Source organism: Phoenix dactylifera, chromosome 8 (assembly GCF_051530095.1).
Source record: "Phoenix dactylifera cultivar Ajwa chromosome 8, Ajwa_hap1_PhDact_Kaust_v1.1, whole genome shotgun sequence".
Classification (NCBI taxonomy): domain Eukaryota; kingdom Viridiplantae; phylum Streptophyta; class Magnoliopsida; order Arecales; family Arecaceae; genus Phoenix; species Phoenix dactylifera.
This window is the reverse complement of record NC_143197.1, coordinates 11996003-12068091: the sequence shown is the minus strand read 5'-3', so window position 1 is coordinate 12068091 and position 72089 is coordinate 11996003. Positions and strand designations below refer to the sequence as shown.

At 39.7% G+C, this 72089-nt stretch overlaps 3 protein-coding genes across 8 annotated transcripts; 1 reads left to right on the top strand and 2 right to left on the bottom strand.

Moving 5' to 3' along the window:
• Positions 1–1611: 1611 nt before the first annotated feature.
• LOC120106215 (nascent polypeptide-associated complex subunit alpha-like protein 1) lies at positions 1612–6229 on the bottom strand. Its single transcript, XM_039119148.3, has 4 exons — positions 6058–6229; positions 3916–3997; positions 2426–2556; positions 1612–2329 (listed from the first exon to the last, which is right to left on the bottom strand). The coding sequence occupies exons 1-4, from the start codon at positions 6115–6117 to the stop codon at positions 1997–1999; spliced, it is 606 nt and encodes a 201-aa protein (XP_038975076.1). The 5' UTR covers positions 6118–6229; the 3' UTR covers positions 1612–1996.
• A 24598-nt stretch (positions 6230–30827) lies between these two features.
• Positions 30828–50604, top strand: LOC113461640 (hydroxyproline-rich glycoprotein family protein). Its single transcript, XM_039119142.3, has 5 exons — positions 30828–31378; positions 39910–40019; positions 40101–40472; positions 45387–46098; positions 50220–50604. The coding sequence occupies exons 1-5, from the start codon at positions 31135–31137 to the stop codon at positions 50288–50290; spliced, it is 1509 nt and encodes a 502-aa protein (XP_038975070.3). The 5' UTR covers positions 30828–31134; the 3' UTR covers positions 50291–50604.
• A 1086-nt stretch (positions 50605–51690) lies between these two features.
• On the bottom strand, positions 51691–69845 carry LOC103720558 (Tryptophan/tyrosine permease). Of its 6 annotated transcripts, none has more exons than XM_008810319.6 (14): positions 69496–69840; positions 69367–69407; positions 65972–66064; positions 65624–65698; positions 63997–64046; positions 62112–62201; positions 59414–59470; positions 57970–58039; positions 56812–56913; positions 56690–56742; positions 53778–53928; positions 53576–53660; positions 53222–53350; positions 51691–52114 (listed from the first exon to the last, which is right to left on the bottom strand). In XM_008810319.6, exons 1-14 carry the CDS (start codon positions 69740–69742, stop codon positions 51933–51935), a joined length of 1425 nt encoding a protein of 474 aa, XP_008808541.4. In that variant the 5' UTR covers positions 69743–69840; the 3' UTR covers positions 51691–51932. The 6 variants fall into 6 exon arrangements, with proteins under 6 accessions (XP_008808541.4, XP_088558947.2, XP_088558948.2 ...); XM_088702821.2 differs by having other exon boundaries at positions 65887–66064; positions 69496–69815; XM_088702822.2 differs by lacking the exon at positions 69496–69840 and having other exon boundaries at positions 65887–66054; positions 69367–69387.
• Positions 69846–72089: the final 2244 nt, after the last annotated feature.

The window sequence follows — 72089 nt, the reverse complement described above, 5'->3', positions numbered from 1 at the left end:
GATAAGAAGAGCTCGGAGAATGGATCTCCTCTGGGGGAGGGGGAAGCGGCGAGGGATCCGGAGGAAGCGGCGGCTGGAGGAGAGGCGAGCAGGGAGACTGAGAAAGGGGGGGAGAAGGAGGAGGAGGAAGAGGAGGAGGAGGAGGGTGGGAGGGGGAAAAGAAGGTTGAGGAGGAGCAGCGGAAGAGGAGGGACACGGTGGAGAAGGGTGAGGAGGGATGGAGAAAAAGGAGAGGAAGAGGCGTCGTTAATTGGGGGACCAACGTATGCTCCTCCCAGCACAAGAGCTCGAGCCAAGCCCGAGCAGCACAAGAGTCACGTCCCATGTCCAGCACAAGAGTCACGTCCCAGATCTGGGACACCGCTGGCCAAGAGAGGTACATCCTCCCAAACTCTAGACTTCCGATGCAGTTCTCGTTCTCTTCTATTCTCAAATCTGTTCCCATTTTGTCTTCTTTGGTGTGGAACTCCTTAGATCTAGTAATAGCATCTTGTTTCTCGTTGACGTTTGAGTTTGAATTTATATGGTCGTGTTTAGTGTTTGAGTCGAGACTTTGGGGGCAGCTTCTGGATCCGACGATCCCTAGATCCCGGTGGGGACGTTGGCTCCCCGTCGGGGTAGGGAGGAGGTGGTGTCGGCGGGTAAGCCTGTTAACGAGCCGAGCCGGAGCCTGAGCCTTTGCTTTGCCAAGCAAGCTCAAGCTCGAGCCCAATACAGAGCTCGGTATCAAGTCCGAGTCCGAGCTCGAGCCTGAGATTCTGTGAAATGAGTCGAGCCCAAGCCTCCCATGACTCAGCTCGTTAACAGGCCTATTTTTTAGTTATCAAAAAAAAAAAAAATTCAAGGACAATCCAGAATTTCTGCTGACTGACCAGCAATGGACCTATAAACAGCAAATCACATTATTGGGCAACTCCATCCACTGTAGGGTTTCATGTCTTTCTTTTTGTGCATACCAATCCGAGTTAGATCAATGAGGATGGTGTGATCTGACATCTCCATTGTTAGTTTCCCCATCCCAAGACTCCTTCGCCTATCTTCCAGCCTAAATGAAAACAAAAAACTGGAAACTGGAAGAGATGCCGAACCGCCCCTTACCCAGTTCCAATTTTCTTTTCCTTAGCCAGTTCCAATCTTCTTTTCCTTTTCTCTTTTGCGTACGGAGCCACTTTCAATGCCAGCTTATTCCGTAGTCTCAGCTGCTCAAATGTATGACGTACTTGTCCGTTTATTAGCAAGTAGATTGAATTAAACAGCCAGTTTCAAGATACCTGGTAATAAGGTCACTCGATTACCTGTGATGCTTCAGTTCAGGTACAGTTTTTTATCCAATTACACTTTGGCCAACAGAGTCTGTTTCTCTACCGATTACTCTTTTAGACTGTCGTTAGGTTGGACGTTATAGATGGGAACTGCTTGCTAATATTGCACAAAAATTGGGACCATTGCAACTACTTGTACTGAAAATATAAGCATACGGTTTGGCACCTCACAAATAGTCCACAGGAACGCTAACACTTTTCAAGCAAAGTACAAGCTAAAACTAGTCTTAATCCAGATACTGAAAACTTGAATGGTGTCACATGCAATCTGATATGGAAATCCATAACATAGGAACAGCAGAAATAAAATTCATATGCCCTGTGGGACGAAATGGAAAATCCAGGGGTGTTACAAGACAGACTAGCAGACTGGGTTAAAAAAAATATATCACTTCTGTTTTCACCAGTGCCAGCCTACCAAGATCCTGGCTCTGATCTTTATACTGAAATTGAATGGGATCCCATGCAGCAACATCCTCCGACAGCAAGCGTATGTACCGGGGCAAAAATTAAAAATAAAAGCACCATTACTTACTACTCATACAACACGATAGTCCGTATGACTAACAGTTTAAGCAGCAAAGACAGGCAAAGAATTCGGCCCACAGACCGCACGGAAAACACAAAAAATCTAGCCACTATTGAAAGACAAACAACTCTCCAGAGATCTCGCATCAGTTAGTTAACTCCATGATTGCAGTAACGATGTCCCCATCTGCAGCTTTGAGTGCCTTGACAGCCTTGGATCTTGAAACTCCAGCCTGTGTCATAACCAGTTCGATGTCCTTAGGCTCAACCCCAGTCTCATCAACTTCTTCATCGTCCTGGGCCATGGCAGATGTCTCAGGCTTCGAGATCACATGGCTCAGATCAGGTGCCTTAAACTGTTCAGCAGCCTGGGTCTGCAGCTGCGAGCTCAGGTCCTCAATCTTTGCCTCCCCGAAGATAACATAGGTGTCTGAGGTTGGACTTTTAAAAACATCTGGCTTCGAAATGACAAATAATATCTGAAAGTATAATAAAAAAAAGAGGTCAAATTAAAAACAGATGTTGCAAATAAATGATGTGGGCAATAATGATGAGATAGGGAGTGGGGAGTTCACATTCTTGCTCTTCTTTATGGTGACACGACTGACACCAGGAATAGGTTTCATCCCAAGCTTCAACATGGCTTTCCGGCTCTTCTTCTCACTTCTGCTCTGCTTTGATCTTCCACTAGCATCACCTGCTTGTCCTGCACATTAGTTATAATCAGTAAAATGACAACCGTCTATAAGCGAGATTTAAGGACAAGCAGAGGTGGTGGAAGACTTAGGTATCTGGGGTACATTGTTATAGAAAATGAGATCATAACATCAAGTACAAAACAGCAAACAGGTTATGCAGTTGCTAATTATTTGGCCAGAACTGTATAAACGAAAAAGGCTTGCAACCAGGACCGCATTGCCGTACGAGTGCGGCATCACTGCATGCATGCATGAAAAAAGTTGGGGGATGCTTCGGTGAGGGAAGTTTAGCACATAAATAGGCTATTTAGGGCCTGCAGATGCATAATTTGGAACTTAGGAGTTATTCTCCCACATTAAAGAAAGACTTCTTGGGGGATGGCGGCTGGTAGGTTAGTATTTTTCCTCTTCCTTTTCATTTATTTTATTTGAATATGCCATTGAGTTTTGAATGAAATTTGAAATATATCTTGTCTTTTCTATTTCCTTCCAATAAGGTGTCTCACTCAGACTAAGTATACTTGTAGCAGGGCTGATTAGCTATTCCATGATTGGAAGAAGGAGCCAGCTCTACCAAATTTCAGAATGAGTAATTTTCAAATAATATAATTAATAAGATAACCTAACCATTCTGTTCCACCCTTTTCCCCTACCAGAGACCTCCAGGTCTATCCAACTTTCTTCCCTATTCCTCTAATTTTTTCTGCTCTTATATCAAATCTGATTACATATCTGACTAGGATTTTGCCCAATATCACCTGACACACTCAAAATCATCCGTCAAAACCATGCATTGCAACTAGTGCTAATTCGTAGAAGGCCTCACCCTAGACTTCCTAGTTGCCTTCTTTTCCACTCAGTTACTTTGAGCCATTTCATCAAACCTGTTAACAGAAATGTGTTTAAATAGCATATAAAAAGGTCCAACAGGTGCAGGCAAAAGGCAGCAAATATATGTTGGTAAAGTGCAACTAAAATATGTCATATGAAGCACTTCAGAAGGGAAAACAGATGAGTCTTATTGTTGACTTGTCTTGAGGTGTCATGATTAAGATATCAAACAATGAAGAAGCCCGTTAATTTCTTATTTTAATTTTCAAAAAGAGAAGAATGAAGCTCTGTCATTCATAGACTCTACAATTTTCAAGGCACTATTTTTCTTCAACTAAGCAAATGAGTAGGTTACTAAGCTTGTTGAAGTGATATCATTTTTTCATGCTTCAAAACTGCAAAATGTATCTCACTGCTGTGAAATGTATAAGATCTTACAGGGGCTTTTCCTACTTCAAGTTTGGGCTTATGGGTTTCTGATAAATTGAATGCAAAAGGTTTCAAGACTGAGGTATACAGAAAAAGGTTTGAGTTACCTTCAGCGTCATCCTCATCTTTGTCATCATCGTCCTCATCATCTTCATCGTCATCCTCATCTTCAACCACGGGCTCATCATGCTATATAGAGAATTCATATAAAAACTTGACTACACTAAAGTATATAAAAATCAATAAAAAGATAGGACAATAGAGACAATATCTTTGACATCGGTCTAGCTGAAAGAAAAATTGAATACAATAATAATGAGCATATTCATGTCAGTATATGTAGGGAATACAATGAATAAGTCCTCTCTTCCAAAGTACACAGGATCATGGAATGCTAAGGCACACATAGCATCATGCATCAAGTTGTGCACATTAACATGGCTATGCATGATTTACTAAGTTACTGACAGAGAGGAAGGAGAAGAGGGTGGATATCAAGAGCTAAATGTTAACCTTCATCACTCTTCTGACCATTATCACATTAGTTCCCAAAGGGAAGCAACATGCAAAATATCATATATAAAGATGACAAAATTAAAGAATGTCAAGAAGGCACTATCATGTTTGTTCTTGCTTTTTAACTGAAGAAATTATTGGTTCAGATGTTTGGGCATCGCTTCAAAGTACACTTCCACAGTTCCACCAGCCTGACACTGCAAAGATTAATGCTTCCAACATGGAAATGGCTTATCTTCATCCCCTTTGCTTTGTGATGCATTTCGCATAAAAGCAGTTTTTTGCAAGTTTCTATAAGCAAGCGAATTCCTTAGGTAAATTTCTACAATTAAAGAAAAGTGAACACGCATCCAGAATAACTCACCATCCAGTAGGACAAGTCAAAGGGAGCAACATTCAGACCAAAAATTTTACTGTGCCTCTAATCCTTTTATTGCCTTGGATCATTCAATAAAATAACCAAGAAGCTATCCTTAAAAATGTATTATTTGCATAGCTACTAGCTCTCTTTTACTAAACTAGGTGGGGGCTGCCAGCAAGTGTAGACATGAAAATATAAAAAGGGGCAATACCATCATCAATATCACTAGTTTCCAAAACTTTAGAACCATTTGATCATTAGAAGGAACCCTCACAATCAAAGGATCATATGATTCCACTCATGCAATTGACTCACTTCAACTTATATGACCAAGATCTGTTTGCAATGATGATGACAAATTTAAGAAAAAGGAACACCATCTCATACCATTTATGATGATGCCACAGTACATTTCATATGAAATTAGCAATGATAATATGGAAATTTCAACAATAACCTCATATGACACCAGAAGATCTGAGTCACCACTTGGATGGCATGCATGTGTTAGAAATTTTACTCTCCATTCCCAGATGCTTCAAACCTCCAGTTTAGCTTGACATCTAAAACTGCTACTGCATAGTACAAACTCCGCATAATTGTGTTTAACATCTAAATCCTTTACTGTTCTTTTCTCCGAGATACCAACACCAAGTTCACTTCAGATGTATTAGACAATTCTGAACAGGCTATACCGTAGCAATTTCCTGCAAAACTCCCTATGAATTCCTCTTCCTATAAGAACCAATCCCAAGAACTGGCACCTCTTTAATTTATAATGGAGTAAACCCAACCATCAAATAAGCGGACCATGTTAATTTTGGCATTTAACATTGTCATCTGCAGACGTCTCCGCTCTTTTGCCACATCTAGTTCTAACTCAAAGTACTTAGCACGAGATAGTGTGGTTCTATATCTCTTCCAATACTGCTATTTGGATATTGTGCAAAGCTCCTACTTTTCTTAATTTATTTAATGATTGGACATGATCTCAAATTGCTTGAGGTGCATATATTATCAATCTACCATTAAAAAATTGCAAGGTGATAGTAAGCTTATATATGCGTCAAGGGAGATCGTGAGCAACATACAAAAAGGAAAATTTCCAAATTAAAATTCTAGCAAAACCTCATTATGATTATAGATAGATATCCCATAGAGACAATATTCCAAGCAATAATAAAAGAGAACGGGGCAAAGATCGGATTGATAAGAAAGAAAAGGGCCAACTTTTGGATTTTTAAGGTTGCGGGGATTAAATCTTACATCCATTCAGCACCAAAAGCAAAAGAGAGGAGAAATACAAGATAACTGATTCAAATCGAGAAGGGTGAAGAGCTGAGAGGAACGGAGACGAGATGGAGAGGCTTACGTCGATCTTCTGCTGCTCGAGGTGAGCGGCGAGGAGCTCCTCTTGCGTCTGGGCGGTCATGGCGATGGGATCGGAGGAGAGAGTGGAGAGGGCGCCGCTCAATGAAAACCCTAGGCAAAAACCCCAAGCCCCAACAGAGACGAGGGCGAACGCAAGATCGAAGCGTTTATATAGCCTCCTCGGCTGCGCTGAAATTACCAAGTTGCCACTGCTCCTTTGTTGTAAGTTTTGTACTGGTGGGTGGATCTGAACTCAAATGGCCCATGGTCATTGATCATTGCATGATGAGCATGGTATATTCAAGATGATGTTCATTTAATGAATGGGCGTGATTCTATGGATCAAAATTGTTTGTTACACATATTTTTATATAAGTGGTTAGTCTTTTCATATTATTCACAATAGAGATGGGTTGTACTTATTGCAGAAAAAAAGATTTACCTTGGCGAGGCTCGAAGCTTTGAGATCTGTGCAGAGATGATCTAATGATTGATATCATAAAAAAGAGATCAATCATTCTTTTGTGTAAAAGATATAACTCAAACCCATGTAGGGTGTATTTAAGTAAAGAAGAATATACTATCGTTGAATAAATATGATCCTATTGATCAAAATTGTTTGTTATGTGTACCATTATTTAAGTGGATCATCTTTTTCTATCTAGTGAAAAAAAAGTATATTATCATATTACTTTGCAAATGCTAGAAGTTTGGTGTGAAATAGAAGTTGCTTGTTGACTCTTGAAAAGCCTTCAATTCATCATCGATCAACCCTAACGACGACTCCATAGTTGCCATCAAGTGCTAAATGGCCTAGTCCATTTGGTAGACTAGGATGAGGAAGCTTAGAAGCATTTTGCTCTCATATATCCAGACAGCAAGCAAAGTGATCATGCCTTCTCATTAACTTTATCATGCTGGAAAAAATCTTACACCCATTACTCGCTTTTGGTGGATGGCCTTGACTTGATTAGGCTATCTTGTTTACTAACCAAACACGACCTATAGTATGGATAGGTCAAGATCAACTTTGATGATTCCCTTCAAGATAACTATAAAAGTTGGCTTGCTTCATTTTCATTGGCCATCTAAATGAATTGTTGGAGCAAATTACACCTCCTTAGGGAGGGATGTCAACTATCCAATAGACCCAAAACTAAGAGGATTTGAAAGCAAAACCATCGACTCTAATACCATGTTAACTAACCGGCCCTTTGAGTACACATGTGCAGACCAGATCGAGCATATCAAACACATGAAAGGACAAATGAATTATAACAATAATTGAAATAAGATAAGATAATAACTTAGTTAATTAAATAAGTATTTAGCATGGAGGGGGACCCACACTCACTACCTCCATCTAACTTGCACTCTTATACCATGTTAAATAACTAATTAATCCATCTCTATTATGGTTGCAAGGCGCTCCTGCCTCTCTCACATGATGCATATCTCCTTTTTAATATGCCATACATATAAAGAGGCTCATAATTGCACTGCTTTGTTAGCCGAAGGAGAAATTGTCCATGCGGATAAGTACAACTACATGGGTAGTTTTTTGCATTAGGTTTGATAGACTTGGTTATGGATGATTTGGTTCAAATAGATAGATAAATTCGGAGGAACTTTTCACATATGTTATGAAAGATTCGACACAGATCTGACCCAAGATAAGCATACCTTGATTTATCATAGCATGCTCATATTATAAACGGGCGGACCTGATTCATTTGTTTATTAAATGGATTAGTTTACCTTGTAGTTTTTACTTACCCAACCCAATTCAACCTGTTAAATAATTCGATTGTCTTGACATGATTAAGATCCAATTTATGTAACATGAATCTAACATATAGGCCAATTAATGTTCATGTCAAATCTGATGAATAGGATAAGAGATCATACATGTTGGTTGTCTTGATTATCTAATAAATAGGTTGGGTCCATATTTTAAATTCTGACCCATGCAATGGATAAGAAAGTTCAACACAAACTAGATCCAACGCCTCTCATTGCCACTCCTATTTCATGCAACAGGCTTGCAACCCCTTCACCCATAACACACCCATGGAGCTCACTCTCTCTCTCTCAATACAGCTAGATAGAGTCACTCAGATAGAGCCCCATGAGCTCATCTTAAGTCCATTCAAAGCATGTTCTTGGCCAGTGTTTCTTTTTACATAGCTAATATTTATTAATAAGAGATTTATAGTTAGAGATGGACACTTATAATCACGAATAATCATGACATATGATAGGTCCCGATCAGAGGAAAAGGAAGGCGGACGTAGAGAGATGGATGGGAACACAAGGCTAAATTTAATGTAGGTCTCTCTTCGGGTGAGAGCAACCACAAAACACTAGATACTAAAACAATTCATGCAATAATAAAATACTCCCCCTCCCTACACTCTCATTTATTTCCCCCTGCCATAGCTCTTGACAACTGACGTTCCGAAAAGGCCGCCTGTCCCGTCGAAGAGTTGAGGAAATTAACTCCCAGCCTCTACGTAGTGGCCGAGTGCATGGTTACTGTTCGCCTTCGTCTTCGCAACGGATCCTTCTGTTCGGTGAGCTATTCCTTCTCCATCGTGGCCCGCTCTTGCACGTGCTCCCTTCCCATGCGGTGTTGCTCCTTCGTGGACGCTTCCGGTGTTGCTTCCAGCGTGGGGACGTGGGAGAAGGCCCCCAGATAGCGGGGGTTCGGTCTTCGGGTCCGTTGGGGTCGGGTACGCCCGATGCACCCATCATCTCTTCCCCCTTCAACAACAACCTTGTCCTCAAGGTTTGTTCCAGGGTATCGCTCCTTCAACAGCTTGTATTCTTCCCAGGTAGCGTCTTCTTCGGGCAAGGAACGCCACTGCACTAGGACCTCGTCGATGAGCTTTCCTCCTTTCTTAACCCATCGATAGTTTTTGATGGATGCCGGCTCCAACATCGGATGGCCATCTTCTTGGATAGGCGGAGGATCTGTGCATGGGCTTTGCCCATTTCCTATCTTCCGTTTAAGAAGAGAAACATGAAACACAGAATGGACCTTCGCGTTCTCAGGCAGCTCTAGTCGATAGGCTACTGGCCCGATGCGTTCGAGGATGCGATAGGGTCCGAAGTACTTCTGGGCGAGCTTTTGGTGAGCTCGCCGGAAGATCGTTTGTTGTCTGTACGGTGGAAGTTTCAGGAATACCCAGTCTCCTACAGTGAGGGTAACTTTCCTCCTCTTTTTGTCTGCCTGCTGCTTCATTCTTTCTTTTTTTTTTTTTTTTTGCTAAAGAAAAGGGGTAGGGGGGAGGAAGGGACAAGCCCACCCCCGCGTAGCAGCCCTTACTGGGCCCCCGCCCCGCCAGGAGAATGTTCGATGCGGGCAGAAATGGCCGTGTGTTGGGCACCCCGACCGGTTTTACTCATACCCTCCCCACCCGTGGGCCCGGCTCAGTTACTCCTTTGAGCTCTGGCTCGAGTCCCACGTGTGAGTACGTCACACCCGGCACCACCCCGGCTACTAGCGGTTCAAGAGCGGTCCTACACCACAAGTCCAAGCAGTGGCCAAAGTAGTGAGCTTCGGTCCACAATTTAATCGTCGCCGCAGCGATTCGAACTTGGGACCTTGTGGTTAGAATTGCTGCCCAGTACCACTAGGCTACCACCTTGGTGGCGCTGCTTCATTCTTTCTTGTGTCCGTTCCAGGTTGCTCTTTAGCTCCTTCAGCAGTTGGTCTCGGTTGGCTAGGGCTCGATCAACCTCTTCTACTGCAGACAGGCCTTCCATGTACCTTACGATTGTGGGGGGATCTCTTCCATATAATGCCTGGAATGGGGTTGTGCCGGTGGAGGAATGGAACGTTGTGTTGTACCAGTACTCTGCCCATGCTAAATTCTGTTCCCAGTTCTTCGGATATTGGCTGCACAAACACCTGAGGTATTGTTCGACACACCGGTTGACAACCTCAGTTTGGCCGTCCGATTGAGGGTGGTATGCCGTGCTCATACGGAGCAAGGTTCCCTGAAGTTTGAAGAATTCTCGCCAAAAGTTACTTACGAACACCGGATCCCGATCGCTCACAATTGATCTCGGCATCCCATGCAGTCGAGCTACTTGACATACAAAGAGTTCAGCCACTCCTCGTGCTGTGTAAGGGTGGGAAAGTGGCAAGAAGTGTGCATACTTGGTGAGGCGATCGACAATAACCATTATGACGTTCTTTCCTTTGGAATATGGTAGTCCTTCGATGAAATCCATAGAGATGTCCTCCCAAACTTGGGTTGGTATCGGTAGAGGTTGGAGTAGCCCGGCTGGTACTTGAGCATCGTATTTGTGCTGTTGGCAAACAACACGCTCAGCCACGAACCTTTGTATGTCCTTCTTCATGGATTTCCAGTAGAAAGCTTGTGAAACTCGTTTGAGGGTCCGAAGAGCTCCGGAGTGGCCACCGACTTTTGTGTTGTGGTATTCGGCCATTATCCGTTCACTGAGTGGTGATCTGGGGGGAATTAGAACCCGGCCTTTATAATATAAAATGCCTTCCTTGGACTGATAGTTCTTCATGCGATCAGGCGTTGCTCCCATCTGATGTCTCTTCTGCTGTAGGTAAGGATCTTCACAGCTGGCGACTCGAATCTCTTCCCATATCTCGAATAATGGTCGACTTAGACCATGGAGTGTGGCCTCTTCAGGAAGACGAGACAAAGCATCGGCAGCCGAGTTTTCTTTACCCGGTTTGTAGATGATTTCATATTCATATCCTAGTAGCTTTGCCACCCATTTCTGCTGCTCCGGCGTGCTCACGCGCTGCTCCAGAAAGTATCGTAGACTCTTCTGGTCAGTGCGTATCTGAAACCTTCTTCCCAATAGGTATGGACGCCACATCCGCACAGCTTCCATGATTGCTAACATTTCCTTGGCATATGTGGACCAATCCTTTTTGATTACACTCAACGCCTTGCTCATATACGCAATGGGTCTCCCTCCTTGAGATAGCACGGCTCCCACTCCCTTCTCAGAAGCGTCGGTTTCAATCACAAAGGTCTCTGAAAAGTTGGGAATGGCTAGTACGGGAGTGGTCGTCATGGCTTGCTTGAGGTGAAGAAATGCCTGTTCGGCTTGTAGATTCCACTGAAACTGCCCCTTCCTCAGCAGACTGGTCAGTGGGGCTGCGATGAGGCCATAACTTTTGACGAACTTGCGATAATACCCTGTCAATCCGAGGAATCCCCTCAACTCCATCACCGTCGTGGGTCGAGGCCAGTCTTGCATCGCCTGTATTTTTGTGGCATCCACCTGCACTCCCCCAGCCGAAACTAGATGACCGAGATATTCAACCTGTTGTTGTCCAAACAGACACTTGGAGGGCTGCAAGTAGAAGCGATGGTCGGAGAGGATCTTCAGAGTAATATTGAGGTGAAAAAGGTGGAGCTCCCAAGTGGTACTATATACCAGGATGTCATCAAAAAATACTAGGATGAACTTGCGCAGGTGCTCCCGAAAGATGGAGTTCATGGCTGCTTGAAACGTCGAAGGGGCGTTGCACAGCCCGAAGGGCATCACCAAATACTCGAAATGGCCATGATGTGTGCAAAATGCAGTCTTATGGACGTCTTCGAGGTGGATTCTAATTTGGTGGTATCCAGCCCGAAGATCCAGCTTTGTGAAGAAGCGAGCTCCATGTAGTTCGTCCAGCATGTCGTCGACGGTAGGGATAGGAAATCTATCCTTGATGGTCACCGCGTTGAGAGCCCTATAGTCTGTGCAGAATCGCCAGGTGCCATCCTTCTTCTTTACTAGTAGGACAGGAGATGAAAAAGGGCTATGGCTTTCCCTAACCATCCCACATTCCAGCATTTCTGCTACCTGGCGCTCAATCTCGTTTTTCTGATAGTAGGCATAACGGTAGGGACGAACATTGACAGCTGACGCTTCAGCTTGTAGGGGAATACGATGGACAAAAGATCGCTCCGGCGGTAGCCCTCGGGGTTCTTGGAAGAGCGAGGAGTACCTTCTCAGTAGTCTTTGAAGATCTTGGGGCAGCTCTCTCCTTTCAGCCTCTAGGTGATGTTCCCCAGAGCCTTTAACCATGATGGCAAAAAGCTGGGCTTTCCCTTTGATCTCTCGTTGCATTTCTTGGGATTCCCTAGCTCTGGCGGTTTCTGACGGCTGCCCAATTAGTCTGCACTCCTGGCCGTCTCTCCAGAACTTCATGGTCATCTGCTTCCAGTCGCAGACCACGGGACCAAGCTCTTCTAGCCACTGTACACCAAGGACAGCGTCCAGCCCGACAAGCGGCAGTGTATAAAAGTTTACAGAGAACCTTTTTCCTTGCAGCTCGACCTCCACTGACCGGAACATCTCCCGACACTGGAGGATTTCCCCGTTTGCCACCCGAACTCCAAACTGGACGGTGGCGTCAAGGGGCAGTTGGAGTTGCTGGGCAATGCGGTCACTCACAAAGTTATGAGTTGATCCACTGTCGATGAGAATCGTCAAGGGTTGTCCCTGGATGCATGCCGTTACTCGCATCGTCCTTGGTCCGTTCCATCCAGAGAGAGCATGTAGGGAGATAACCGGTTGCGCCTCTCCTTCAGACTGCCCCTCGCCATGAAGGTCGGCCTCGCCGCTGCTTACTCCCTCCATGTCCTCCACGGGATCGGCTTCTATTAGATGAACGTGAGGAGTTTTGCACCGGTGTCCGGGTGTGAACTTCTCGTTGCACTTAAAGCATAGCCCACGTTCCCGTCGTTGTTGCATTTCTTCCCATGAGATACGTCGGATTGGCGTCGGAGCAGGAAACCGCGGTGCAGGCGTAGTCGGGTTTGGTAGTCGCAAAACCCCGGTTGCCCGCAGTGGGGTAATCCGACCAGCTCTCCGCTTCTGCTCTAGCCGCTCCTCTCGCATCCGAGCAATAGTAATAGCTTCGCGCAAGGAGTGAGGTTGCCGCATTCGTACCTCCTTGGCAATGTCTTCCTTGAGTCCTCCCATGAAGGTGCCCAGCAGCGCGTCCGGAGGCCAGCCCCGGACCCGGTTGGCTAGCTTCTCGAACTCCTGCTGGTATTCTCTCACCGTCCCATTTTGCTGGACACGTGAAAGCTTTTCATTGAAGTTGATATATTCATTCGGCCCGAACCGAGCCAACAACTCGCGCTCGAACACCCTCCAGGTGATTACGGCTCCTTCATCTTGATACGTCCGGCGTAACCACTGCCACCAGTGGTTTGCCTCTTCATCCAAGTAAAACGAGGCCGTGGTTACCCGCTTGTTGCCCAGAACTCCTTGGGTATCGAAGTACTGTTCAGCTCGGTTGAGCCAAACAATAGGGTCGTCCCCGGTGAACCGAGAGAAGTCCATTCTGGGGTGGCATAGACTTCCGACGGGCTCCTCTCTTCGGCCGTATCCGCCTTCTCGTGGTGATGGAGGTTGGGACGGCATTGGCTCGAAGGGAGATGGAGTCGGAGCTGAGATCTGGAGATGACGGAGGGCCTCCAACACTTCTGTGATGCGCCCATCCATGCGAGCCTCCATATTGCGTATCTCCTCCTGGATCGTACTCATCTCTGCTTCAAGGTGCTCTATCCGTTCCTTGTTCGTCATCCCCAGGCTCTGATACCAGTGATAGGTCCCGATCAGAGGAAAAGGAAGGCGGACGTAGAGAGATGGATGGGAACACAAGGCTAAATTTAATATAGGTCTCTCTTCGGGTGAGAGCAACCACAAAACACTAGATACTAAAACAATTCATGCAATAATAAAATACTCCCCCTCCCTACACTCTCATTTATTTCCCCCTGCCATAGCTCTTGACAACTGACGTTCCGAAAAGGCCGCCTGTCCCGTCGAAGAGTTGAGGAATTAACTCCCAGCCTCTACGTAGTGGCCGAGTGCATGGTTACTGTTCGCCTTCGTCTTCGCAACAGATCCTTCTGTTCGGTGAGCTATTCCTTCTCCATCGTGGCCCGCTCTTGCACGTGCTCCCTTCCCATGCGGTGTTGCTCCTTCGTGGACGCTTCCGGTGTTGCTTCCAGCGTGGGGACGTGGGAGAAGGCCCCCAGATAGCGGGGGTTCGGTCTTCAGATCTGTTGGGGTCGGGTACGCCCGATGCACCCATCAACATATCATATAAGGTCGAATATTTTCTTGAAGCATCTGACGAGAGTTTGCATTATATATAAATAAAAATATATGATAGAATGGTTACAATTATCTCTACTTCATTTTATGTATAGTGTGTGCCAAGCACCAGTAAAGAGTGGTGATAGGCCTTCAATTTTTTTATAAAAAAATCTAAATAGCAAGGAATCTCTCGAGCAGATATCCCATATTTTCAGCCAAGTCACAGAGGTGATAGCATTTTGGATAAAAGGTATTGCTATTTCACTCTCAACTTTTGTTTTACGTGATATGAAGCTATGTTTCCTTCAACTTCAGTTGCATTCTTTGTTATAGATCAAGTCAGAGCTGAACAACAAAGGTTGAATTATGTCTGGTCTAATCAAGTCAGGTTTTGGGTCCAACCAAGATAGCAAAACCCGAATGTCAATCATGTTCGAGTTTGATTAGGTTGGATCAATTGTGGATTTAATAAGGTAAGATCCATGAGCCATGCCGAAGCTCAGCTTCCACTGGTAACAGCCCCCACTAGGCCCCCTTCCACCAGAAAATGTTTGATGCGGGTAGAAATTTTGCTCATAACCCCACTGGACAGGCGGGGGGCATCCGGTCCCCAACATTTAATCGACGCCCGCGCGTTTCGAACCTAGACTACATCAGTGGAAGCAAAGCCCCATTCTAACTGTGCTACCACCTTAGTGACCAGCTTCCTTTCCTTTCAAACTGACATGAAAACAATGTAATTGGAATAAACGAGAACTCGATTTCCTCACTTTTTCATTCACTTACATCAAAGAGAATGCCCAAGATTACTACTTGTGGTGACACCCCTCATCATCCCAATATTGACATCAAAACAAACACCTTCATAGTATGATTTAAATTTAGGGAGTTGCTTGCTAATTTTAAAATTCGGTCCGGTGAAAGTGGATGAATCCTATCAAAATGAAAAAAGTTGTTCGAGTGAGGCATGTGGGATATTATGTTAAAGGAATGAGTTATGGGTGTTATCATCCTGACATCATGAACTATAAATCTTATAAATCCGAAGTAGCAAATCAGGGACATCAAAGAGCCTTCCTCCTAAAGTGGTTGTATATTTAGGTTTTACGACTATCAAGTTCTACAGTAGCATCCAAACCAAATCTGAAATGCCTAAAGACTGTTAGAAGCACCCATACCAAGCATATAGAAAGCTAGGCCAGTGAAGGTTTTAGACATTTCACCAGGTCTTTTGTAGTTGTTAAATTTAACAGGCAAATTACATGAGCTTAAATTGGCAAATCAATGCTTTCATGTTGACAAGTTACCTCGAGTAAATAGCTCTAATTCATCTACATACAAGCTTTTAACCGTTAAGTTTTTTATTTAACAGTTCTTAGAGTCCCTGACCATCCTCCAAATTGTTAGGAAAACTACACAAGGTTGAGAACAATTGAAACCAACGTTTATGCATGCCTCATTGGTTATGTCATGTCTCAAAGCCATCAAGGTTCCTAACAAGCTACCATATCAATTTGTCAAGTTTCTAAGGGCTAAAACTCTTCTAGAGCTTCTAAGAATCAATAACATGTTGCCGAAGTAGTTGAGCCGAAGAAGAATGGTATATTAGTGAACTGTACAGCCGATGAGAATAATGCCAATAGACAACAAAATCTTATATGCATAGCATCTAACAAGCTTGTGAATTATATATGTATGCTGAGCATTTATGACAACACTACATAACTACCATCTCTGTTATCATGTGACATTTCATTTGACAAATACTTCTAATATAGTTATTTTGTTGTTATAAAATGTCTCACCAAAAAATGGCCAGCAAGAAAGAATTTTTTCGGGTTCCTTGGCCTATAACCAAGATCTACTAATTGCACAGCCGATATGGAACAAAACATATGCATGCATAGATCCTCATGCACTCTCCCGATTGAAGCCCTATTGTTGGGGGTGGAGGGGGCCAAGGACTTAGTCCCACATCGGTTGAGTAGCGGAAAGAATTGTGCCTTAAATGGAGAGGCAAAAATCCCTTCTCTCAGGAGGCGCTTTTGAAGAGCAAAACTGTGAGCGAAGCTTCTACCTGCCCCAAAGCGGACAATACCTCCTGTGGGGATGCATCCCTTTTTTCTGCTCTAACAGATGGTGCGGGGAGCGTGGATCCTCCATGGACCCCGCACGAATCCTTCCCACTCAGGGGGCTAATGTTGGGGATGGAGAGAGCTAGGGACTTAGTCCCACATCGGTTGAGTAGCGAAAAGAATTGTGCCTTAAATGGAGGGGCAAAAACTCCTTCTCTCAGGAGGTGCCTTTTGAAAGGCAAAACTGTGAGGGAGGCTTCTACCTGCCCCAAAGCGGACAATACTTTCTGTGGGGACGCATTCTTTTTTTCTGCTCTAACAGATGGTGCGGTGAGCGTGGACCCCTCCATAACCCCGTAAAATCTTCGGGTCAGCACGAATCCTTCCCACTAGGGGGGCTAGTGTTGGAGAGAAGAAGGGGGGCCCAAACTTAGTCCCACGTCGGTTGAGTAATGAAAAGGATTGTGCCTTATAAAGAGTGATGCGAGATGAATGCGAGGGATTTAAACATAAGGATTAAAATGATGCGGGATGAATGCGAGGGATTTAAACATAAGGATTATCAGTAAGTTATGTTGATTAACTAGCCTAATAGCAGCAGGAAATTCAGTCACATATGGGATAAGAAAACATTAACATGAGCATAGTAATTTCAAGACTAGTTACCCGCATGTACTAATTCATTTAGGACTTAGAAGAATGGACCGTTGTGGTTGAGAAACCACTTGATTAGGACACTTCCTTCAATAAATCAGATCTAGAGTTGAGGTTTACCAAACATTGAACTTCTGGATTTTTTTTGGAGGAGGATCCTTGATCTCACTCTTGAAGGTTGATGATTGGATGACCAAGCTTCATCTTCCGTTGCAACAGGGCCCTTTTGCTATTGGTTTGGAAGGATAATTGACCCAATGACATGGAGTACTTTAAGGACCTGCAAAGAAACAGGGATTAGAACTTTGGCGTGAGAGGGGAATGGAAATCACAAAAGAAAAAGGAGGCGAGAGGAGGTAGGGCAATGGTGGATGTGGTTGTGGCTTTAGGGCCTCACGCCCAACTTGGAATAAGGGCCTCATGATCGGAGTATAGGACAAACTCTAGTGGCAGAAGGTAGTGTCTCCAGTACCTTAGGGCTTTTCCTTTGTCGTCCCTACGAGCCTGTGGAGTGATAGGATTGGGTCTGTGTGATGGGTTTGAACTTGGGTTTGGCCTGCTTCCAGGGTTGCTAATCCTATTGGGTTCAGGTCGTCGAAAAATGGGTCCCCTCTGGAATCGTTCGCAGTCTCTGGCAATCTGGTAGGCTTGGTCTAAATCATGAATTTTCCTTAAGAACAATTTCCTTTGAATGTCCTCCTTAAGACCAGCTCTAAACCTAGATAGGGTTACGGCTTCTGACTCGACTATGTTGCACCTCATAGCGAACTCATCAAATTTGGCAATGTATTCAGATACAGTTTTCCCTCCTTGATTTAATCTTTGCCATTGATCTAGTAACCTCTGTTCGTAGGATAATGGGACGTATTTCTCTCTTAGCTTAATTTTCATCTGTCTCCATGTATTGATAGGTAGTTCTTCTCTTTGCCTAGTGATCCTCTCAATATTTTCCCAGTATAACCTTGCATGTCGTGTCAACCTAAGCTTGGCAAATTTGAATTTTCTTTCTTCCGACATTTCATACCACTCAAAATATTGATCCATGTCATTTTCCCAATCAATGTATACCTTAGGGTCTAGACTTCCTTCGAAGGAGGGTGCATCAAGTCTGATACTCCTAAGGGCTCGTTCATCCTGGTCTACATGATCCTGTTGTGGTCGTCGCTGATTATGTTCAGGAGTAAAAAGGTGGCGATGGGGTTGGGGTATCAATTCAGGTTCCACGCGGGTCTGTTGATTTTCCTCTAGGGTTCCTAGCCTCTCCTCAACTTGATCAAACCTATTGTTCAATTGTTTGAACTGCTCAGTCATAGTCCTTAGGATGGTCTCAAGATTGGGGTCCATGGCTTCAATGGGTTGTGTATGTGATAGGTTGTAGGGTGATCCTGATCTAGTTGTCATACAAGGCTCAAGACAAAACAAAATGACTAGCCTATGCTAGGGTTTGCTAAATCTAAATCAAAGACTTATCTAATCAAAATTGGTTCACCACTTGCCCAGGCCAGTTGGACCAAGAGTTCGTGTAACCGCCATTAACCATACTTAGCTGACACCAACCGCTTAACGAGGCTGGGCAGATAAGATGGTAGCCACGACCCTGATCGGAACTTTTCTAGACAGCAAGGAATTAGCCAAATTCAATTAGCCTAAAGACTCGTTGTGGTTTCTAAGTTAAGTTGGCTAGTTGAGTTTTAAATTAGGCGTAGGTTCTAGATTTATGAGGGTGGTTGTTTTGGGCTAAGGAAAGGTGATGAAATCCTTCCCTTATGTTGCAATTAGAGTGCCCTTAATATGATTTATGATGGATGCAACTATTTTAAATGTCCACACAAGTTGAGATTTAAAATTTCAAATTTCAAATTTCGAATTTAAACTTTTGAATTTTGAATTTCAGATTTGAATTTTAGTTTTCAGCTTTTGAATTTCAAATTTCAAATTTCAAGTTTAAATTTCAAATTTAAATTTTGAATCTCAAATTTTTTTGGTTTCAATTTAAGTTTCCATTTTTAATTTCGAATTTTGAATTTCAAATTTGGATTTCAGATCTAATATTTCAAAATTTCAAGTTTTGAAATTCGAATGCAAAAGTCATATTGGAAATTTCAGATTTGGAAATTTTAGATTTGGAAATTTCAGATTTGGAGCCCAAACCTAGAATTTCAAATTTAACTTTGAAATTGTTAACTTCAAATCCTAAATTTGTGGAGATCAGATCTCAACTTTAATAACTAAAATTCAGAATTAAAATTTGAAATATTCAGATTTAATTCATAAACTTAATAAGGCATGCAAACTAGGATTTTGGCATCAATGGATTTCAGAAAAGTGCAGAAATTTCAGCAAGTGCAGAATTTCAGCATAATCAATGTGCGTGTCCTAATTAACCTTGCTCTGATACCAAAAATGATGCGGGATGAATGCGAGGGATTTAAACATAAGGATTATCAGTAAGTTATGTTGATTAACTAGCCTAATAGCAGCAGGAAATTCAGTCACATATGGGATAAGAAAACATTAACATGAACATAGTAATTTCAAGACTAGTTACCCGCATGTACTAATTCATTTAGGACTTAGAAGAATGGACCGTTGTGGTTGAGAAACCACTTGATTAGGACACTTCCTTCAATAAATCAGACCTAGAGTTGAGGTTTACCAAACATTGAACTTCTGAATTTTTTTTGGAGGAGGATCCTTGATCTCACTCTTGAAGGTTGATGATTGGATGACCAAGCTTCATCTTCCGTTGCAACAGGGCCCTTTTGCTATTGGTTTGGAAGGATAATTGACCCAATGACATGGAGTACTTTAAGGACATGCAAAGAAACAGGGATTAGAACTTTGGCGTGAGAGGAGAATGGAAATCACAAAAGAAAAAAGAGGCGAGAGGAGGTAGGGCAATTGATGAATGAATAAAAAGTGCTTCTTTCTTCCTTAGCAATCTTGCTTCGTCACCTTGAGAGAAGGTTGGGCGTGAGGCCCTTGTTCCAAGTTGGGCGTGAGGCCCTAAAGCCACAACCACATCCACCATTGCCCTACCTCCTCTCGCCTCCTTTTTCTTTTGTGATTTCCATTCTCCTCTCACGCCAAAGTTCTAATCCCTGTTTCTTTGCAGGTCCTTAAAGTACTCCATGTCATTGGGTCAATTATCCTTCCAAACCAATAGCAAAAGGGCCCTGTTGCAACGGAAGATGAAGCTTGGTCATCCAATCATCAACCTTCAAGAGTGAGATCAAGGATCCTCCTCCAAAAAAAATCCAGAAGTTCAATGTTTGGTAAACCTCAACTCTAGGTCTGATTTATTGAAGGAAGTGTCCTAATCAAGTGGTTTCTCAACCACAACGGTCCATTCTTCTAAGTCCTAAATGAATTAGTACATGCGGGTAACTAGTCTTGAAATTACTATGTTCATGTTAATGTTTTCTTATTCCATATGTGACTGAATTTCCTGCTGCTATTAGGCTAGTTAATCAACATAACTTACTGATAATCCTTATGTTTAAATCCCTCGCATTCATCCCGCATCAAAGAGGAGCACACCCCCTTCCCACGAGAGGCGCCTTTTAAAGGGCAAAGCCGTGAGGAGAATATTGTCTTCAAAGGCGGCGCACGTGCTTCATTCAGTGGACAATACCTTCCATCGGGATGCAACCCCTTTTTCTGCTCTAACACCTATCATTCTCATCAGGCTAAGAGTCCAAGCCTAATCAATCTTTTTTTTGGCTAAAACCAGCCTAATCAATCTAATCATAAATACCACAACCGGCCCGTTCTCAGCTCCAAAAGAGCCCATTCTGTAGTGTCGTCTAGTCCACATGGGCCATGAACTGGGTTTGCTCTAATACCACCCAGAAAGGCTAAGCTATTGTTTGAATTTTATTAGCTTTGTATAAGTATCCAAAATGTACTCAGTGCATAGCTGATGTATGACTAGAATACGTGCATAAATCCTTACACACAAAGATGATGCCATCTTTGTGTATGGTAATCATACTAGCACTAATTCATATGATCCCATTAGGACTTTGTAGCTAAACATACTAGCATGAGTCTACTAAGATGGATGACCTCCTAGGAAGTCTTTGTGTTGCACCCAATTTTATGTGCAAGCCTATGTTGGCGTGTATTTAGTCTTACATCCATCATAAGCTGGAAAAATATTGAGTACTTATACAGAACTAAGGAACATAAATAATACATTTCAGCTATTTTTTTTGGATGAGATCCTAAATAGTTACAAACAATATCAGAGCGAACCTGACTCATAGGCCATAGTAAATAGAGGATGTTATAGCACACGCCCTTTTAGGTTGACCACAAGCTGATCTTGATATTTATGATTGAATTTGATTGGATCTGGACTCTTAACTTGATGAGGATGCCAAGGCTTAAATAGAAAAAGTATGCAAGGGCTCGTGCGAGCATGTGTTTAGTATTGCATCAAGTATGAGCTAGATAATTCTTGGATACATATGTCGGACCAAGAAATCCAAATAACACTTTCTTTCCTAGCCTTTTTCAATGAGGTCCTAGCTTGGCTTGTTGCAAACGGTATCATAGTGGATCTGCCCATAGCTCATATGGACTAGGGGATATTATGTTTTCCTTAGTTTCAAGTTAAACCCTAGGTAGCAAGTTGATGGTCGAGCAAAAAGATTGCACGGTGTGCCACCTGCCGGCTTGTTGCTGGAATTCGAAGAAAATAGAATAGGTTCGGATGTCTTGAAGCTTCAAGCACTTTTAAAAAAAACAAATTGTTGCATAAACTATATAAACCTGAAGTGGAATAAAATAATAAAGAAAGGAATACTAAAGATAAAATATGTATTTCATTATCTAGAGATTTGTCTCTTTCACGATTGCAGTATGATATTTATAAGTGCTCTCAACTAGTAGAATAGGTGCTAACACTTAGCTTTGGACACTTATCCTCGCTATTGTATACCATATGGGCCACTATTGCCAGAGTAAGTAGTGCTTCATTTCTTTTTACATCATGGGTAGCGGAAAGGTAGGAACCACTATTTATTTTAGACACTTATCTTTGCAATGATGTGCCATATAAGCTGCTATTGCCATGTTTGGTGGATAGTATTACCCTCCTATGACGTCATGGGTAGTGGAGAGATGGATACTACTATTCATTTTGGATACTCATCATTTCCATTGTGTGCCACATAGATCACTATTTCTACTCATGGTAGGTGGTATGATCGCTTCTTTCACATCATGGGCAGTAGTAACAGTTGGCTAGCCATAATCCTAAGACTATGCTCCATTAAGATCTTATCCTAAGTTGATAACTCTCCCTCTCTAGGTATACATCCTAGTTACTCGGTTTGCACCCTTGATGTCTCAGCTTGCACCCTTAGTGTACTTGCCTACACTTTTGGTGTATCAGCTTGTACTCTTGACGTATCGGCCTACACTCTTGACGTGTCGGCTTGTACCTTTGGTGTATCGGTTTGCACCTTTGGTGTATCGGCTTGCACCTTTGGTATATCGGCCTGCACTCTTAGTGTGTTGACCAACATCCTTAGCGTACAAGCCTATACCCTTGGTGTACAAGTCTGCACCCTTAGTATATCAACTTGCACTTTTGGTGTATCAGGTAGGCATATTGGCCTACATCCTTAGCATACCGGCCTGCACTATTGGTATTACAGCCTACTTTTTTTATTACTTGGTTTAAGGTTGGCATCATTCTAGTAGTAATCGGCCTACTAATTGTGTAATTTATCCTATTGTCTAAGTACTTCAGCCCACTGATCGACTGTAACTTAGCCTACTAGCCATGTATTTTGGCCTATTGGCGGAGTAATTTAGCCTACTGATTATGTTCTTGATCTATACCTTGGTGTTTGATCGAAGTTTGACATCTTTCCGGAACTTCTTATTCGGCCTGCAAAAGATGTTTCTTCTGAAAATTTACTATTACCTGGTCTATACCGGATGGATGACCTTTCAAGGTCTATTAGTGACCAGTCTTCGTATCATAATTCTTGGTATGGATTTGGTGTAAATATATTGCAACATGGGTTCTTTCATAATTGAGCCGGTTATAATATTTATAATTGGATTTGATTAAATTTGGATTCTTAACTCGACAAAGACGTCAGAGCTTATACAAAAAGAGTATTTGAGAGCTATTATTATTTAGTCATGCATCCATTATACACCAATAAGATATTAGTAATCAAAAAACTTAAGTAATATCTTTCGGCTATTTTTTTTGAATGAGATCTTAAATTGTTACATTATATATAGTTAAAATGACTATTTGTTGCTATTGTAACACAATGATGTAATTGGGAGCATTTATTGCTCATGAACCTTGGTTCATTATGCGGTATTCATGAAACTCATCAGCCATCTGAGAAATTTTGGGAATTTTGCTTGGTCCCCATTTCCATCCAAGTCCCAGTCTGGCATCGGTCAGGTTGCATGACGCATGGTCCAAGTTCTGTGGTCTTGATCCAGCTACAAATAAAAGATGAGTTGTTTCAAGTGCCATAACTCTTTTATTTTTTCCCCGATAAGAGCCATAACTCCATTCAAAGAGATGCACCCCACCCCTTCTCCCTTGCCATGGTCCCTGTGAACGCTTTCGGAGGTCAAACCTCGTCGAAAAAAAATTCTAATATAGTTCAACTGTCCATGAAGCTCACTTTATGTCATCACTCATTAATTCCCCCACCTTATATTAATTCTCTTATGTCCACATACACTTCCTCAACACTGCTTTATGAACCCTTTATTTTCTCGGAAGGTACACCTAAATCCTCTCCTCCGCACGGAAACACGTATTCTTTTAATCCAATCACGTTCTACGAAGCTTGGTTTATGGTTATAATATGGGAAACTTCACATGCCATGCTTTCTTTTTGCCCCTACTTGAGGCATAACACACGCAGCTCAAACCATTTGTTTGAACGCATGGCACAGTAAAGTTGAACTTTAGCGAGAAAGAGGAAAAGATATAGACTTTTGCATTGCTTTAGCTGGATTTTCAAAACTATAATGGCTTATTAATTAAGAGCATACTTTTTTTTTTCTTCCTTTGGGATTCTGGCCGATCCACTCCAATGCTATTTTTAGGTACTTATGAATATAGACTTAGTCCGGTATGGAATCTTATAATTTTACTGATTGTACTGACTCAATTCATGATTGCAATAGGATTTTCAGCCTAATCATCTAAATAGGCCCTTTAGACTTTTGCATTGCTTCTAATTGTATTTTAAAAACTATAATGGCTCATTAATTAAGAGATTCTAGGTATCTTAGATATGGAAGGTTTTTTCATAGTACAACAAAATCTTAGTTTTAACTAAGACTTTTCTATTTTGGTTTTGGATGTTAAAACACCTCTTGACACCCACTCAGATAGAACATGTGCTTGTGTCAAGGGTTCTGAATAAATTAGGATAAGCAGAAGAGAAAAATTTTATGAAAGTTGGCAATCTTGTAACATCTTTATCTTTACAATGCAAATAACTTTGAGCCTTCACCTTTGGTCCTTGAAGCATTCTTTAAAAATCGTCCGCTTTAACGAATCTAAGATCCATAATTCTTGCGCAATCCAGTGGAAAAAGAAGAAAAATACCAGCGAAAGTAGAGTGTGTTTATCAAGAACAAGATCATATATAACAATGAAATAACCACACTATGAAAATTTGTTGTCTTGAGCAGTTGGAACATTGATATGTTTTAGAGATACAAACTTAAAAAAATAATTTTTGAACATTGTGCTTTTTTTAGTAATTTAATATCATTGTAATTATTGTATGATGCAACTATAACATTTAGACAATAATAAGTCCCAAAGCTATTATGTGGATGTTAAGACATTGTAATGATTAAAGCGGTGATAAGGTGTAAATTGTTATGCAAAATTAAGCATTTAAAAGAAGGAAATCTATTGGTACTTGTTGGATCTAAATCACTGAAAAAGATATTTGAATGGGTCGTTTCAACTCCAAGAGGACAATCATTTTGCATGGACGATCTTAATTCCATGGCAAACTCCGCATTTGTTGCATTGCATGATATTTTGCATAAAATTGATACAAAGACTGAATTGGGCTAATTACCAAACAGACCATGCCGGACTATATGCAAATTGATTCCAAGAGATGGGATAAAATGCAATTCGATAATTGTAAGCATTTGGGTGAAGTCGAAGAATTAAATAAGCTCTAGATAATTTTTGAAACTATCGTCGAATGAATGAGCTTGGTATGCTTTAGAGCCACAAACATGGATGAGTTGGGATGGCATGGTGAACTTACTTCTCTATGTGAAGTAGAAGACCCAAAACACAACTTCTTTAACATTTTCTTGTCCTTTAGGTTTAGCTCAAATTTACCAATGCCAAAATTTGATAGATTACAGGTTCCTCTATTGAATTTTGGAAATCCTTAGACATTCTAGTTTGTCATTAAACAAAAATATAAAACAACTTGGATTTTTTTTAAAGGGGGAACTTTATGTCAGTTGCATAGTGATGTAGCCTGAATCCGATCTATCAATTACGAGCTGATATGTGGCGCCGAGGGAAAAAATAAAACTTTCTTTAGTTAGATCAGTTTTTTTAAGCTAGAAGAGCAACCGTTTGTTTTTCATTTGAATTATGACTCAAGAGTTCAACACCGGCGGAACCAAAACCCTTCGTCTATAAAAAGAGGCTTGATGTACTAGATACGGAGACTATACAACACACAATATAATAATCTCTACTTTTTTTATTTTAAGTCTTATTCTTCTTTGCTATTCTCCAAAATTTTTTTACTATCTTAAGCATCGAAGGATTCTCAACCGGATCAAATTTAATGACCTCCCATCTTTCTTGTGTGCGCAAATTGGCGCCTCTTCTTTCCATGCCGATCGATCAGCGTTGCTCAGACCTTTAAATCGTGTTTTAATGGCAACACTCGAATAAACTACGTTGCCAGTAGAGATGGGCACCGGGCCGGGCCGCCCACGGCCCGGCACAGCACGGCACGAAGCGGGCCGTGCCAGGCACGGCCCGCCAGCTACAGTGCCGGGCCGTGCCAGGCACGGCCCCTTTGAGAGGGCCGTGCTGGGCTAGAGGGTCCTGGCCAGCGGGCCGTGCCTGGCACGGCCCGCTTCGGGCCTGGGCCGGCACGGCCCGGTCTAGGCCCGCGGGCCAAGCACGGCACGGCCCGCGGGCCAGCACGGCACGGCCCATAAGGGCCTGGGCCGGGCTGGCACGCGGGCCTGGCACGGTCCGGGCCTGGGCCCGGCTCGGCCCGATAAAAATTAATGCTTCATAAATTTTTTTAATAAATTAATAAATATTGAACACTAAGAATTTATGATTTATGAATATAAAGCCACCTTAATGGTGGGGGGTTTGGCATAGACCCCTACCAGTTTATTAATTTAAATCAAAATGGTACATGAAGGGAGGTTTGGACCTTGGTCTGACCTCTAGAATACAATAAGAAACTAAGAAAGGGCCGAAGTTTGGACCTTGGTCTGACCTCCAGAATACAATAAAAATGTACAATTATAAAAAATTAAGAAATCTTACTAATCATCAGTGATTCAGTGAATCAGTATTCACTCTTCAGTCTTCAGTCTTCAGTCTTCAGTAGTGTTTGTATCATCATCATCAGAGGATGTTGTATTATGTCCACCTTTATCTTGAAGTCTTGCCTCAGCATCCAGCCAATCCTTGAAGCAGAGAAGCATCTCCACCGTTTCGCCCGTCATCCTACTTCTCTTTTTGTCAAGAACACGCCGACCTACACTAAAAGCGGATTCCGATGCTACCGTGGACATCGGCACAGCTAAAATATCGCGTGCAATTGCAGACATAACAGGATATTGATTTCTAACATTCTTCCACCAAGATAATACATCTAGATTCTCTATTTGATTTTCATCATATGCAGAATGAAGATCATTTCGTAAATAAAATTCTAGTTCACTACTTAAAGATGAAGAAGATGAAGAGGAACTTGAAGCATGTGTGTGTCTTCTTTGTACAATGAATGAAAAAATAGATGACGAACGAGAACTACTAGAAGGAGAAATAGAGGTTTGTATTTGTGTTCTAGATCCACGAATTTTTTCATCATATATAGCATAAATATCATAAAGAAGTTTTTTTACCTCATCTTTAGCAGATTCAGCATCTTGATTCATATTTTCAGAGTATGCATCAAGTAAAATTAGCACGCCATTTAATTTAACTCTAGAATCAAATACAGCAGCTAAGTTATGCATAGGACATATCCTGTCCCAATACTCATTCCATTTAGATTCCATTAGGTCAATAATAGGCATTAAAACATCATCATATCTATGTTCTGCAAATTTTTGACTAATTATATATGCTTGTTGTAAAAATGAACATGAAGTAGGGTAATAAATACCAGAAAGAACATTGGTAGCATTATAAAAACTAAGCAAAAAATCTTCCAAAATTTTTCCTTTATTCCAATCAGTTTCAGTCAATGTAAATCCTAATCCACGATCATTAATATATGCACTTAATAAATTTTTATATGGGTATGCATCATGTATCATGCTATATGTGGAGTTCCAACGAGTAATTACATCAAGTTTAAATTTTTTAAAACGTTTACCATGATTTATGCATAATTCCTTAAATTCTTGAAGTCTTGATCTAGAAGCATGAATAAAAGAAACTGCATTTCTAATTTTTGAAATCACATCTTGAATCATGCCCATGTCAGCTTGAACAGAAAGATTTAAGATATGACATGCACATCTAATATGCAGTAAATTTCCATCTAATATGGGATGCAATGAGTCTTTTAATAATACAACAGCAAAATTATTATTAGATGCATTATCAAAAGTAATAGACATAATTTTATCATTAATATTATATGAACATGCAGTTTGATAAATTATATTCGAAATTTGTTGCCCAGAATGTGGAAAATCAAAAGCACGAAAAGCAAGAATACGTTTATTTAATTGCCAATCATTATCAATATAATGAGCAGTAATGGCAATAAAACAATTACTACCTACAGATGCTGACCAAATATCAGAAGTTAATGAAATTTTTACATTTAAAGTAGAAAGTGTTTCAATTAAATTTTGTTTCATTGCTAAAAAATTGGTCATAGCTACTCTTCTAAATGTACGCCTACTAGTTCTTTTATAAGCAGGTTGTAGGTTTAATTGAACATATTCTTCAAAATTAAAAGATTCACATAAACTAAAAGGTAATTCATCCTTAACTATCCATTTTACAAGTGCTTTTCTTTGATTTTCATGATTATATGCAAAATTACCTACAAGTAATCCTCCTTGTATATTAAGGGTACTTTGAGTTTGAGCATGAGAATCATGCATCCTATGACTCTCTTGATGTCTTTTTAAATGCCCGTTCCCCCACTACTACTACAACTATAAAGTTTGGCACATTTTTTACATTTAGCTTTCCAGACTCCCTCAACCATAACTCTATCAAATTCATTCCATACAGTACTAGTCCTCTTACGAAGAGGTTTGACCTTCACTCGGTTCACCAGTTCTAGAGGAACTAGGAACAGGGGGTTGGGGATTAGTTTCTTCTCCCTCAGAAACAGGAATGCCAAACTGACTTTCCTCAAAAGATGACATATCTATGATTAATTCAAAAAATAAAAACTAACCGCAAGGAGGAATTGAGTAGAGGGTCGGAGGGCAGAGGCAGAGCCGAGATTCCGAGCTTCCTCTTGTGCTCTCAACAGAAGCGACCTTCTCTTCTCAACAGGAACCTCCTCTTGTGTAGCACTTGAATAAACTAAAAATTAAATTGCTAGAAGAGCACTTTAGAAGAGAGAAATAATAGCAGTAGAGAAGGAGAGAATGAGAGGTTTGGTGTGGTGAGAATGAGGGAGGAATGGGCTATCTATAGAAGCTCAAAATTTTTTTTTCCCAAAATACCCCTCAATTCAGCCGTTATTAGACTGTTGGGAGGGGTAAAAGGGTCATTTTCACGAAAATAGCCGTTGGAAACGGCTATTTTCCTCCCCCCTCTCCAGACGGGCCGTGCCTGGCACGGCCCGTCTGGAGCCGTTACGGGCCGTGCCAGGCACGACCCGTTTGGAGACGTTGCGGGCCGTTCCTGGCACGGCCCGTTTGCGCCCGTTACGGGCCGTGCCTGGCACGGCCCGTGGCGTGCCGTGCCCGGCCCGGCCCACCAATAGAGGGGCCTGGGGCCGGGCCGGGCTGGCCTTCCGTGCTGGACGGGCCGTGCCAGGCACGACCAGTTTAGTTTTTGGGCCCGGGGGGCCTGGGCCGGGCCGGCCCGGCACGGCCCGTTGCCCACCTCTAGTTGCCAGTAAGGTGGTAGCACAGTTGGAACGGGGCTTAGTTTCTACCGGTGTGGTACATATTCGAAACGCACGGACGTCGATTAAATATGGAAACCAGATGCCTCTCGCTTGGACGCACTCGATGGAAGCGCTTTCTGGTCTGTTGGTACTGAGGTAGCGCCGGGGTGACGTACTCACACGTGGGTGAGGAACCCAGTAGGAAAAACCCACGGGTTGAAGAGGGTATGCGGAAACTTGTGGCCTGCATCGAATATTCTCTAGTAGAAGAAATACCCAATGAGAGCTGCTACATGGGTGAGGTTCTTCCCCCTCCCCCCATCTTTTTAACAAAAAAAAAAGGAGAAATAAACAACGTTCTTATTCCGGAGCTAGATATCATGTATAGAGGGCACATAAGCCTATATTTTACACAGTGTTTAAATTACCATTAAATTGTACATCGGGTAGCAATCATGAAAGAGAACAAACCTTAGACACCATCGCCTGATATGCAGCATTTCTTGCACATTTCCCCCTATTTGGCTCGGAAAATTTTGTATATATACTTTTCTTTCTTTCTTTATTTTTTAAAAATAACTGGTGTTGCCTTGGCACCAACTGTTTTGAAATTTGAGACAATCTGATTCGTGGGCGGTCGCTGTCCGGCACGCTGGGTGGCCCATCAAATCAAGACCCACCGACCGCGGACGAGCGAACCGAACCCAACGGTTTATTGAATGGCAGTCTCGTAAATCCCACCAAAAACTGGCTCTCTTTTCCCAACTCCCCCACCGTCGCTCCTCCGACCTATCCCTTTCAGCCAAAGAAATCACCACGTCCACGGGATAAAGCGCCGGCGGCCCCACGTCACGGGATTTATCCCCCCGCTATCCTACGCCCATACGGCGCACCGCTCTTGCCTTCACTCTCCATCGTCAGAATGTTGAGGAATAACGGCTGTCATAACTTTATTACGGCAGTTTCACCTTACCTTGCTCAATTTGCCTTATGAATTAATTGGTGTCGTTGCTTCTTCTTGCACACCCAAAAAAAAAAAAAAAAAAAAAAAGCTATGGCCAAATGCAGATACGTTCTTTGTGATTTTTTCATAACGAATTTTATTATCTAATAATCATAATTAGATCAATTATATTTGTTTAAAAGTGTCACATGATTGGAAGATAAAATTTTTTTCATAAATATTACATGACTTTTAAAATAAAAGAAAGAAAGCTTTTCAAAATTAAAGTATTTGATGATACTTTAATAATAAGAAAAAAAAATCGAAGAATCATATATCCATTATCAGATGCATGGCATGCATATAATTTTAGCAATAATAATTAAAAATATTTGTCGAACAATGACTATTATTCAACATTTTATTCTTCATAATTTTATGAACAAGTTAAATTATTTCAATTTATTTTTTTATACCAGCTAGATAAAATAGGTTTTTGTTCAATAAGCTGTAATCTGAGCAAGGTAAAAACTGTTATTTTTCAGTTAACAGCCAATAAGAGCAGTTACATCAGCTAACCCGTTATTCCCCAATAACGGCAGTTATTCCGTTATGACGGAGAATACCCGTCTCGCCTCACTCCCAAGGCAGTCAATTTTGCTATTCTTAAAAATTTAAACGGATAAAACCACGCTTGGATCCGCGCAAAACAAAAAGACGAGAATAAAATAAAACAAAAAAAAAGCAGCACCATCCGCAGTGCTGCTATTTCATATCTGCAGTTTAACTCTCCTTTTCTCTCACCTTACTTCCCACTTCTCCCCTTCTCCTCCTCTCCTCCTAACCTAAGAAAACGAAACCCTAACCCTAACCCTAGCTCTGTCCTTTCTTTCTCCTCGTTCACGTCTCTTTGGATCTCTTTCTGCGGCAATGGGAGCTTTTGGCGAGGACAGTGGCGATGGGGACTGAGGAGATCTGCGGCAATGGGGAAACCCGAAGACGAGCAGGCGTTATCCACCGGTCCATCGTCGTCGTCGGAGGCCACCGAGGGGAATGCAGGCGATGGCTGCCCCCGGTGCCGATCCATCGGCAAGATCGTGCGGCCGCGCTGCGTTGCTGCGCTGTTTCTTGGTGTTGCCGTGCTGCTGTCGGCCGTGTTCTGGCTCCCCCCCTTCTTGAGGCATAGTGGGGATCTGAGAGATCGGAATCGGGACCCCTGGTTTAAAGGTGAGGATTTGGGACTCGTTGGTGGATTTTGGGAGGTTTCAGCAGCGACAGTGGGGTGCATTGCTGGATCTCGGCATGGTTTTCTTTTTCTCGCGCAGTTTGAATTGATTCTTCTTGTGATTTTGCTTGATGCATTCGTTTTACGGTGAATTAGTTAGTTTGCGTTGAGGTGGAATTGTATTTGCTGATTTATAAGATGAAAAATGGTTATATTTTTGATGAATCTGTTAATTAGTTAGAAATGAGTGGCGATTTTTGATTCTGATGATATCATAGTTTTGTTAACAGGCTTTGATTAGGTGGGTGCAAATTGGAATGTAGATGGATTTGGTTCGGTAAGTACTATGAATAGTTTTTGTTTAGGATCTCTGATGAGAGATCCTCACTTTGTTTCACGGAGGGAGTGAGTCTGGACGATTCCTGATGCTTAAGGTGTTAGAATGGACCCACAGTTTGAGTGCGATCTAAGTGAATGTTTGATTACATCTCAGACTCTGATGGTTAAGGACTTGATGTTTCTATACTCGAATATGTATGTCATCTGGGTTTCTATTTGAGATGGGGAGACCTGATTTTGTTACATGGCATTAGGAATTTCAATATGTGCCTGTTGGAAGCCATTCTGGTTGCTTTCTATATTTCTCGTGTTACTGGAGATATTGTTATTTATTATGCTTCATCTGGAAGTGATGTTGTAGGTGGCCACAGATTTTCAGCATTATTTTGAAGATTTGGGATACTTTTGACAATTAGGGGGCATTTTATTCATTATGATGGGGTTTTTTATGTATGAGTGCCCAATGATGTGCTTCATGCAAGCCCAAGGATGAAGGTCCTTAAGGCTTATCTGATCTTCGACAATGCTTTAGTTTTGGTTGTGGGGAGGTCTCTACCTTCAGAAAGTATTGTTCACCTTCAAGTACTCCAACTTGTATAGAGAAAGCAGGGAAATATGAGGCCATGCAACTTTTTTCATTATGAAGCATTTATCACCATTAGCACAGACTTGGTTTTTGATCATCCACAAGAGTAACAGTGTGGTGCTTAAGGGTATGTAGATTGCATAGATAGTTTCTGCTGAGTGACGAGAATTTCATATACATTTATGAGCCAACTTTTTGAGGAAGTTTAAATTTTAGGGGTACAAAGAACAATAAGAAAGGGTCTATTCCCCATTTAATTGGACTTCACATTGATCAATCACAGGCAACAATCATCTAGGATTCTGTGTACTAGAGTGTCTTGCTGCATAACAGAAAGATTGGTAGATAGAACATGGCATGCTTTTGCTTTGGAACAATTTTGGAAACAAAAATATGATAAATTGAATGATGAGCGATGTTTCTTTTAAATTGGTGGTACATGGAAGAAAATTCAGATTTTGGATATTTTCGCTATTTGGTTAAGAGAAAGAAATGGAACACAGTTCTTTATATAACAACATAAGCATGCCAAATTTAAAAAAAGGTGTGCTACATGTACTCAGTTGGCAATGTAGATCTTTTTTCTCTCTCTGCGTCAAATTTTGCTAACAATACAATGAATGCAATGATGTCCCAATACATATTGATGTCATTTACATGTGGTGGTGAAGAAGTCATGATATTAGCCGTACAAGATCACACCTTAGAGCTTTAAAACACGGCTGCTTGACAAGGAAGCAAGTAGTGCATTGCCTGTGGGAATGTTATTTGGTAATGAATTATAACATGTTTAGGTTAACAGAACTTTATCTAATATCAAATCTAGGATTTGCGCTTATTCCCAAACCATTTTCCTAATGGCTTCAGGGCAAGTTTATATTGTAACCATTATTATGAGCTAATTCAGAGTATTTTTAGCTAGATTTTTTTGGCTGGATCCAGTTTTAGTAAACTTGTGACCTACTTATCATTTGAATTCGATCAATATTTGGGATCAATACTAACTTGGTGGCCCAAGTTATTGTCAGGCCTGATTCAGATACAGTTCCACTAAATCCATTACTTTAAATTTGCATTAAATATCAATATAAATTAAATAAATATTATTAAGATATTAAATTGAATAAATAATTAGTTATCTTTAATAATTTGCTTATAGTATGGTTGTTTCTATGCAAGTGTTAAAGGTGGGGGAACTTTACTTTTGAGAACTTGAGTTGTTCTATTTGGTTCGCAGGAACTTGGTGCATAGAAACGTGCAACTTTTAGACAATAAAGCAGTTATTGAATAAGCAATAATAGTAATCATAATCACTTAAATATTGCTTATATGGCTTGTTTTGAAGGAGGGAGCGTGTGGGAGAGTGTTAAAGTAGCTTTGAATGCTTTGCTGCTCTCTCAAAACTTGACTTCTAGGTGCCCCAGCACTTGCCCCTTCAAAGTCAAGTTCGTCCTTGTTTCAGGAAATTGAGAACTTGAGTTCCGAAGTTCAGTCTGAGTTATAGGAAAGAAGAAACAATCATAAGTGTCCACTTGGAGGGAACTTGAATTTGGGCCCCTAAATTATAAGGAAACAAGCACACCTATATTACCTTATCACTATATGCCTGAATTATGTCTTTGTCATTGTTAAATTCCTGGACAAGGTAGGATTACAATTATTTTGCTTCCCTCTTCTCTAAGTATAACAACATTTAACCCTTGAACCATCCATTGCTTCTTTTCCTTTCACATGGATTGTGTCCTTTAACCATGATTGCTTCTCCAAAGACCTCATTATCCATATTAGGGACATGGTCCATTTTTTCACTCTTGGGTTTTATGTCCCTTGATTATGCCTCTGGATTTACGTACTGATGTGCGATTCTTGGATGGTATCTTCCTCTTTATTTTGTTTTATTTTATTTTTTTGCAAATCCTCAGGGTTTCCAACAAGTGACTTTCATTTTGTTTACTTGCTCATCATGTTGAATATGTAGAGCATTGTTCTCTAGAAGGTTTTGGAGGATCCTTAGTTACAAAAGAGATGGTTTGAGAAGACAGGCTTACAAATCTTTGATGAGATAAATATGTTATTCCTGGGGTCGCTATTGAGAACTTGGTTTCCTTTAGCGTTCTCCTTGACATATGAGATTTCTTAATCCAAATTTTTGAGCCTATCGATGGGGATAGATTTTCTTTCACTTGTGTTGTTGCTTGTGATAATCCACAACTTAGTAACAGCCCAACAGGAAAAACATAATATGGAATTCTTTCTTGACGGTCAATTTCTCAGAGGAACAAACAAATAATGCAGATATCATATTTCAGATGTTTTGGGGAATTTTCAGAATACATTGTATATGGTAATATGAATATAAATTCTCAAAATCTGAATTTAACTACTCTGTAACAACTTCACCCCCCCCCCCTCTTCCAACAAAAAAAGAGGAAATACCATCCAAAGGGGCTATTGAAGTTACGACAATAATAATAAACAAACTAGTTAAGTGAATGCAAGAAATGCCGAACGGAGCCGTACCGCTCGGTTCAGGCCGAATCGAGCGGACCCGGTCTCTAACCGGGTCGGTTCGGGCATATAAAACGGACGGTACAAGAGCGAATCGAACGGAACCGCCCGGTACAAAAGCGAATCGGACGGAACCGGACCGGTTTCGTCCGGTTCGGCCAGGACTTGGTGCAAACTAGTCAGTTTGCACTGAGTCTGGTTAGATGCATTTTTTTCCACAGCGCGTGCGTTGTGGCATTTTTGGTGACCGGTTCGGACCAGACCAGGCACCGACCAGTATAGCACCCGGTACCGGTTCAGCAATCCTTGAGTGAATGTGTGAAGGATCTCACCACAAATGAGGTGTAAAGCATTTTGATGAATTTTTAAGCTTTGGTTGGTCAAAATCTATTTACAAATGCATGTCGTAAAACGAGAAAGGAAACAAACATGCAACCTTGGTTAAATCTTCACATTGGCTGTATTAACACGAGAAAATTCTCCCTCTACGAAATCTCTATCCTCAACTTAACAATAAGCTCAAGGGCTGATGTTTTGATATTGGAGAACATAAATCATCACTAACATGCCAAGTAATAAAAGAAAGACATTTTAAATTTACGATTATGATGCTTATTGGGTTCTTCTACTCGAGAGATAGCGAAGATAAGTAGTAGTCAAAATAGATCTCTTAAATACCACCAAGCTTTATGAATGAAAAAGATTTTTAAGGTAGAATTCCTGATATTTTCGAACTTCAAAAAAAGGAAGAAAAATATACCCATATCACTTCACTAGAGGGGCCTTATTGGATAATTAATATAACAAGGATTAGTGTTTTAAAAGACGGCTGTCAATTTGTAGTATGCAGGTGGTCAGGAGAATGCATAGCTGCATATTCATTATGCAGGCCACATATGTGGATGCATATGTGGTAAATGTTTTTATATATTTAAAAATAAATAAAATATATTAAAGACAATAGTAGCAATACTTTTTTAATCAATAACATCTTTATTAATAACATTAACATCTACCTCTTAGGCTTGCTACTTAAAACTTATCCTTAATAGCAATAATTATAGCATAATTAACAAATCAATAATGTTAATATACATGTATTTGGCCTGTCTGAAAACCCAAATCCAATCAAATCATTAACTTGAACATGTTCTGTTCACATGATCTTGCATAGGAGCGGTCAGATACATGGCTGCAACATGCTAGAAGGCCACATTTGCAGTTCACAATGATAACTAGGCTGCATATGTGGTCATAGAATGATAATCCTACCACATAAGCATGCATGTTGTGCCAAGTGAGTGGCCTGTTCAGTCCATATATGGCCCGGATGTACATAGCAGTTGCATAAGGGAATACAATGCTATCAAGGGATCATATGCATATGCGGCCTTGTACCCCACAATTTAAAGCACCGGCATGGAGATTGGCTCATATATGGAGGACTTTCATGTGAAAAAGGGTTTGAATGTGATCTTTGAACTCTCTGTAGATGGTTCAACAATCATGTCATTTGTAATTTATGGTGATTGGAGAGGATGGGGTAAATGATGCTTAATGATGCTTGGCCATTTATTTAAGGTCTGGTCTGTTTGAAAGAACCAAACAATTGATGTTGTGATATTATTGGCTTGCAGTTGACTTGACATGGCAGCTATAAATGCTTCTTACAGTGATCCATCGCTGTTAAAAATTATTGAAACTTAGCTTATGAAGGATTAAAAAAAGGAGGCCTCACATGACAGATATGCTGATTTTTAGTGACTACATGCAACTGCATATTTACAAGGTTTGTTATGCAGATTGGTGTTGAGGTGAACGGTTGACAAATTTGATTGGCATCAAAATATAGTGGCTTGTGAAGTCAACCGGCAATGGATGTACTAATTGATAAGAATGGCAAGCGAACTTGTAGGTTGATGATGCTAGGAATATACAAAAATGTAGTATAGATGAGTGGGGTCCTTGTAGATGTTGTGCATGGTGAGAAGGTAGTCAAGGATCATGAAAATGATATTGAAGAAGTGGATCGAATGAGGAGGAAAGTAGTGGCAGATTGAAAAACATTTGAAGAAAAAGTGGTTGGTCATAAGCAAGGTTTGCCGTACAAACCCGTACCGACCTATCATATTGGCAAGGTACCGGTACAGTACCGATGTTTGGTTTGGTATATGAGTTGAACCAGTCTTTACTGGTCCGAACCAAGCGGAATTGCGCCATACCGGGATATGCACCACACACACTAACCAATACCATCTTGTTTTGGGCATCATCGTGATAAAAAGTGAGAAAAAAGTGGGGTTAGGATTTGTCTTGGTATGGTGTGCGTACCATACCATATCGACTGTATTGAATTGGTAACATATTGGTATGGTACTTAGTATCGAGATTGCATATTTTGGTCACAAATATACATGACCAAGGTAGTAATGATAAACAATGTTCCATTTCCAAATACTGGTTTCAATACCTATATTGGCACCCAACTAGTATGCCCTTGCTGGGTATTTGTATAGTACACCATTTGATAGTGACACTCAATATGGGGGTTGTGTTGAGTATTTGTTCTTACCTGTATGACACAATGTCTAGTATGGACTAGTATGATCCAATATTTAAATCCTTGATGATAAAGGTTCCTGATAGGTTGGCACTGAAATCTTTGCTTTTGGTGTGAGTAATATTAGTGAAAAAATGGCAAATACATAGATATTAGCTGCGAACATTGGGCAATATTAATTGGGGATGAACATGTTTGAAGACCTGAAGCTTAATAATTATCATGGAAGATAATGATATAGATGTCGATGAAGAGACTAAAATTAAGGATGATGCCAAGTCCATTCAAATGTGTGCTATAGAGATATGACTGAGCAGCACAAGATGATTATAGGATGCATATAAAAGCCTTAAGTGAAAGAAAAATGGACCATTATTGAGGATTTGCAAGCTTGAAACTGTTTGGCAGACAATTTTGCTTGATAAACATGAAGATCTTTAGGTATGGGGGCACAGATTTTATATGAGATGTGAAAGATGATTTCAAAGGAGCATATGTTCTGATCCTAATCTAAGACAATGATTTCAAGTACATAAAGCCTGAAGTAAACTGAAGAATATTGTGATGGCAAAGTTCCAAATATTAGGTGGAAGATGCTGATTCTTTTTATATCTAAATGGGGCATGAAACCTAGATGCTTGGTAAAATACACGTAATAATGAATAAGCTGAAAGTAATAGAGTGAATTAAACTTGTGGATGGTCAAAAATTTCCATCAAAACCTAATTTTTGGTTGACTTTGTAAAGCAAATCAAATAAACTAGTAAGTAGATGTCACAAAGTAACCTTAAATGCAAGCAAAGTTATTGAATACCCCAAAGAGGTCGATATACAAATATTTGATCGGCAAAAGAAGTGAAAGAGGTAGAAATCAGTTAAAAGGGAATCCATAAACGCTTATAGGAAAAATAATGTATGATTGGCTATAAAACTTTCTGCAACCTGCATGCAGGCATGAAGGAGAAGTAGTTATAGGTCAATAGGGATAAATTGGAGGAATTCATGACCAATGAATGCCAAGGATGACTCTTATAAAATCTACAATCCTGTAATTCTGTGAGCGCTAAAGATACCTTTGAAATTAATTTGAAAGATGTTAAATACTGAGTAATAGTATACATCGATGATTTGGAGATGGCACTTAAGTTGGCAAGCAAATCCGAATTGGGCGACATGAAAAATGGAGTAAGTAGGTATCATCACTTTTGTTATATTTCAGGAAATACTATAATTGGACATCAATTTTGGAGGATCAGTGGTGGTGAGGATGAAGTTGCTACAAATTGAATGAGCCCTAACTGGACTCCTCTTGTGGTCCATTAACAGAGAATGCTTGAAAAATCCTTTTGGGCATTATTCACTAGCTAAGATGGTAGCACTTGTTCATGTTTTTTCAAGATCCAACTAGATATTCGTTTAGTTTGTTGAACTGGTCAAAAACCCAGCTTCTTAGCTAACTGTTAGTTTGTCTGTATCAGTTGAAGAAAGGTTGGAATTACCATAAACAATAATCAGAACCACCACTTGAACCTGGTGAACTTGAGGCCCTATGATGGTGATCCTATCTTCTGATATCATAAAAAATTGAAGGAGAAATGTTCAAGTGAATTCAGTTTTATAGGGTATCATGCCACTTGTGATACCAACTCGTAGCATTTTAGGACTTTGCAGCAGTGAAGTATTGGGTGCAGATATAGGAAATCAATGCAACATCTAATTAACTAATAAAAAAGAATGGAGATAGCAGATAAGCATAAGACGTTTTTTTTCTTTTCTTCAAAAGTATGGTGCATGTAACCTGTTTTAAGCCACTAATAGCCTTCATCAATAAATTTTGCTTCCCAACCATAAATATCGAATGCCTTATTAAATAGATGGAGCTACATTGTGTGTACAAATATCAAGTGATGGCCAATTGCTGGGATTTGGTGTCAATAGCTGATGCTCTAGTGTTCTTCCTGCCTGACTTTTAGGGAAGAGGTCCTGTGAAGGCCATTTGTAAACCTCGCAGCATGGATGTAGTGTTCCCTTTTGCTTTTTAAGTTGACCTTTTGCAGATGTTCTCGTAACTTTTACTAATTTCATGCATGTTTTCTTAGTGTTGGACTGGAAATTTGTCTAGCAGTTATGGTAAAACTAGCCGACTGCATTACAAAGAAACTGCTAGGTTTGCCAACAATAATTTAACTTTTTACTGGTGCATTCTTGTCCTATGCTGATTGTATGCTGTTACCAGCAGGCAATACCAGATGGAGATGCATCATGACAAATTGCTTCAGGTTGTCACCAATGAGAGGACTTGCTTGTTTAAAGAATTCTGCTTTGATAAACTTGCATTTGTTAATAGCTACAGTCAATTTATGCCATGATTTGTCCGAACTGTACCTTTTATTACATTGAAGATTTTCCTTTTCCAGAATTCTGGATATTGAAGATATTGGAAATTCAGAATCATGCTACCATATTTTTTGAGTTTTTTTCTGTAGTTTTTAAATTTCTATAGGTATCTGAATTTTTCACTGAGAATTAATTTTGGCAGCTGATATAGTAGCAAGTTTCAGACTGCAAAAGCCTGTTGCTCTGCTAGGCACCAATATCTCAAAACTTCAATATGATATCTATGAAGAAATTGGTGTTCTTAATTCCTTGGTATGTTTTCTACTCTTATCAAATGTCTGATGTCCATCCATAATGTGCATATGCCTTTACCTAATGGTTTTAATTAATCAGGTGGTTGTAAGTTCTCTGGAACCTTTAGCTGGATCAAATTGGACGACCGTAGTTTTTGCTATTTGGCCTTATCCAAAAAATTCAACTATGTCATCTGCTGAGATAAGCATTCTCAGAGAGTCTTTTATGTCCTTGGTTACACGGCAGTCAACTCTCCACTTGACCACATCGTTGTTTGGGAACTCATCCTTCTTTGAGGTGCTAAAGTTCCCTGGAGGGATTACAATTATCCCTCCACAAAGTGCTTTTCTTCTGCAAAAAGTGCAACCAATTTTTAATTTCAGTTTGAACGTTGCAATCTATCAAGTACAAGACAGACTCAGTGAACTGAAGGACCAGATGAAATCAGGGTTGCTACTCAATTCTTATGAGGTTTGCCCATGGATTATATTCTGCTTCATGATTGTTTTCTTTATATTAACTATTTTTAGCGGTTCACATCTAGTAATGCTTAAATTTCTTAATATTTTAAAGTAGTTCCTACTGTCTTATATATTCAGTATTACTTGAAACTTGCATCTAGCTTGCAGAATGTGTGTCTAACATCTATTGATGAGTCATGTATGCCTTAGATGGCTGACATACTTACCGAGTTTCTAGATTCTAAATTTTGGATATCAGGCTCTTCAAACAATGAAGGGGCCATCGCTTGCTGCAACGGTAAAAGGCTTAGGTTGACAAGCGGAAAAACATGGGTTCGTTCCTAGGATAATCACTTTGTGCAAACAAAAGCCAAAAAGATAGATTCAAGGTTCACCATGCTAGTGCATATTGTCCTATACATGGCATGCTGTTCCAGTACCAAACCAGGGGGCATACTGAGTATCGGTATGCTGAACCAATCAGTATTGGTATTGTATTAACATAATACTGGTATGGGTACTAAAACCGGTATTGCGAATCTTGGTTAGGTTTGTTTATTGTTTGCTCCTCTGAAGACTTTGGATTGTCGAGACCATAACTTGGTAATGACCCTTGTTAGGCTCTTCAGTTCCACTTGTCTTTGAGCTTGGTTGAAGATGAATTTTTTAATACTTTGCAAAATGCCATTCTGCTTGTACATTTGTAATTTTAGAGCCTAGATGTGAAATGTGTGCTTTGATAACATTACCATTTAAAATGCATAACTCTAACCTCTTTACTTTTTTTAAGACACTTAGAAGATAACATGCTATCATTTGTGACACTAAACATTTATCAAAGGAACAATGTTTTATATATTATTATCTGTAATTTTGATTGCTGCTGAAGATCACATCACTAATTAACAAACATTACACCTTCCACAGTACATATCAAACAAGTCACAACTATTCAAATGTGCAAAATCTACAGTAGCATCAAGAATTAATCAATAACTTTATAAGTTAGCAGTTAACAACAAAAAAAGAGCTCTCTTTCAATTTTATATAGAAAATGAAACATCTTAATGTAGTCGATTTTTTATGATCTAAGATATTAGAAAATCAATGGGTATAGTTTAGTTCAGGACTGGCAGAATCGGTACTGGGAACCGTATTGGTTTTTTGGTGGCACGAGTCGTTACGGGCCTGTTTTGACAGAGAGGGCGATGCAGACCGTGGGAGAGAGGAAAAGAGAGAGAGAGAGAAGGGGAGGAGGTAGGGAGAGAGGAGGCTGGTGGACACCGGTGGAGGCCGGCGAACACTGGCGGAGGCTGGCGCCTGGGCGGGAGGCGAGGCCGCGGCCGGTTCCCCTATTTCATTTGAAACAAGGGTCCGACCGATTAAAAAAAATCCGCCAGCTTTCCTCCCTCTTCCTCTCCTTTCCTCTCTCCCTCACTCTCTTTTCCTCTCTTTCCTTCTCCTTCTCCACCTCCAACAACGGTTTTCGTTTCTGTTGTCGGAACCACATTGGGGAGCCATCGATACGGCTCGGAATGACTGGAACCGTCCAGTTCGGGACAGTTTTGTTAACTGAGCGGTTCCGTTGACCTTGGTTTAGTTGATATTTTGTTTTCTTATCTCATTCTTTTCTTGCCAAATTCAATACTAGAACATACATCTAAATCTAAAACTTTTGCATCTGGATGAATGCACCATTATATACATGATTTTCTGGGAGAATCTTTTGACATGCATCGCATCCGAGCCTACCTATGTTTAAGGACTCTTAGAGAAAGCTTAATGGAGTTTCAAATTTACGCAGCCTTGCTCCTGCATATGGAGTTGCTGTTTTTGTGTTTTGAACCTGTGACTTCCGGGAGACAAATCTTCTAAATTTTTCAAAGCAGGCAGCTAGTGCACGAAGCTCCTGCCATCACGGGGTTTGGAAGAGTCAAATTTACACAGCCTTCCCCCCGCATATGGCCTGTTCCGTCTTTTGAACCACGACTTCTAGGAGACAAAGTGAAGCAAGCTTACTGTTGCACAAGGGCTCACCCTCTAATCTTTTAAATTTGATTCTTAAAATTTTAGATAAAAGGAAGATTTGATTGGGTAGTTTGTATACCCTCATTGATCTTATCCTTTTGTTAGTAACCCATTTACAATTTCAAACACCTAAAAAATGTGTCCCCTGCTTCCTTTTTTCCCTAATCCCAAGCCACTAAGAATTTTGAAATATGAAGAACATATTATCACATCGATCATTCTAAAATCATGAAATTATGGTTTGTCGATATTTCGATCTAAGGCCCTGTTTGGGGGAGCTGTTGGCAGTAGAGCTGTTGGAAATAGAGCTGTTGGAAGTAGAGCTGTTATAAAAAGCTGTTTGCTGTTTGATAACTACATTTTTAAAGTGTTGTGGCACTTTAACATGTGTTTGGTAAACAAACTGAAAAAGTACTTTTGTGTGACAAAATGACCATAAAGGACATTACTAGTATTATAAAATAGAGCATAATAAAATATAATATGTATTAATACATAAAAATATGATATAGTATAATATTAATATAATAAAATATAATATTATTATAATATAGTACTATAATACTATGTACTATAGAATAATAATTTAATATAATATTAAATTATTTAATATAACATATCAATATATTATGGTATAATGTAATATAATATTATATTTATAGTATAATCAATAATAAATGTATAAAATATTATAATTATTAGTGTAAATTCATTTTTCATCCTTCTGATGACCATTTGTAGTTAACCAGCGGCAGTCTCGACGGAAGGGAGCCAAGGCGGATGCATGTTGCCGTGGGCGGACGCCGCCGCCCAAAAGGGCACCCCACGATTTCCAATATCATCAAAAATATGAGCATAAATTAATTTTCCATAATATAACATAATATTAAATTATTTAACATAATATATTAACATATTATGATATAATGTAATATAATATTATATTTATAGTATAATACATAATAAAGGTATAAAATATTATAATTATTAGCATAAATTAATTTCTCATAATATAATATAATATTAAGTTATTTAACATAACATATTAATGTATTATGATACAATATTATATTATATTTATAGTATAATACAATAATAAAAATATAAAAAAATTTAATTATTAGCGTAAATTAATTTTTACTCTTCTAATGATCATTTATCTCCCTAACAAATTTTCTTGCTAGATGATAAAATTGGTTAAACAATTACTAATATTTTTATTTATTTATTTATTTATTTTATCTTCTCTATTTTTTTCATTTCCTTTTCTTCTTTTTTTTTTCTTTTCTTTTTTTTTTTCTTTTCTTCTTTTTCTTTTCTTTTCTTTTCCTTCTCTTCTTTCTTTTTCCTCCTTCCCGAAGCTTCTCGCCTCCCTTCTTCCTCCCTTGCCTCACTTCTCCCGCATGGTCATGGAAGGGGCGATCAAGCTCCCGGCGGCGCGACGACGGGAGGATGGGTGACGAAGCCGAAGAGAGAAGCTTTGAGGAAGAGGGAGAGCGGTCGGGGGAGAGGGAGAGGTGGTTGGGCAAGGGAGAAGAGGCGGAGGGCGTCAGGGGCGGCGACGGGGGAGAGGGAGCAGCAGAGGAGGATGGAGAAGAGGAAGACGATGTCGGAGGCGGCGGCGGGGGAGAGAGAGCGGCAGAGGAGGAGGGCGTTGGCGACGACAGTAGGGGAGAGGGAACGGCAGAGGAGGAGGGAGAAAAGGCGGAGGGCGTCGAGGGCGGCGGCGAGGGAGACGGAACGGCGGCGGAGGAGGGAGAAGAGGGGGAGGGCGTCATGGGCGGCGGCGGGGGAGATGGAGAGGAGGGGGATGGGCGGAAGAGGAAGAGGAGGGTGATGGGCGGAAGAGGAAGAGGCGGTGGATGGGCCACTTTGGGAGGAAAAAAGGATTTTTAAATGGGGGTACTTTTGGTAAAATAACAGCTTTCCGACAAAGCTGAAAACAGCTTTTGGGGGGAAGCTACAAATTAGAGCTTCCCCCCAAAAGCTGTTTTCAGCTTTCCGCAAAAGCTGAAACAACTTTTCCGAAATTTTACCAAACATCTTTTTTTGTTTAAAAGTACTTTTGGAGGGCCAGAAAGTGCTTTTTGGCCTTCCAAAAGCTCCCCCAAACAGGGCCTAAGGCGAGTTTATGCATAGTGGCTCATTTATGGTATGCCGAACCGGGCCGTACCGGTCAGTACAAACCGGTCTGGCTAGCTACCGGTACGCCAGAGCCGTGAAAACCGGTACAGGCCGGTTCCGTGCCGGAGACGAAGAAGACGAAGAGAACGAGAGAGAGCGTGGGGAAGAGAGGGAGGGAGACCACCTTTGTCCGCCATCGGAGAGCCGCGGAGGGGCGTCGGAGGCCGGCGGGGGGCGGGGGAACCCGCAGGGGCGTGGCGGAGGCCGAGGCCGCGCTCTCTCTCTCGTTCTCTTCTTCTTCCCTGGCTCCGGCGGGGAAGAACTTTCCGGTTCGTACTGCCCGGTTTCGATACGAACCAGAACCGTACTGGTCCGGTAGGCAACCGATACGCCTGCTGGACCCGGTACGGCGGACCTTGGGCTCACCTTTCCGATTTTAGATTGGAGACCAATAACATGAGAGAGTGGTTTAAAGGTCATGGTACGGGAAAGGAGAGGGAAACATTGTAGACAATGCAGCTTGGTTTCTCTCGATCTTTTTTTTGACCTCGTTTAATGTTTATTTTATTGATTTTAATAATTAATTTTTGTTACACAATCAAGCATTGTCTTAATTTTGAACTGTGAATAGTTAGAATTTTCACTGTATATACATAGTCGCAGGATTTACAACAGTCTATGTATATGTATATTTTCATGTTTTAAGGGCATTTGTCTCAGCTTACTGATGCTACTTCATAATAAACTAACATCTGCTTTTGATGTATTGCAGAATCTGTATGTTAGGTTGACAAATTCAGAGGGTTCAACATTGTTTCCTCCAACAACTGTTCAGACCTCCATTGTGTTTAAAGTTGGGAATCACCAACCATTATTGCCAAGGTTGAAACAGTTGGCTAAGACCATCAGCAATTCTTCTGCAGGCAATCTTGGTCTCAATCACACTGTATTTGGTAGAGTAAAACAGGTCCGACTTTCCTCTTATCTTCAACATTCTCTGAGTAGTGGAGGCAGTAGTTCGCCTAGTCCCTCACCTCAACCACCGCCAGACCATCACAACCACCACCACCACCATCACCACCACCACCACCACCACCACCATCACCCAGACATGCATCTGGCACCTGCTCCTCCTCCTCGGCAGAGTTACCCAACTCCTCCTCCCTCTCATTGCCGATTTGGATACTCAAACAGACCCAAGAGTAAACCTTATCATCCAGTTCCGACTTCTGCACCCGTGGCCTCTCCGCAGCATTCTGCTGCACCTGAGTCTGCACCGCAGCATTCTGCTGCACCTGAGTCTGCACCACAGCATTCTATTAGTCCGCATGCGCATGAAGATTCACCAGGTCCAGCTCCAAACATGCATCCAGCATCACCGCTGCCTGCTGTTTATTTTGCTCATGTACGACCTCCAAGTGAGAATGTAACATATGCCAAACCTCCTGACAGAGTTCCTTCAATTTCACCTGTGCCAAATACATGTGAGTTTTTTTTTCTAAGTTATTCTATCTTAAACTCTGAATTCTATAGGTTTTCTTCTCTTTAACGAAAAGTGTACATTGTTATGAATATCCAATGAATGAAAAGTAAACAAAGAATATCTGATTCTAAGATTATTAAGGTGGCGTCATTTCTTAAAAATTGGCATCACCTAATCCAGGATTGTTGTCACTAAAAGGGTCTAGAGCTCTTGCAGTTGGCAACATATGCCAATTGATTATTTAGATATGAAGTTCCTTCTTCTCTTTTGTTATTTGGATGGAGTCATTAGTTATTCTACTCCAGTCGTGGCTAAAGCACAATTTCACTGGATGAATGCTCTTACATCCTGATAGGCTTGATCTTTTGTTAGCTGTCTGTGTAAAGAGTTTCTAGCTGCATATTTATTTAAGCATCAGACTGTCGTATCTGTATCATGCATGATGATAGTTGTCTCTTCCGACGTGTATATCATTCAGCTTGAGGCTTGCATCTTCATTATCAGGTCCTACAGGCCGACCTGTGAAAAGTGCGAGATTGCACAACAATTCTGTTTCCATATTGTTTGACTGTGAGACATGTTATATTGTTGATTTACTAACTTCTTTTCTGGATCCTTTGTATTATGCTGAATACAAGGGTGTTTTGCATTAGCATTTCGCTCAAGTCTGTTGGTTTGTACATGATGCACACCAGTTCTTTAAACCTATTTCTACTCAGATCAGACTGATCCTTCCTCATGGGATCATGTCCATCCCTGCTTGAGCAAACTTAAATGCTTAATCCTATCTATTTTTCTCTATGCTGGTTGAATCCTGTTGAGTGAGTTATGAAATAGATAAATTGCTTTATTTGTTCCATGTTATGTGGGTGAGGCAACAAGGCGTGTTGAATTGTGCAGGACATGTTGCTTGCATGCATGTGTTAAATTTTACACAGATGTGCATGCATGCGTGTTCAAGCATTTGTGCTTGTGCTTATGTACACATGTATGCATGTATAGAGAGAACAGACATGCTAAATAATTTGCTTCAAAGTCCCATATTGGCACTTACTATGCATGCATTAGGTCCAAATTAGGGCACACTGATGCAACTTAGTGGCTAGTTGCCTGTGCTATAAGAGTTGCACGAGCAAGGATTTCCTGAGTTTGTTTTTCCAACCTTGGCATATATTATTTCTGGTGATAGAGAACAAGTCAAAGCAGTGTTAAGTTAGGGACGAGCATAGTTGTCATACTGGGACCAGATATTGACCCGTCCAAGATGCTGGTTCACCAGGTTACCAGATCAACTACTGGGTTGACGATTCAGACTAGTAATATATTAAAAATAAATAACTATAGAAAAAATCTTATTGAAGGGTTTTAGCTTTGGCCAGAGCTCATCTGTTTTAGCAAAAATATATCTTTTTCATCTGGGAATAAGTTGAACCTAAACTCTAGTTTTGGATTTTGTTGAGTCTTGGTAGTTTCAATCAGTTTTGGCCCATGTTTGGTTGGTTTTTTTTTCAGGTTTCGCTGAAAATATAGATCTTTTGTCTCCTAAATTTTGTTTGGTATTCACTATCATATTAAGGACTTTTTATTTGTTTAGGAGTCTATGTAGTGTCATTTTTTTTTTCATGGTTAAAAGAGGGGATAGATAATCAACATATTCCTTGATAAGCGGAAACCTTTGCAAAGGTCCCTATTTTAGTAGTCTAAAATGATTAATGTGAACAACTAAATTCAAGAACTGTCATTTCAACAATGTTTTTATATGAAGCAACATTTGACAACTGCTGTATTTTATCAATTAGCCACTAAATAAAATAACATTTTATTCTTCACATCTTTTAATTAGTTGGGATTGGTTGGGTCTTTTATTTAAGCAGTCTAAATCTATTTAGACAAAGGGCTTGTTTGTTCTTTGGTTGAACTGGAATACTTGGTCATGGCATGATAGCAATGCATATGAGTTAAGTGCTTGTCAGTCCTGAACCTAGTATGATAGCAAGGTGTATGATTTAAGCACTTGTTTGGAGTCTTGAACCTAAGATTGTCTTTATCTGACATGTCTAAATGCTTAATATAAAAAATATTCTAGTGCATGAGGATCCCACTACTGTAGGGTTTGGTGAGGGTTAGATGTACGCAGTCTTAACCTCGCACATGGAGAAGTTGTTTCCATGATTCAATTCCATGACACCTAGTTCACAACAGAGCAATCTTACTATCGCACCAATAGAGCAACCTATGTCTAAATACTTGATGTACTGACAGTATAATATGGCAGCTATTAGACCAGTTTGCATAAAACAATGCAGAAGAGATGGTGACATTAAGGTGGCATGTTGAAAAAACTATGAATGATAAAGTTTAAAACCAATGCATTATAGAAAGCTTAGTAGTGGTATACTTGTGCTCCCTTGCAGATGAAGGGCTTCTTTGGCTGCCCGATCATGCTATCTATGTACGAGGGAAGACGGAAGAAGCATGACAAGGCAGTGGAGGTCATTGCTTCTTAGTCCAAGTTTTCTGTATGCAAAATCCATGTAAAACAATATCCGATTTTGAAAATTTAAGGTGGCAATGAGTCAATCAGCTCAAGCTTGATGGTAAGGCCTAGCTAGTCTGACCTGAACTTGATCCAACCTGTCAGCAGGTCAAACTTGGCTGACTTGAACCTGCTGGTAGGTGAGGCTGGACCTGATCCATATGAGGGCCGAAGTGCATGGAGAAAGGAGGAGGAACTGTGACATCTAAGAATTTGATGTTGCTGACAAAGCATGGTTGCAGTATTGGGTTACTAAATGGTGGGGATGGGGTGTTTGTACTAAGAGATGATGGCATCTTGGCAGTAGCAGGTGAGTTTTCTTTTTTTTGGAGGGGCGTGGGGGGGTGGGGGGTGTGATAACAAGGTTGGGGTTGTAAGTCAAGTCAAGGCAGTTTCAAATATTGGGTCCAGTTGGCTGGCTGGAAGCACAAGATTGAGGTTAGAGTTTGTGTTGAGTTTGATGATCAGGTCAGGATAGCTGGGGCAGCTGGGGCACTCCTTGCAAATTTTTCAGTCGATCTTTTAGATCTCCTTGCAATAATGGCGGATGGATGAAAGTGAGAATGAGAGGAAAGAGAGGGGAAGGAAGTGGAGAAGAAATGGGAGAGGGCAAGAAGGATAAGGGGTTGAGAGAGGAGAGGTGAGAAGGGAGGGAGAAGGTGAAGTTCAGGTAGAATTTTCGTGGAGTAAATTTAGAGCTAGGGTTTATATTTAGAATTCATATTAGCTTTATATCAATGCATGTAATGTTGTTATATATTGATATATTCATTCTACATATTATTTTAGGTGGACCTGAACTTACCCGCCCTTACAGCTGGTATGTTTATGGGCCTGAACCAAACAAACTGTGGGCCGAAAAGGTGTTCTTAAATGAGTTGGGGTACCAGAATTTCTGCCCTTAGAAATCTTGCGATCACAAGATCTATGGACCCCCTTGATTCTTGGACTTCAATCCTTTGCCCTTGTCTCCTTGTGTATAAGCTGTCCAAACAGGGCTCCAATGTGGGAGAGTAGTGTATGCCAGTATGCTTATACGCATGCTGGCCAGAGATTAATGTCTTGGATTAGACTAAGGGGTCAAAAGCTCAAATAGGAAAGAGGATGCACCTTGGATGGTTATTTTGAAGAATGGCCTTGAAGCCTCTCTCTCTTACAAGATTAAGCCTTGGATAAATAATGTTTAAACAGGATTTCTAAATATGCAAGCCTTGTTATATTTTTACTCATGCCATTAGACCTGGTTTTGCTTTGGTTGTGGATGGTTGTATGTGCATGTTGCTTTACTGTCATATCAAGTCAGATGCTATAAGACATTTGCAAGGCTTACATTTTTCGTTTTATCACGCATTAAAAGTCCAATATTTCTTGTCATAGTAGTGCAGTTGTGCTAGTGCTGGAAGGAATTGACAGGCAAAACAGAGTCTATATACAACTAGATTGGATAAAATAACCATAATTCTGATTTTCCTATGGTTCTGTTTAACTGGCTGATGTTTCATCTCCAAATTTCTTTTTTTTTCTTGAACTTTTATCTTCCGCATCTGAATTTCCTCATCTCAAAACTATTGGCATTATCTGTGCAGCTTCTGCTTCAGGCCAGTCTTGTGTCCGTTGGGTCCTTGCACTCCTGTTACATTTGTTGATGCGTTTATAGCGGACAAACGAATTATTTTGCTTTCTAGAACTAAACCACTCCGGTTTTAAGAAGCGGGGTACACTGGTCTGTGATGCTGCATGGGATTGTAACTTCGATGTGGGTGCAACAAAACTGGTGGCACCTTCATTCAGGTGGAAATTTTAATGTATGTATATATGGATATAATGCATCGGCAAATGTATTTTCCGGTCAAAGCCACAGAGGTGGCAGGCCCCTGTTTACATATATCGCCTTGTTTCTTTGTACTATTCTGCAGAAAATCAAGTAAAAGAAATGTATTTTGCGCCTAATAAGGTCAGGTGCTTGCTCCTGAGGAAGGGAATTCTGTTCTTTTGGGACGGTTTTAACTCTGCATGAATTTTCAGTTCTTTCTAACCTTGTTTGTTTCCAGCCATATTTCCTTTTCCTGGGTCTTTTCTGAGATAGATCCTTATGTAAGAGCATAACTGGTGGTAATGGATATATGTGCTACGTTAAACTCTCTCCAAAGGTAAGAAGATTAAAGCAGTTTTTACCTAAATAAGAGTTTGACGGTGCTTTTACAGAAGTCTTCGTCTTTTATTGTGTAACGAAACTTGAAGTTCATTGAACTTAGTTTAACTAGTTAGATATGACAGTCTTCCCCCATCTTTTATTGTTCAGCTGATCAGATCAGATTATGACCTGAAACAATTGTTGTTTGTTTCTAAAGACTGTCTTTTAGTTTGATTAAATGCAGTGAAGTAATGCTGAATTATTGTTGAAAGCTTCAAGAAGGATTTTGGTGTAAGGCTAGAGACTGGTTTGGAGAAAAGAAGGATATCATTGTTGTGGCTCGTCTTGACTAAGCTCCCAACTGTAGGAATAGTTTCTTAAACCTGCAAATTATCATTTATGTAAATTAAGCTTAATGGATCAAAGTATGACCAAACAAAGTTTAAAAATTTTCTGTGACGGCTTTTCAACTTGGTAACTCTCCTTGATTTGGCAGAGGGTTCTGCGTAAAATCTGAAGAATAAGTTCACCGGGGAGAAAGTCAAATCATCGTACGTTTGAAGTATAATTTGAAAGTACCGCTCTAGGTCATTATTAATTTAAGCATCAAACAGTCTTTGGCAAGTGAATTTTTATACAGATTGATCTTCTGCCTTTTTTGGTTTCTGCTGACCTCGTCGCACCTCGACATCAACCGATATTGGCGTATCTCGATCTTGGCCGACCTCAGCACATCTCAGCAGTGACCCACCTCAACCTAAATTCTAGCAGCAACACAAACTTAAAGATTACGTGGACTTGCGCCGTCAAGACAAATGGAGGAGAAAGCGGGTTTGATTTAGAGAATTCTGAGACAACTAGGCAATTAACCATACCTGTTATTTACATGGTAAGTATATGCTATCAATTCCCAAGACTTGGAATGAAACAATAAAGAAGCAATTTTGATTTATGAAAGCAAGTCACCATTTCTCGAGAACATTCAAGCCAAACAGCCACCACCTTAGGAATAGTATAAAATCAAGAAGCAACAAAATGTTAAAGTAGCATATTTTTTTTACATGACATCGCATAACAAATTTAAGACATCTGAGATGTTCCAAGGGAGATTTTCTTGTGGGCTGTTAATTTTTTCTCCTAATGTACTAATGTGCCATCTTCTATTCTATTGGTTTATGACATCCTTGTATATCTCTGAGAATATGACAACCAGGGCGCCTCCGAGGACAATGGAGAGAGTTAACTTTCCACCAGGAACCAGTGGGGGAAGCCTTGGAGATTGTGAGGCATCTAAATATCTCTCTGACCAAGCCATCGCAGCTGGAAGAACTCCAAAGAGCACCAAAACTGAAAAAAGAATACTTTAAAGCTAAATCCCAAGTCCACAACTCACAGGATACCAGTCAATAAAGTGGATATTCTTGAGAAATAAAATGTGAGTGCATCAATGGCCACTAAAATTAACAAGCCTAATAAGTCTAACAATTTACTGTTTGAAGGCAAACAGTCATTGTTATAAAATAGATGGCATAAATAGGTTTGCAGATGTGTTATATTAACGAGTATATAGTAAAAACAATGTGATATCACTGGAAGGAAACAATCTGCAACCTACTGTTCTATTTAAACAACTCCAGCTAACCACTTTTTATTATACATTCAAACATCAAAATAATCTAGGTCATAAACTTTGAGTAAATTCTTGTTCACCAGATATGTTCTTACTGAAATTGTATGCCATATACCTTCCTTGCTTTGACTTAGCCTATATAATCTCCAAAAAAATTCTATAACCTCTTGCAGCCTTCACAGCTCGAATTTAACCGATCAAACAACAACATATCATGTGCAGAATGAATAAAATAAAAGGACTTCAGTCAAATTTAATAAAAAGAAAAACTGCTTAAACAAAATAGAAAATTGCAGTAGTGAATTATATATAATAGATAGAGTTTAAAGAGAGGACTTTACACCTACTATGGATTTTAGTGTTGGGAGTCAAAAATTGCAAATTTGAACCATTGGATGCATTCTACAAGGCCTAAAATGACTGCATAAAAATTCACATGCCGACTTTGGGACGACGTAACACAAAGGCCCTAATGATCTGGATCTGCATCAGGGTATGTATGTATTTTTGTGCGTGTGTGTACATATACATGCATGTGTCTGGTCAGCCTCAAATAAATTAGGCCATTTGGCGATTGGGTTCAGCTCCAAGCAGGGAGATGGTGGTGAGAAAAACAAAATTTTAACATTCTAATTGAGTTCCAAATTTACATGCAATACTCTGAATGCTTGATTTACATTTGGAGTTTAGATAGTAAAAATATAGCTGATGAAATATATTTAAGTAGATAAAGATAGTTGGATTTTAACATTGTGTCAATCTGCTAGTTCACGCCTACCTTCTGCATGGAATATAGAAAAAAATAATTTAGCATGGAAAGTTACCTCCATAAGTTCCAGCAAAATCCAAGGCTTTGAAAAATATCTCTGGATCAAGCAATGATAATACCAGAGGTGGTAGTAAAGTCAGCAGATATGGGAAAGGTTTGCTCTGGCCACTTGGCAGTTTAAGCACTGCAAATTTCTCACAGAAGAAAAGGAAAGAAAATATAAATAAAAAATAAGGTACAACGATGGTAAGCTTAGTACACGCTTGCTGATTAGACATGTGCATGGCATGTACAAATTGTTATCATTTTATGTGCACATGTTCAAATGTGATATAACATGTGCTTTTCTATAACATCATATTATCCAAGTTAAATGATGAAATAAAGTTCAGATGGAGAAACTACTTACAATCAGAAACAAAGTCTGAAAGTCCTAGAACGAATCCAATATATGATGTGGCTATTGCAAGAAATGAGAATGCCTCAACAATTGGCTGCACGATATTACATGAAAAGCAAGACTGATTCATCACATTATTCCTCTTCCCATATCAGTCACCTGATTAGAGCATGACCAGGTAATACTCTAGGACAAGTACAGCCAAACTTACTCCAACGATTCCATTGTTGGATCGTAGCAGCTCTAATGGGTCACTGACATCACTGCTGCTTGTACTCAGATTTGGTATAGTTCCAAGAATAACAGCATCCCAAATAAGAAACAAAACAAGGGGAACAGCAGTGCCAAAGACAATTGCAGTCCTGCAATATCATACAGAGAGTACATGTTCTGGATAGATTTAGGAAATGCTATGAGTGCAAGATGATACTATGCAATCGGTATTGAACTACAACCTTCTCGATGTTTGGATTTTTATTACCCAATATGCTGCAAGGAAATCTGCTAACCAGTATAAAAAGCATGGTCAAAGATATAACATCTTTTGCACCTCAAAATGAAAGACTCATACATGTTATAGGTAAGTATGTATTATAAACCCAGTCACATGCACTGCAACATGTGCACATGCAAAATGTCATATATTGTAGATAAATAGCATCAATATAACTAATACACTCTGGCAATTGGGATTTAATCAAATGGAATGGAAAAGGCTAAAAGATGTTCTCATCATTTTACCAGTGCATCATATGCATCCAAAATGTAAGATCAACTGATTATGCACTGGATAAATGACCAAAATTCTCCTTGCCTTTTCTATTCCATGCGAATACAATGAAGTAAGATTAGCGGTCACTTCAATGTCAAAAGCATTCTACGTGCACCAACACACCCATGTGTGTGTAAATGTGCCTGAATTAGTCATACCAGACATTTATTTAAAATTGTTGGTGGTGGAGCCAACAACTTTTTGACCATGGACATGCATAAGGATTGGTGTTGCCGAGGTAGTTCCTCTGTAGAAGGATGAGGCACAAGCCATTAATTTGTTGGCACCAAGGTTCGCCGTCTCGGTACCAAACCCCGTACTCGTGCCACACTAGCACAGTGTCGGTACGGTACGGTGCAAAGTTTTTTGGCGTACCGAGTATTGGTATGTCATTCATACCGGATACCGGTATCGAACCGGTACAGTACGATGTGCTTTGTACCGCCCAGTTTGGGCTAGTACGGTACGACACGCTTTGTACCGTCCGGTTCGGGCCTGTACGGCATACCATGGTTAGCACCAACTCTTAAGTTTAGGCATCAATCAGCATGCACATCTATGGCCAAAAAATTGTTAGCATCATTATCATGCCCCTCATCCCCCACCACCACAAATGTATGGGTAAAAATGTATGCATATGCTACCCACAATACACACATAAATACATCACACTGAAATATGCAGGCAAATATGTACCGGAAGCCTAACATGTGCAATGTACATTGCGGAACAAGGAGAGAGAATATTTGACCAATGATTGTAATCCTATCAAGTAGTAGTGCCTGAAGATTTATTTATCAATTAATAAACCCCAAATTTTAGTTATTTTGTACATCTTGTTTTTCTATCCATCTGTATCTATATGCACACACACACACACACACATATATATATATATATATATATATATATATATATATGGAGAGAGAGAGAGAGAGAGATGTATAACAAACAAGTAGGGTATTTGATGCAGCCTCAACTTGGCTGATGGCATTATGTGTAGGGTAAATGTAATATAGAAAGGCCAAGCTAAGGTGTCCAGTCCTGTGAACAGCACAAAGACAAACCAAAAAGGCCATGCTGTGTTGTGTACCTAGTACAATAAATAGATGAGCAAATGTAATTACAGAGACAAGAATTAAGGTTACAAAAAAATTAAATTGGTCAAGGTTGTTAGACTAATGACTCTCGGGTTTGGTTGCACTTAGAGTTCTAAAGGCATCAATTCTGAAAGTTGGAAGCTTGCTCAGCCCAATGGTCAAAGTTCTTTATGGTCAGATCACAGATGACCATTAGTCTTTTTATGGTTGCTTTCTTTAATGACATAATTTGGAGGTAAAATATCTCCGAACTTCAATGAGCTTCCATACATCAAAATGGTACTACATAATAAAACCTTCAAACCAGGTGGAGAGAAATAACTTTTGATCATTTCGATGGATAATGCAGTGAAATTTTCTTTAGAAGATGCATGTATTTAAATTCAAACCCCAGTTGCAGGTTAGGTCCAGATGGCCTTTCAGAACCGTATGCTACAAAAATAAGAATAATGAGGCAGGCTATTCAAGTTGGTATTTGGTATCTGATGTGGTTAACGAACTTAAAACACAATTTCTGCTAAACTCTTATTAGATAAGTTTTCAGGCAGAACAACCATTTGCTGTTTTAAGCTGTGGCTGGAACTTACGAGGACATATTATCTCGAGGTCTTGAGATGACCAGAAACTAGAAGGTAGTTTCAATGTTTCATGTTACATGAAATGAGGGGCTTAAAGCTTGGAAGCCAATTCCGAAGTTACAACCAGATATGTGGAGTGCCTTCTGGGTTTACATCTGTTTTTGAAGCCTCTTAGCCATGTAATTCTATTTCAGCATGACCTTATGCTTTTTCCAGTATAGTTTCTTAATTACATCTCTTTTCTTTAAGATGCAATTTACAAATATTGAGATTGAAGTTCTAACAGTACATCACCACATTATATAACAAAATCCTATTGTGCGGCACATTTTCCATTTTGGAATGCATCCCCTTTTCTAGTAATTGTCTTCACGTGCTTTATCCTTCATCCAAGTAATGTTTGTTATTCACAAGGTTTGATGCTAAAACTCCTTTTTGGATTTTAAGTGCTTTTTTACAATCCTTACGCCACATAATCCAAAAATAATAATATTAGCTTGGACTTGAATTTATAGATCATGAACCTTAACAGATCATATAGTAATTAATCACAATGAGAAAAGCATTCAATGTCATTTGTCAGCAACTACAAAGTGCATCCAAAATTGGAAGTTCCCAAACAAAATTGCAGCTACTCAGTACAAATAATAACTTCACAAAGAAGAATTCTCACCTCACTTTTGACAAGTTCCCCTCAAGATTTGTACAAAGAACTGGAACTACATTCTGAAAGGTAGCAAATGGACAGAGTTACTTGCATTCAATTTTCAATTATAAGTGTTATGTTGGGGTTACCTGGTAAACAAAAGCAAGTGCAATTATCGGTATACTTTGTGGGATGGCCTCAAAATGGGCCTGAAGGAGAGAATTCCATTGCAGCTCTCCGCTTGCCACTCCCTAAAATATTGTCTAAGCCTATCAGTATAGAGCATGCTTATTATTCATTCCGGAGGAATATGGAATATTATAACGAAAATGTGTTTGCAACATGTTAACAATCTTTATCAAAGAAACATTTTAACAATTTTGAAGTGCTGAAGTTGTATACTCATGTATATAAACAACCAGTCTGCGACATAAGAAGGGTGAACTTTGGAATCAAATGGAAAGCTGATAAAATCCAGAACAAGTTCTATCATATAATTGCTGTGGGACAAGGTCACGTTAGTCAAGAATGAGTCACCATATTTGGCTTGACAATTTGTATGTGCTGCGCAATATTACTCAATTGTTAAGCATGACCACTCCTGCTAGTTTTGAGTATCATAACAAGCCAGGCTGATCCATGGCTAGCCCCTAGTGAGATCCATGCACCTTTCTTCTGGGCTAGTTCTACATGAGTATGGAAACATGTGAAAGATAAGAAACTGCAAATGATATGCTTCTAAAATTGTTGGATGGATAAGATCAACATTACAAGTCTTGAGACAAAGATGGTTGATTTTTTATGACAAACATGTTTTGTAAAAAAAATTGACATTTCAAATCACCTATGGTTCAACTTTTTGACGAAATTGTTGATTTTCCACTAAGATTCATAATTGAATATGTCAGTATTAATGTAGTTTTTCAAAATTAAAGTTACATGTGGTGCATGAAGCTATCAGTATTAGCAAAGCAAAGTTAAGATGCTTTGGCTCACAGAAGCATATGTAGCTATCAAACATGAGTAAATGTTTTAAACAAAGACAATCCTTAATGACATCAAAGATAGTTTAGCTTAGGCTTTTTTTTCTTAATGGTAATTGACACCAATTCTCAACATGATGGCACATTGAAGATGGTAGGTATGGTGGATGACACCTCTTGAAACAAAAGTGGCATTGCATAACACATAAGGTTCTAATTTGACAAACACCACAGTCATATAGCTTCAAAATTTTATTTTAAAAAAATGATACCAATGGATATAAAGATTTCAGAAAAAGATATTTATTCTTACGAGAGAGTTACCACAAGAAATGTGAAAGACACGATAATACCGAATACCAAACATCCGTTAATTGCACCAATAACTCGCTGGCTGCAGTAACATGTAAGTTCAGAGTCATTGTAGAGCTTGAAAGATGAAGAATATATAAACCCCTCCACATAAACAAGCTCATATCTATTCAAGAAAAGAGCTAGAAAGGATGGATGTGTGATAAAACTAGAAACAATAAATTAAGAAATGAATATGTTAGGAGGAGCTAGAGGAGTTGCACAAATTAAGAACAACATAATGAAAAATCAATTAAGATGGTATGAACGGGTATAATGAAGATTTGAAAAGGCTACAATAGAAAAGGTGTTTTAATTCGTGTTGAAGGTTGTGAGAAAAAGAAGGGAATGTCTGAGATAATAAGGATGGAGATTGCGAGAAGGGCATACAGAAACTAGGAATAACACCAGAGTTAGCCATAAATAAGAACACTTGGCAAATAAGGATCCACAAAATGGACCCTAAATAGTTGGGCAAAAAAGGATGGATGGTTATGGTTAAAGTTCCCTGTCTCAGTACCAGACCTCATATCGGTACCATGCTAGTACAATGTTGGTACGCCCGATACTGAGGTCAGTTCAGCATACTGGGACTTCGTATCAACCATGGTCTGCCGTACCGGTCCGTACCGGTCGGTATGTACCGGTCCAGCCTGGGATTGGTATCGGATCAGCGTGGAATCCGGTACTGGTAGCTTATCATTAGAGAACCGGTATGGAACAGGTATGAACCGGTACGAGACCGGTCTGGGCCGCCACCGGTACGCCGACCAGTACCGGTACGGCAGATCTTGGACTATCAACTCTCAGTTTAGTAACCATACAATAGAGTACACCTGGTATGAGGCAGTATGCACCAGTATGGTGAACCTCGGTCATAGTTACATTTAATTATATATTTTTTAAATATGCATAAGTAAATAACATATATAATGATCAGCAAAAGTAATGTTGATTTCGAGGACTTAAACATCAAATCTCTAGAGGTTACTATTGATATTCATTATAGAATATGAATATAGTTTAGTAAGTCATGTGAGATTGTTATCATATCTCTTGCCAACAGAAGTGGTTTGTTGGTTTGTACCTCACTCCTTAGCATTTGCATTGGGAGAGTTTTCTAATTTGACTTTAAAAAGGTAATGCTCCCCATGTTATTCTTTAAGATATAAAGAAAGGTAGGGGATATTCTCATATTTCCCACAAAATATATAATCATTAAAAGACTGAGAATGCTTAAAACTAGAGCTTATCTTTAGCCTTGACTTCCATGATAGAATCATCCTTGGAAAGGTTGACATCTGTAATGGCTAACTTTCCATAATCCATATTAGTGATACTTACAGTTTTGTCTAGTTGTCTACACGCATAAGCCTAATTGAACATATTAGGAAATGAGAAGACACAGCCACATAACCTTCCAAAGTAGCATATGCCTCCAAAAACCAATGAAAACAAGGTTGCGCTCTCCCATCTGCAAAATATCACCTACCTTCCATCATGAACAGAGAAATAGCTGGAAGTATTAGAATGCAATTGACAACATGCAACTCACGAAGAAAGTGCAAAGAACTATGTTTCATGTATTTGGGAAAGGGAAAAACAGGAAAGTGGGATAGACCCGGAACAAGAACTCTGGATAAATACTATGCGTACTTGTATATAACTACAAATGTAATTATCTACTTGCACATGAAGGTGCAATTGTATATACATATGTATGTAGGAATGTTGTAATTGATAATTTCAGTCAAATAAGAAAAAAAAAAGAAGATCCCGAGCCTGCTCCTCACCCTTCAGTTAGATTCGAGGTTTTAAGTCTCAGGGGAATGGGAGTGTCTCAGCCGTCCCATCCTGTTTCTGTGAGAAAATGAGATTGGGATGGGGTCGAGACTCTGAAACTCATTCGTGAGGGGAAAGAAGAAAAAAGAAAAGAAAAAAAGGAAGGAAAGATGAAGAAAAGAAAAGGTGAAAAGAAAGCAGAAGAAAAAGGAAGGAAAGAAAGTAAGGGACAAGAAGAGGAATGAAAGGAAGGAAAGAAGGAAGAAAGGAAAGAGAAAGAAGAAAAAGGAAAGAAAGAAGCATAGGAGGGGATAAGAAAAAGAAAGAAGAAGAAAAAGAAAAGAAAGGAAGGTAAGGAAAAAGGGAGGAAAGAAAGAAGAAAGTAAAGAAAAAAGAACAAGAAAGAAAGAAAGAAAGAAAGAAAGAAAGGAGAGGATGGGAAAGAAGAAGGGGAAAGAGATGGAGGGTACCTGAGACTACCACCAGGACAAGGTGGGACTGGGGCATCCCGTTCCATGGAGAAACTGAGACACTCCCCATCCCATGGGATTTAAAACCTTGGCTAGATCCACTAAATGCATATTTGTGATGCCAATTACCTTGCTCTATTACAAAACCAATGTTGAATATATACAAAATCTCACCCTAAATAAATAAATAAATGAAAGAATCACACTCCCACATGTTGGCAATATAACAACTAACACATTGCCCCATAGCCCTTCTTGCCCTGACAATTAGTGCTCAACTTACACTAGATGCCCCTTTCTTGTTGCAAAGGAGAAGGCTTGAGGATGAACAAACATAGTAGGATTATGGTGGTGGATGCAACATAAGTTGGATATGGTATTAGCAGTTGCAATCACAACACCAAGCATGCAAAGAGGTGGTCAAGGTGGTGGTTGTGGTTGTGATGTCTTTTTGTGAGATGAATGGCCAAGGAGAGTGATTTTCAAGCAATTATCTCCTCAAAACAAGTCTTAGCATGCTCCGTCAACTATTCAAGTTTTTGTTTGTGGAATTTAAACTCTAATCCTATTGGTTACCCCCTCCCCCCACTCACTAGAAAAAAGAGAAAACAGATACATGCACTAGACATGTATATCCATAAATATAAATATATGAAATACAGAAAGACAAATATACACATATCACACCATAGCATATAAGCTTTAATCCATTTGTTTTGAGTTTGACTAAATCATTTCTTTGACATTTATCTTCATTCTTCACGATAAGCTTTCCCAATATCTTTTTGAAAATTTTTCACTGTTTTACTTTGTCCAGGCTTTGTCTTTCCCAATTTCATGATACAAATCCGAGACTCTTTCCATAAAACACAAGCTAGATGGAAAAAAAAATGAAGGTTTCATATTAGAAACAAAGAAGCTCAAACTCATATAGAGTTGAGCTAGAATTATATCAGGAGAGTTTAGCTAAAATTCTTCTGATGCAAAATACATGATGATGATGAGCATGCAAACAAGAACCAACAATAAGGAAATTGAAAGATATCTAGCTAATGTAAAGATACATGGCTTGAATGAGCATGTTTACATTGATCCTACAAGTCCATACAACTGAGTTAACTTCTAGTCCTTTATGGGCCATGATGTGATAATCTAAGGTTGTATTTGGCATCACTTCTAGTTTTCAGTTTTTAGTTTTCATGAAAACTAAACCAGTTTCTATTTTTTTTTCCTTTCTTAAAAATAAAAAGTCAAAACTTGTTTGATAGTCACTTGGGTTGCATTTGGCAGCCGCAGCGGATGGCAGTGGCCGGTAGTGGCAGTGGCCAGCAGGCAGTGGACAGCAGCAGGGGCCCTCAAGGGTGGTGGTGGCAGTAGTGATTGAGGGGCGATGGTGACCATAGGTTGTTTTGGTTTCAAAAAAGAAAATTGAAAACCAGATTTTTTTAGTTTCCATAATTTCCAGAAACTGAGAAAGGGTTTTTAAAAAATTAAAAAAAGAAATTGGGTTACCAATGTAATTTCTGCCTTGGTTTCTACGTTTTGAAAACAAAACCTGAAAACTGGAAACAGGCAGTGATGCCAAATGGGATCTAAATGAGTTCATAAAAGTCCACAAACTTGCAGTTTTGATGAATGCATGGGAACAAGCAGACGGTATAAAACTAAAGCCACAAGAAACATGCCATCTATCCAAAATAAAATTTAGTTAAGGTAAATTAGTGAAAGTAGAACACTATTACATCTAACATTCAGAGTTAAGTACAATATCCATAAAGCATAAACTTGATTAACATGGAATATTAACACTCTCTCTTTCTTTTTATGATGCTGACGAGAAAAAATAGAAGTTGAGGTTCATACAATGGAATGCCAAAGGAATTTGTCAAAATCTCTGAAGAACGGGCCACATAAGCAACAAGAAGAGCATAATGTATAAATATGTACGACAAGCTGCAGGCAGATGAACAATGATGTCAACACCTTGAAAAAAATGCTGAAGCAAATTATCCAGCTGAAAGATTAGAAAAATTTTGGCCAAAGATAGAGGTGATGCAGTGGATTCAAAGCAGCTGTGATGTCTCAATTTGAAATATGTGTGACAATGCATATCTAAGTTCACAAAATAAATCCAGCTAAGGAAAAGATTATCCAAAAATTAAGCTTTAGCTACTGTACGATCACTTCCCTTTCCTTCCAATTCTCTCAAAATCAGTGGAGTATGAATGTATTTCGAGGACAAGAAGCACATCAATGTAAGGTTTTCTTCCTAGATTCCAAGGCCTTGTAGCTACATCATAGCATTTTTATTTTTCAAAATATTGTGGCTAATTTTTTCAGCCTATGCCAGTTCATAGAAGCACAAATGAATCCACAATGTTTAGGTATAATGTGTACTTAGTTGCTACTAAATTTGCCTGAGTACCTTCTTTAAATCGTTTTTACAGATTTAACAAAGAAATGCTTGCCAGTTTGCCCAATTGAGTGCAAAGTATAACATTTATATATGTCTGTATGCACGTAATATGTACAAATGTAACACGAGTACGATCATGTGTGTGTATATATACATGCTTGTGTACGAGTCTATGTAGATATGACTTAATATATGTTTATGCAGGTAGGGCTATATACTATTCATGGGCCTCATGGGACAAGTATGTACTTACAACAGAGAATACCTTGTCCTTCCTATGATACCTAAACAACTAATACTAAAACATCATTATCTGTGAACCTCTTTTATGAAAATTAGGGATGGACCCGTTTTCATAAAACTTGTTTTTTCAAGTTTTAATTAACCAATTTAGGTGACATGTGTTTTGTGGAAAAGTATCAAACAACCATCTAAATGAAACTCATTTATTTTGAATTTTACATAGAACTGTTTTAGTAAAACTTGTTAACAAAGAGCCCTGAAGAAAAACAGCAACACATTTTATGATTCAACCAAATTAGCAAAAGTCCCCCATCTATCATAAGTGCATAGGGATCAAAGGAATGATATTTTTTTATTAGCTTATCTCTTGTGCTATATATAAACCTCTACTATCCACCCCGCGCCTTGTATATGTGTAGCTAATGAAAGAATGTCAGACATTGTAAAATATGACCTGAACTATATAAAAGTGATCCATGGTATGTAGACTACCACCTTTTAGACTCATACTGAGGCATGCATAAACAATGTGGCAAGGAGATGTGACAGGTTGAAAAATGTCAGACCTAGGCCATTTATAAAGTAGAGGTATGAGTGAGTTGATGGTAAAGTGGCAATCAAAATTTGAGAAGTTGGTTAGATCATGGAACAGAGGATTGTTGACAACTCTGGGACATTTTGGTGTTGTCCAAAAAGGTGGAGTGAGAATGGAGATTGTCACCCATAAGAGAGAAATGGTCAAATATGGATAACCTCAAATGTAATAGCAGCCATGGCATAATACTCTACTTGTTCACTAGAACATATAACAATTTAAGATCTAGGGGACTAAGATGTTTAGTAAGATTAAACATTCATTCAAGATAATTTTTGTACCATAATGAACAAACCTTGTCCTACAATACATATCCAGTTTTCTTATTTAAACTATGGTTATTGTCAGCAAGTTTCATTACAGGCATTTTCGTGCAAACAAAATTTTTCAACATTCATCAAACAGAATGGTCTTCCTTCTAGTGAATTATGACACAAGGATTCAGATTTAGAATTGACAATCTCAGCACAATATGTTGCAATCTGTGAACTTACCAAGCAGTTTGAACTCCAAGTTTTCCAAGCGTTCTCGTGGCCATTGACACCTGAATTATCACCAAAGCCAGCAAATGATCGCTGTATTAGTCATGATAGACTATCCAGTGCAGGTACCTGCATTCTATTCTTGCCACAACACATCTATATGCCCATGAATCTGAGTTGCAATTCAAGCGATGTCATGTAATAGATGATTTCCCATCCAAGGATTTACATATATGCCATTGTGAAATAGATATGGATCTGAACATGCTAAGAGTCAGATACTTCCATGTTTCATTAACAACAAGGAACTATATTCATTGTGGTGAAACCCTAGATGACTCAAACTAAAAAATCATCTTTGCAATTAAGTAACTGGCAATATCTTCCGTTTCATAATCTGAACATTAGCAACAACATATGCCCATTCATTTATAGTTGAGAGGTAAACAGCATGGTTCTAACAAGCATTTAGGGCTTAACATAAAGAGAAAGACTGTTGACCATCAACCCTAGACGAAAGTAAAAGAAGGACTATACCAAAAGAATATAGGAAAGCAAATATGTAAGAACACCATGGACACTTAACATATACCTTGAGTATACATGGAGTACACAGTTACAAGTTGAAAGATCCATTTACTTCGTAGTTGGTATATTAATACTAAGTTGGCTATTATTTGATATATTATTGTTCCTCATATTAGTATTCTCACTAATATGACCATTGCATAAAGTTTGATAGCATGTTGCATCTTTATAATTAAATGATTAATTGGAATTTTCTTTCTTATTGATTTGTATCTCTGACACGAAGAGCTCCATATACCAAACCTTGCGATTCTCCCCTTCATCTAAACTCTTTCCAGGTCTAGAGAAACACTGGGGGGATGCACCTTGGTTGCATAAGCTTATGTTGCAATATATTAGATAAATCAATTTAGCCACCCACTAGCTTTTCAGGTTCTACGACAGGCCCATCTCTTGAATATTAAAGTTGGGTTCATAATAATTAAATTCTGTGCAAAGCATCCATAGGTCTTTCGCAGCCCAGCGTCGTGTCTAATAGCCAATCTACAGCTCCCTTCCCTTGATTTTCCCCCTTACTTTACTTTTCTTAACCCTGAAATCCCTCTTTCTTTAAATATCCTAATCAGGGATAGAGCTGGGTGCTGTTTTCCCCTTCTCTTTCATTAATTGGAGGATTTTTTTGAGTTGAGTAGAAGGTATTTTGATATATGAGATATATGCGAGAGAGAGAGAAGCTGAGAGTATTTTGAAATATAAAAGACAATCTGAAGGGAATATTCCAGAACTCTGTTTTTCTTGCAGGTTTATTGTATAAATAAAATTGCACTAGCAATTAACCATAAACTTGCAAATATTTGAAGGAAAGTCTACACAAACAAATGATTGCTATCAGCAACCTGTCCAAAAACCATAAGATCAATCATATTGAATCATACTGCTTGATTCTGCACTAATATCAAAAAGAAAAAGAAAGAAAAGAAAAGGTACTAAAGAACTTAGTTAACAAAAACAAGCAGAATTATGAAAATCTGAAGTAATGAAGTATTAAAACAGACAATACTAGCCTTTGGTAGGAGAGATGAGATTTCATATAAAAAGACAATATAGTTACCAATGAGACACCTCCAGAACCAAGCTCACACATTGTATTTACATTTACTTCTGCAATCAACAATCCTGTCACAACCTGCAAATTAGAAGATGGACAAAATATTGGCACAGTTTATTTCAAATACAAATTTAATTGTTTACATAACATGGAGTGCTAAATTACCATTGCTTTCCTGTGAGAAAGTAAAACTACATGGACTGTGATTAAAGCAGAACTACATCAAAATTAATAACAACATCATTGATTCATGTAAAAAGCTGCACCTTTTTAGAAGGTTCTTTGGTGGCATTTCAGTCACCTGTTAAAGGATGGCTCTGATAATTTACCCAATCTATAATGAGCTATTACCATATATATCCAGCAAAGAATGCATGTTATTGCAGAGGCCAGAAATCCAGCTTCTTGTGTGACTGCAGGGATAGCAAGGATACCTGCACCTACCTACAAAATTTAATGGCAATTGAAAAAGCTTATCAAAGAAAATATATATAAATATCTACAAGATAGAGAAAAACAAAGACCACTGATGAATCACTATATGCTTGAAATATGAGTTATTCTTTCAGAAGGGTGAAACACACAAACACACTGTGCGCCTGTATTTTGTATGTAAAAAGAGCATTCTATGCACGAGTCTCCTACTACTGCGGAGGTCTAGGGAGGATCAAATGTGTGCAGCCTTCCCCCGCGTGTGGATAGGCTTTTTTCGTGTTTTGAACCTGTAACACCCAAGTCACAATAGAGCATGGTCTGCCATACCTCCTGGTATGGGGCATACTGTAATGTACTGGCAGAAAATCGGTAGAAAACACACTTTCAATTCAGTACAAGCTCTGTACCATCCGTACCGAGGTGTACCGATATGTACCAAGGTGTACCAAAGTGCGTACCGGTCTGTATGTACTGAGATGAAAACTGAGAAAAATGGTTGGAGAGCTATTTCTATATAGAGGTATACCGTACTGTACCGAATCGATAAATATCGATACAGTACCCGGTAGCCAGATTGCGGACCTTGCAATGGAGCAATCTTACCGGTACATCAAGGCCTGCTATCTGCCTGTATTTTGTATGTATATCAGTGAAAAATATCTTTCATTTTTAACTGCAAGAATAACCCGTGCATCACATGTTCATGTGTTTAGCATGTGCATGTGCAGAAAATGAAACACTGCACCTCTGCATATCTAGTGTTTGCTGTTCAAGTTATCACATGCAATGTAGAAGATAACATTGGTTCATACAAGTATTGCATTGTATATAATGGATAGTATTTATATGTTTATCAATCAGTGGAATTTTCCCAGAAGTACTCCTCCGTCCAGAATTAAAAAAAAACAAAGTTTTGAACTATGCTATTTGCTAGAGAAGGGAGATTTCATTCATTAGAAGGATGTTTTAGGATTATTGCAATACAAGGCCCATCCTTATCAAGTTCTAGACTAATGAGCAGTCATGTTATATATATTTAACCTATTAGTGGACTGCTGAAGTATAGAGGCATTTTGGTCCTTTGGCATTACATTGGGGATAGAAAAGCAGAAGAGCAAAGCAAAAATAAATAGGTGCAAATACCTTTTCTTTCTTCTCTTCTTTATTTCTTTGATACTTGTTGCTGCACTTTGATATTATTACATATTATACATGTGTACTGATCTTTTCTCCTCCAGGTATTATTTTCTCTCTTCTAGAAAGCATTTTAATTGCTGCATGTGATGCTTGTGTGTCTGTGTTTGAGAATGTGTAATGTATTGGTGTTAGGCTTCTAGCCTTTAAGGCCTATTTGATCCATGGTGTAAGTCCATGCGTGACCACATGATCTTATAGAAAATTCTTAAGATAAATCACCTTTGGATTATTCCATCCAAAACTTTGAATCTCGTTTAACAAAATCTTAGCACTGGCATGATCTAAAGCTAAGTTCCACCTTTTCCTGTTCTTTATAAATTTATGTGAGATTCACATCATACATATTCTTGCTTGAAGGCCTTCTCTTCACCTGAGCAGCTATCAAGAGAAAGATGTGCTGATTGGGCATCACAAAGGTAGGAATTTATTAGTGGGTGCACTTCAAGGTTGAAAGTTGCGACTACTTGAGCTCCTACCTCTGCTATTCCTCGTTCTCTTTCCATAGTCACCCAAGATTCTCAAAAATACGAGAACTAGTTTATTTATTTCAGCAAAATCACATATCCAAAATATGTATTTTTAATACTTTAAAAGGCGCTGTTGAATCAATGGCAAGTACAGAATGCAAAGGCAACTATTGACCCTGTGTGTTTGAGAGTTAAAGTGAAGAAGTACTCAAGTATCCTTTTTAACCAAGAGAGGATGATTAGTGGGATTATGAAGATGCACATATTACAACTTGATTGTGGCATGACATGGAGAAGCAGATTAATCCCATTGCAATGTTTCTGAAGACTTGAACAAAATTTCAAAAGCCTTTAAGATAATGTGATTCTGAAATGCAATCTCAGAAAAGTAATTAAGCTGAATTTTAAAATTCTAGTCCTCCAAGAAATTTTTTTTTTGCCAACCACTACATTTCTTTATTGAGACTATTTGAACAACTGAATTTGTATGAATCACTCAGATATGAAACTCAAAGGAAGTAAAGAGAGGAATACCATGTGGCTGGAGTCTTGACATGGTCACACCTCGATAATCAAAAATGTGCAGGCTCCTATACTTACCACCAGTAAAGTTTCCTTCCCGTATGAGATACTACCTTGAGTACAAATCCAGTCTCATCAAGTATCAATTTTTTTCTCCCAGGTGAGAGATCAGTCTATTTCCCCTGGTATCTCTTTAGTGGTCTTGGTGAAGTGCTCAATGGCCTCGGGCATCATATTGTTCACAAGGGTCATGGTGGAGGCAACTGTGGTGGTGTTGGTCTTAGTGTAGGCTTCAGAGTCTAAGAAAGTGCTGTCTGTTGCCAGAATGCATGTTGCGATTTAAATGGAAACTGGCTTGGGGTCAATAAATCATTGTTGCAAGTTGCAGTTGGTGATTCAGTCTGATGGAACTTCAAATCACCATGCTTCAACGTGAGCCAAGGTAGAAGAGCCTGATGAAGCGTAAAATACAGCCAACCAATACTATGATTAGTTGGATTCCGCCAAACCTCGCAGGGGCCAGCAGATTTTATAGTCAAGTAATCTTAGTATGTTTCCTTTTTTTTCTTTTTGTCAGGCTTTCTATTTTCAGTTGGATTTTGTTATGCAAGTGGTTCAAACAAACTTGTTTTGATTGGCTAATAGGATCTTTGTGGAATTTTCTTCCACTGTTTTCCTCTTCTCGTTCCTTGTGCTTCTTCTCTCTCTACAGGATGCAGGTCAGAGAGCCTCACCTCATCATTAAGCTTTAAGTAATTTCAGGGAGTCAGAATTCACCCTTAACCATCTTTTTCTTGGTCTGTTGAATCTGGGGCTTAAAATGGCATTGCTAGTTCCTTAACTATGTTAGATTCTTTGTCTACTAAGGTTGTTGGCATTCATCCTCTCCTAGTTTATCACTGGTCTCTTCAATTTATATTCCCCAATTTTCCTCAAATCTTTCGCATGTTACTAAGACGATTACTATAACACAGCCATAAATAACACATTACAACTATATAATCTTCAGAATAGATTATGTTGTCTAGATCAGCATTTGATATCAGATATCACTGCATATCATTCATCTGTTCATGGATTTGCATGACTAAAACATTTAAATGCAGTTGAATAAGAAATCCTTACCGTCGTGCCGGTCACCAAAAATATTCCACTGGTAACGCTGCCTGATATCCAAAAGAAACCCCTGAAAACGGCCCACCGAGTTTTCTAAAGCTTAAGTAGTTAAAATGAGTTGGAGAGAATAGCGAATACCCGGCTCTCTTTTCATGGTGGCCTGGTTGAGGTTGGAGAAGAGCCTCTCGAACTCTTCAGTGGATTGCCTCCGGGATAAGCATTTGAGGGTTCTGAGAGGAGTCGGGCGGAGGGTACGCGATGGGAATTGGAACCGTGGAGAGGATTCTCTGGTACGAGGAACGGTGGGAGAGGCCACAAGAGGTTTTTTTCTTGAAGGGAAGGAGAATGGGGAAATTAGGGGGGAGGAAGCGGAGATTAAGACCATTTTCCCTTCCCTCTGTTTCTTTCCTCTTCCCTCCGCCTCTCTGACTCTGAGTTGGGATCAGCAGAGTGCGAGGGAATTGTAGATAGCGTGGATTTAACGGTCTCTTGAGAGCCCATCATATTTGATAACATTGAAGCTGTGGTTGAGGCTGGGCAACGTTTCACAGACTTGAAGCTAGTTTGGGTTCGGCTGCGTTAGGCTAGATGTGAGCCTGGCCCAATCCAATTGATATTTGGAGCAATGTTGCCCAAAAAAATCCTTCTCATTCATTGTATTTGTTCTTGCTTTCCGACCCGCTTTAAATTTCACGGCACTTCTTGCCCAAATCATGTTGCTTGACACCTTAGGCCCTAGTTGACAGAGTTGTTGGTGGTAGAGCTTTTTGAAGTAGAGTTTTTATAAAAAACTATTTATGTGTTTGGTAAACAAACTGAGAAAATACTTTTTGCTATGACAAAATGATCATAAAGGACATTGCATAGTACTATACAACGAAGAATAATAAAATATAATATATATTAATACATAAATATATGATATAATATAATATTACTGTAATATAATATAATATTATTATAATATATTAATATAATATTATATACTATAGCATAATAATATAACATAATTTGATATTATATAACATAATATATTTATGATATAATATAATATAATATAATATAATATTTATAGTATAATACAATAATAAAGATATAAAATATTATATTTATTATAATATTATACTTTTAGGAACTAATCTTTAGAAAAAAATATAGAGGCACACAATCATAATTACAAAAATAAGATTTTACGATTTTTTTCTTTCCAATGTTTTTCTTGTTTTGTGTTTTTTCCTTTTTTTTTTTTTTTTTTTTTTGCTTTAATGCTGGTTCATCAACAAACTTCTTCATTTGTAACATTTTCTTGCAAGCTTTGGTAGTAGCAACGAAAATTCAGCTTCCAAAAAGATAAGACCACACATTTTGTAACTTGGATTGCCATGACACCACCATCCTTGCAAAAGATACCAAGTAACCTGAAATAGACTTCCTTGAGTTTATCTCTTCAGCCATATCCATATCCATGCAACCTTCTAGCACAAGATTGCCTTTTTCGCAACATAATCACCTTTTAAAAGTGCCTCTAAGATATAAGATCTGTTTTAACGCTACCCAACGTTCCTTCCTGAGATTTAGGGGAAACTGGCTCATTAAGCCAACGACATATGCGATATCTAGTCTAGTGAGCCCCATAGCATATATGCAGCTTCCAATGGCTGAAGCATATGGGATACTCTTTATTTCATCCTTCTTTTGATTTAAGTGGCTTTGTTTGGCACTCAACTGGAAGTAAGAAACAAGTGGAGTTCCAGCTGGCTTCACTTTGTTTATCTTGAACCTCTCAAGAACCTTTTTCAAGATATCTTTTCTGTAACAACTACAACTACTTGGCTTTATAGCCGAAACATATTTTACGGGCCTTTTTGAATCCTTCTGACTAAGGACCGCTGTACCGGTACCGGTCGGCATACCAGTGGCGGTCCGGATCGGTACGTACCGGCCCCATACCGGTCCCGTACCGGTCCCATACCAGTTCTCCAACGATAACCTACAGGTACCAGATTCCACGCTAATCCGGTACCGGTCTCAGGCAAGATCGGTACGTACCGGTCGGTACCGACCCGTACGGACCGATATGGCAGACCATGCTTCTGACTGCTCTATGTATATTCCTTCCTCTAAATCTCCATGAAAAAAAAAGCTGTTTTGACATCCATTTGTTCAACTTCAAAGCCTACAGAAGCCGTGTGAGATACGAGGCTGAAGTCGGCAGCCCCAACCCACTTCAGCCTCATTCCCCTTTTGGAAGGGGCCAGAGCAGGGGATCGCAGACGCGATCCCCTCCGGCTTCTTCGGGCGTAGCGAGGGCGGGGCGCCGCGGGCGTTACGCGGCAGCCCCGCGGTTGTTCCACAGCCACCCCATGGCCGCAGGAGCGGCCGTTGATTTCGCCCCATCGCCATGATTTTCGCGGCGGAGAGCTGTTGAAATGGGGTTATAAAACCCCCTTTCGTCCTCCCTTGGATCCTCCACCGGGCACCTTTGCTCCTTCCCCCCTCTCTTCCCTGCTTCTCCTTCTTCTCCGGTGACCGCGTGCGCCACTTCAATCGAGTTCAGCCACCCTGGGAGCCCAGCTCCTTTGATTTTCTTATTCCCCTGTTTTTCGATCTAGTTTGGCCGTTGGAAGCCCCACCGCCGTCGCCGCTGCTAGCTGCCGGATCGAGCCTCCCTTGGCCGAGACCCACCACCTCCGTCGATCGCCGGTGAGCTTCCCTCATCCTTGCCTTCGTTC

Bases quoted from the DNA above. Each gene is read 5' to 3' on its own strand.
- LOC103720558 (XM_008810319.6), bottom strand. From the start codon at position 69,742: ATGGTCTTAATCTCCGCTTCCTCCCCCCTAATTTCCCCATTCTCCTTC. The intron at 66,065-69,366 runs GTAAGGATTTCT...TAAATTTTGTAG, and splicing joins TTTTGGTGACCGGCACGACG to GTAGGTGCAGGTATCCTTGC. The intron at 53,661-53,777 runs GTAAGTTTGGCT...AATATCGTGCAG, and splicing joins CCAACAATGGAATCGTTGGA to CCAATTGTTGAGGCATTCTC.
- LOC120106215 (XM_039119148.3), bottom strand. From the start codon at position 6,117: ATGACCGCCCAGACGCAAGAGGAGCTCCTCGCCGCTCACCTCGAGCAG. The intron at 3,998-6,057 runs GTAAGCCTCTCC...TTCTCTATATAG, and splicing joins TCGAGCAGCAGAAGATCGAC to CATGATGAGCCCGTGGTTGA. The intron at 2,557-3,915 runs GTAACTCAAACC...ACTAATGTGCAG, and splicing joins AGATGAGGATGACGCTGAAG to GACAAGCAGGTGATGCTAGT.
- LOC113461640 (XM_039119142.3), top strand. From the start codon at position 31,135: ATGGGGAAACCCGAAGACGAGCAGGCGTTATCCACCGGTCCATCGTCG. The intron at 31,379-39,909 runs GTGAGGATTTGG...TAATTTTGGCAG, and splicing joins TCGGGACCCCTGGTTTAAAG to CTGATATAGTAGCAAGTTTC. The intron at 46,099-50,219 runs GTGAGTTTTTTT...TTATCTGTGCAG, and splicing joins TTCACCTGTGCCAAATACAT to CTTCTGCTTCAGGCCAGTCT.